At 48.3% G+C, this 70,947-nt stretch overlaps 1 protein-coding gene and 1 long non-coding RNA gene across 3 annotated transcripts; one reads left to right on the top strand and one right to left on the bottom strand.

Moving 5' to 3' along the window:
• Positions 1 to 11,349: 11,349 nt before the first annotated feature.
• Positions 11,350 to 16,179, bottom strand: LOC103543803 (uncharacterized). The gene is made up of 3 exons (XR_542996.2): positions 15,822 to 16,179; positions 13,865 to 13,938; positions 11,350 to 11,609 (listed from the first exon to the last, which is right to left on the bottom strand). It is a non-coding gene; the product is annotated as an uncharacterized lncRNA (long non-coding RNA).
• An 11,976-nt stretch (positions 16,180 to 28,155) lies between these two features.
• NOX5 (NADPH oxidase 5) lies at positions 28,156 to 67,973 on the top strand. 2 transcript variants are annotated; one of them, XM_070622325.1, is made up of 18 exons: positions 28,156 to 28,541; positions 33,041 to 33,633; positions 34,240 to 34,363; positions 35,495 to 35,645; positions 39,560 to 39,770; positions 41,391 to 41,625; positions 42,936 to 43,089; positions 43,313 to 43,491; positions 44,832 to 45,014; positions 46,665 to 46,797; positions 49,819 to 49,961; positions 51,804 to 51,998; positions 53,662 to 53,706; positions 54,105 to 54,229; positions 54,502 to 54,586; positions 55,269 to 55,368; positions 62,127 to 62,293; positions 63,308 to 67,973. In XM_070622325.1, the coding sequence occupies exons 4-18, from the start codon at positions 35,603 to 35,605 to the stop codon at positions 63,437 to 63,439; spliced, it is 2,130 nt and encodes a 709-aa protein (XP_070478426.1). In that variant the 5' UTR covers positions 28,156 to 28,541; positions 33,041 to 33,633; positions 34,240 to 34,363; positions 35,495 to 35,602; the 3' UTR covers positions 63,440 to 67,973. The 2 variants fall into 2 exon arrangements, with proteins under 2 accessions (XP_070478426.1, XP_008536794.2); XM_008538572.2 differs by lacking the exon at positions 33,041 to 33,633 and having other exon boundaries at positions 28,359 to 28,541.
• The last annotated feature ends 2,974 nt before the right edge of the window (positions 67,974 to 70,947 follow it).

Below are 70,947 nucleotides of genomic sequence, written 5' to 3'. Positions count from 1 at the left end.
TGGACTCACTTAGTGTTGACCTTGGCCTTGCTTGTGTTGTGTTTGCTTGACATGAAATACTCCTTTATGCCCCCAAATCTCTGTAAGTCCAAGTTCTAAGCAATTGCTGTGGTTCTGTTGAGTTTTATTATTGTATATGTAAGCTCCAAATTATCGTGTTAATATTACAGTCGTCCCTCTGGATCCACAGGGGATTGGTTCCAGGACCTGCCCCCTGCCCAGGATCCCAAAATCCATGGATGCTCAAGTCTCTTATAAAAAGTGGAGGAGTATTTGCATAAAACCCAAGCACATCCTCCTGTGTACTTTAAATCATCTCTAGATTACTTATAATACATAATACTATTTAAGTGCTATGTAAATAGTTGTTACACTGTATTGTTTAGGGAATAATGACAACAAAAAAGAGTCTGTATGTGTTCAGTACAGATGCAACCATCGCAGGCCTTTCAATCTGAGCTTGGTTGAATCCTGGGATGCAAACCTGCAGATACAGAGGGCTGACTGTACTTCTCTTTAATAAATGGTATATGCTGCATAGGATTTAATTTGGAGAACTCCCAGTAGTACAGTGGACTCTGATAAAAGTGGACTCAGCTACACACATTTGTTTTGAGAGTAAATTCTTAGCCAACTCTAAGCCCATACCTCCAACAATTCACTGCCATTCCTCACCAAGGGGAGTTTATTGCTCACTGTTCTCTTTGGCGCCAGCTTACTATCATCTTCTTGGACCCTCCACATCCACTTCACAACTCTTTCCTCTCTAGCTGCCAGACTTCAACCCAAAATTCCAGTACCTTCCAGCTCTCCAACCCAATTCTACATCAAGCACTAGGTCCATTTTCACAGTTCAAAATGGATAAAGAGGCTCTGATAAACATCCATCAGTCTCCTGAAGATCTACGTTTAGCAGCACGAAGAACTGGCAATAGCTTTGACTCTGTAGATTTTGTTTTGCTTTGTCTAGTGTAAGTATTTTTTGGCAGGTTAGCTTTCTCACTATGGAAAGAGAATTTTCTTTCTCTGTGGAGCGTGTTCCAAGAGTCATGGGGAGGGCCTGGTCTCCTAGTTACATCACCAGCTGTAGCAGAAGTGAGAGATTTCACTATCTGAACGTCAGCTGGAAATCTAATACTAAATTAACCCACTCAGGATCAAACGCAGAGTTCGTTGCCGAATGAGCGTTCATTGCTGAATGCTGGCTGCTATGGACATCTCTGTTCTTGTCTGAAGGAATAACTAGGAGTCCGGAGGCAGGATTCTGGATCTGTCTCTGCTACAGCGGGCTGTGGTTCCTGCCATCCTTATCCAGCTCTGCAGGAGCTAGCTGAGCAGGCGACCAACGCGAGGTGGCCATCTCCATTGACTGAGACCCCTCAATCCTGGATACTTGGTCCCTGTGTAGGTGGCAGGAAATTGGGGAAAGGGCCACACCTCTTGCATTTGTTTCCTTTCACAGCCTCTCAGAGGCCATGCTGACATTTCTTGAAAGGAGGGTCAGATAAGCTTTCTGGTCCCGGTCGCCAAGATAGGATCTGCAGGCTGTGTCAATCAGTAGCCTTCAGGCTTCCCTTTTAGTCGTAGAAACACCGTTTTGTGCCTTGCTCCACGGATCTGTGCCAGTTTGATGTTGAAAATCAACCCATCCTTCAGAAAGCCTGAAATGTGATAACTTAGAAACACAGGAATATGCCCTAACTCACCAGAAAACAAGGGAATTTTTAAAAAACGTGACTATGAAATCTCTTAGGATCTCAGTGTGTTAATACCAGAGATCCACAAGCCAAGCTGATCCGGGCCTCTCATTTATAGATGATACGACTGAGTTCAAGAGAGGCGAGGGCCTTGCTCAGGGCCACCCTGCAAGCCAGTGGCACAACCATGACAAGCCCCAAGTCCACCCTCTGCCCTTACCACCAGCTTTTGGATGGAGGTCAACACACTCTCCCTCTCTCATTCTTGGTGCCCCTCAGAGCTCAGCTTTTGAATTTTGTGCCTGTATTCCTACGACCACTGCCCTAGGTAAAGCCTCTTTTTCTCTTGCCAGGATGGTGATGGCAGTGATAACAATATTAACAATAGCAGCTGACACTGACTGAGTCTGTCCCCCTCCTCAGGCCTTATTCTCAGCTTTACAAGTATGAGCACTTTAAAATCTAACAGCCCTTTGAGGGAGGTGCTAATATCACTCCCATTTTGCAGGTGAAGAAACTGAGGTGCACAGAGGTTAAGCACAAGGTCATAGTAGGAGTGGTGCAGCCAGATTTGAACTTGGACAGTCTGACCCTGGAGTTCATGCTCTCAACCATTTTATTAAACTGCCTTTAGTGTGTATTAACATAAAGGATAATGTTATTACCCATTTTACAGATCAAGAAACTGAGTCTGGTGAGGTGAAGCAAGGTCACAAGGCCAGTGAGAAGCAGAGTAGGTTCTAAACCAAAGCTATTGGACTCCAGAGCCCTTGCTCTTAAATACTAGTTGCACTTCCTTCTCATCGTCATAACCCCCTGCCAAACTGACTAACTCTAAATCTCCAGCAGGAGCGCCCAGGAAGCTGTGTTTTAGACAAACACATAGGTTTAAGAACCACTGACATCAGTGGTCAAGATGAATGGACTTTGGCATCAAACAGTATAGAGTATGGGATCGTGGGCCTATCGTTTGACCCCTTTAAGCCTCATTTCGTTCTTCTCTCAAACAAGATTGATGGTTATTTTAAACTGTAGCTGGCATTTGCCCACTGCTCACTGTTGCCCAAGCCCGGTGCTTCACTTGATCGCAGTACCAGCTTGTCAGGCTGTGGGGAGAGTTAAACGAGATAGAGTGCTCACACAGTGTCGACACCGTCAACAGCCGATAATATGGTATTAGCCATTACTGTCACTCCTCATCCATTTTGTGGCTGCCTCCCCTCTGGATAGGAAGTGTCCTGCAGCTACAATGTGTGTCTGAGCCATCTCTGTGGCTCCCCAGGGTCTGGTTCACAGCAGGTGTCCAGTAAATCTGTAGAAATCTGTTGACACAAAAGCCAAAAGTGCATCTTCTGCGAGGCTTCAAGGCCCCTACTGATTTTTAGGCTGAAGTGAGCCGCTTGCTCTTCATTTTGTCCCAGGCAGCCTGGACAAGCCACTGTCACCATGTAATGTAAGATGAGGGGCCGACACGTTGCTGGCCGTGGTGGGCAGCAAGCTCTCCATCTCTTCCCTCCACATTTGATTCTCACAGAGGCTCATTGCCGCTGCTCTGGGAGTGTTTCTCTTGCTGTCACCTACAAAGTGGGGTGACCACTGCCTTCATACATCACAGGGTGACTGTGAGGATCAGACCAATGGCTGTACACTTGTGGAGGCTTTGGCCAACTGTAAAGCTCCGGTCCAGGGCAAGGCCTCGGTCAAGTGGGCATTTAGTTCTCAGTAAGTGAGTCATCTCTCCCCCACCGGGAGAGGACTCAGGGTCCTGCCTTCTCTGTGTTCTCTCTTCCTGCTCCTCTGCTCACTCAGCTCGAGGCAGGCTGGGCATTCCTGAATTGCTTCTGAATCCCTTCCAGACCCACCTTCCTTGTGTTTTCCCCCTTGCTTGCAAATTCGTAGCTGAGCTTTTAACTTTTCTCCAGAACTTAGAGTCTTTCCAGCATTTCGATCTCACTCTAGCCGTGCCTAAATCTGCTGGTAAGTCTTATTCAGCAATCCTGGGGCAGCAGACCACTGCCAGGGCACGCAGGCTGTGTGATGGGTCTTACGAGCCATCTGGGGACGGGAGTCTATTCCTGTTTTCCTTTACTAAAATTACAGAAGCCTCCCACCTCCAGGAGCACCCTGTCCATTTCTTGTCTCAAGACAAGATCTCGCCCCTTGGAAGAACTCATTCAGTTTTATTTCCTTTCTCGCCCTTCCAAGGAACTCATTCAATTTGATTTCCTTTCTGACTCATGCCTTCCCATAAGCATGGTCCTTTAGTCCTTTCGTGGCCCTCTGAATCTCTCCAGCTGCTGGGATCGAACCCAAACTGCTGAGAAATTGAACCTGCTGCTCGTGCCAAGAGCCAATACTCAGGGAGCTGCTAGCGGGACTTGTGCCTGGGAACGCATGATTAAGGGCGTCGGCAGGTCCCACAGGATGGCTCTGCTCCCTGCCAGACACCCTCAGGAGCCCCGGGAGAGGGCTTGAGGAGCAAAGAGCACCGGTGTCTGAGTAGGGGGACTAACTCTTCCGGTTTTCCTGGGATCAGGGGTTTCGCAGGACACGGGATTTTCAGTGATAAACTGAGAAAGTTCTGGTTGCCCTATGTCTGGGACAACTCAGCCTCGAGAGGCCAAAAGGGAGTCTGTTCACTTCCTGTTTGGCATCAAGGGTCCTCACATTGATTTTACTCAATGCATGAGGGTGTTTGCAGTGGTTTTGCCTGAGCCCAAGTGTTCTGTCCCTCTCCCAGGTGAATGGTGACAAGGGACAGGCCCATGCTGGTCCTCAGCAGCCTGCCTGATGATGTGGGGAAGTGAGACTCATACACAGGGAGAACAGAGAAATAGCCTGTTTTAGCTAAGGTGGCAGGGCTCCACCAAGATGGGAGAAACCCCAGGAAATAATGATATAGCCCATTATCAGGTAAGTTTGCTGTTGACCAATGATGCCCATGTATGCAGTCCTAAAGAATGTAGAAAACAGACCTTTTCTTCAGGTGGACACAGTAGGGGAAAGATTTGGAAATGTGTCCTAGACTATTTAACACATCTGCACTCTGGGCCCTGGCCACTCACCTGCCACCATTCAATGCACGCAAACACGCACACACACAGATGTGTGCACACACACGACCACTCGTCTCCTCCCCTCCTGCGCATGCCCTCAGCTCCTTGGCCCTGCTGCTCCTCTGTCCTAGACCACGGCCCCTCCTGGGCCTCCAGATCCATGCAGGGGAGCTGAGACCCTTGGGCGACCGCTTTCAGCCCTAATAGCCTCCTGTTCTTGCAGATGTGCTGACGTGGCCCTTTGGTGGCTGAGGGACTGCTGCATCTCTCCCTGAGTGGGGTGGCCTGAGGCAGAGGTGTGGCCAGTGGGGTGCAGGCTGGAGGCCAGTCCAGATGAAAGTACTCAGAGCCACTTTAGACAGTGAGGTCTGACAGGAAACCGAGGACAAAGCCACTCTTCCGTGCTGAAGGAAGGAGGCCCTGTGAGGGCCCGCCCGGGCCAGAGGGGCTCACGCAAGGACCTGCTTCCAACGCAGCACAGAGCTCAGGGGTCAGACAGGTTCTAATCCTGGCTCTGCCACTTACTGACCAGTGGCAAAGAGTAAATTGCTTAATCTCTCTGAACCTCGGTTTCTTCATCTGTGGAAAGGGAGTAATCAAAATAACTTCACAGGGCTGTTGCAGGAAGGCACAAGAGAATGTCTAAGAGCATATAGCCAGGGGGTGAAAATGTATTGGGCATGTATCAGTGTATTAACCATGTCTTTTTATTTTCCGTATTTTGTGCTTTCACATCTGGGGCCTTGCTGACCCTGAAGGAATTGTGCCTCCCAGAGGCAGTTAATTCCTAAAAATAGCAAATAACTCACCTGCCAGTACATCTTTCATATGCAAACCAACCAATCCGGAGCCCACACCCCCAACCACCTCCTTTGTTGAGATCTTACACTCTGGGGTACTAGTTCCATTTCCTAATCACCCCAGGGCCGGGTACCAGACACTAGGGACAGTTCCTGTACTCCAGAGTCTGCCAAATTATTCAAACTAGCCAGTCCTCAGCCTGCTTACCCTGCCTCACCCATCCTCCCTGTGGAGACCACAATAAAGGCTCCTGCCCAGCGTCCCTGTTCCCTCTGCTTCCTGACTGACCCTGGTGCTTCCCCACGTGGCCCTGCATGGCATGGCATGCCTCTCTTTCTAGGGATCTGTGAGTATAACAAACTTCTTCCTTCGTCACAGTCATTTCCATGTCTGCATGTCTTACCTTACCTGGGAGAAACAAATCCTGGGACCCTTACAGCAGTCAGGCCCAGACCTAAGCTCTACCTGGATCATCTCACTGAATCTCAGCACAACCAGTGAGGTGGGTGCTGTTTATTTAGCAGACGAGGAAACAGAGGCCTGGGCACATGTAATTAAAATGACAGGGCCAGGATGCAGAGTCCAGGCACGCCCCTCTGCCAGTCTGTGCTCCCAACCTCCACTCCGATCTGCTTCAGTTATTACGGTGTAGTTGCCTCATTATTGTTATCACATCATCAGGCAGGGGCAGGGCAATCTGGGGTCCTGGACGCTCCCAGGGAGGACAGAAGTCAGGTGGGCAAGCAGAGCCATGTCTCTTGTCCTGCTCCTAAGCAGCCCCTGTTGAGAGGTGTACAGGGGTCACGGAGGAGACCCCAAGCAGAAGGCAACCTTCTAGAGCACCCTGTCTCAATGGATTTGAAGGGCTTGGGGCAGCCCCTGCCTAGAAATCTCTATCCAGTGACCTATTTCCAACCACATCCCACCCCTACCATCTATTAGTCAATGTTTTAAGTTACAAGCAATAGATGTCAGCTCTGGGTAACTTAAGCAACACTGATTAGAAGACAGTTGAGATGTTAACAGAACTGATGGAGAAGTTATAAAGACAGGGTCAGAATCATCATGCAGAGGGAAACTGGTAGCTAGGAACACAGCAAAGTCACCTTCAGGAACAGTGTGATCAGGACATCACCTGGCACCCCTGTCTCTGGACTCTCACTGTTGCTACCCCCACGTTGCTATGTCTTTCCAACACTGACTCAAGATGCAAAGTCAACAGGCACTTTTGGGGATGATGGTTTTTGTGGTGATGGTTTCATGGATATATACATATTTCAAAACATATCAAATTGCACATTTCAAGTATTTGTAGTTTACTGTATGTATTCATTCCTCAATAATGCTATTTAAATAATATAGTCTGGGGAGAGTCCTGGGTCCTAGAGCTGTGGGAGGGGGGCAAGGAGGGAAGTGGAAGGTGAAACAGGAGAGTAGGGGGCAAAGGTAGACAGGCCAGCTCCATGTTTGGTAGAGGCTGAATTGACCAAGAGACGCAAACTGCACCTTCTCCTCCCAGCCCCCTGCAGGGTCCTTGACCTCTGGCTGAGTCGTGGTTTGTCAATAGCAGGTTAAATCTGTAGCCGATGTTAGGTTTTGATAGAGTCACCATTTCCTCTTCCTCTTCCAGCTGCCCCTGCTCTCATCTCCTCCTCTAACTATCTTCCCCCTCTGCCCTCTGAGGAGGACCTCACCAAGCCTCGGTCTGGGAGGGGGGAGCCTCCATGAGGACACTACCCTTTAGGAGCGGCATTTAGACAAATTTCAATGGCTAGAACTTGTTTGGGAATAGCATTGCTTAAATGGGTTCCTTAGAAGCAGAGACTGAGATGTGGATTTATAGGCAAGTCGTTTATTAAGCGGCCAGGAGACACAGGTAAGGGGATGGGAAGCAGGACAGGAAAGGGGGAAGCCAAGCCAGGGGGACCCTCAGACGAAAGGCCTATGAGGGTGGCTTCTGCCCGATCCCACGCGGGGAGTCCAGAGTGTAAACGCCACCTCAGATGTCCCAAGCTGAGCTGGGTTCTCATCCTGCCCTGCCCACCACCCGCTGGGAGAGGGAGAGGATGTCAACTCCCAGGCACCCCAGCCTTCCTCGCTTTATGGTGAGGCCACGCAAGCAGCCTAGGGCGGTTTCCCCAGAAGAGGTGGCGGTGCTTGCCCTGGGAGGTGGACAGGGACACAGAAATGATGAAAGAGGGTCTGGATGGAGCACCAACACTGTCTACTCCAAGCCAGTACATCCTTAAATTCTAGCAAGTCCAGGACTTGGTCAAGAGAGACAACGGAAAGGCAGCTTCATTTGGAGGAAAGGTGGGAGCCCAGAGACCCCAGACTTAATTATTACACGGTCCTTCCAGGTGGCTGTGTGCTTTCAGCCCACAGGGTAAACCGGGCCTCGCTGAACATATCTGGCAGAGTCCTTTACTCCTCACATCAGAGGCATTCAGAAAGACCAGTTTTCAAAAAGTGCTGCATCTTCCATTTTAATTTGGCTACTAATTTTGCCCACTACTGTTATAGTCTGCTGGAAATGTATGGGGTATCAGCCTGTGGGGCCTGGGGGTGAGAGGGAGTGTGGGGAGATCAGTGTTAGAAAGAGAATCAGCTGACTGGTTCCACAGGCAGGAGCGTGCGCGGCCCAAACGGAACAGTGAGGACTGGAAATGTGTGGGATGTGCGGCCACCGGAGATCGTTCTGTCCAGTGGCCTCATTGTACAGATGGGGAAACTGAGGTGCAGCAAGGAGGGACTCTTTTCTTCTCTAGCTAACATTTCCTGAGCACCTCCCTGTGCCAGGGTTTGCACTAGGGGCTGGGAATAGGATACTAGGATGCAGGAGACTCCAACCTTTTTGTTTTAACTTCTCAACTTGAAATAATTATAGATGCACAGGGAGTTCCCAATATGGTAGGGAAAAGTCTCATGTACCCTTCACCCAGTTTCCCCCAATGGTGACATCTGAAAGAAAACTGCAGTGTCATATTAAAACCAGGAAATTGACATTGGTCCAACCCCACAAGCCTTATTCAGATTTCACCAGTGTTTACATGTACTACTCATTTGTGTGTGTACGTGTGTGCATGTGTGCATGGTTCTATGTACTGTTATCACATGTAAGGTTTGTGTGCCCATCACCACAACAGAGATACAGAGTTGTTCCATCACCACAAAGGAGCTCCCTATGCGTCCCCTCATTCCTAGCGCTTGGCCACTGCTAAACCACTTTCCATCTCAGACCTTGCTTCTGGGGGGCTCACATCCTAGGAGGGAGGGAGATGCAGATACAAATCTTGGTAATACATGGAATATTAGACATAAATATATGTAAATATAAATGCCTATATAAATATAGGAATGAAATTATACCACGACACTTGGGGTGCAGTTAATGTAACACTCCTGAGGGTCTCTAAATCAAAGTAAACCCATCAAAAGGGGGTCAGAAGTGGGACGCTTTCAGCCATGAAGAAGAATGAGGTGGTGCTGAGTGAGCTGACATGGAATGATCTTCAAAGCAGATGGCGGAAGGCAAAGGACAGAACAGGATACTCTGGCATGTGTGTGTGTGTGTGTGTTTCTCTGTAATCATGTATAATGAATACGTACACCAAGTGAGACCAGGGACCAAGGACGGAGGGAGACTCTCTTCCTCGTCTGCTCTCTCGTGCTGCTTCAGTTTTCACCACGTGCATGACTTGCTTTTATTAAAAGGAAATTAAATCGTGTTTGGACCCTCCTTACGCAAGGTTGAACAGAAATTCTGTATGGTCATATCCTTGCTTTCTTCTCTCCCCTGGGTTTGCACAGGGCCCCCTCAGCTCTTAGGAGTCTGAGGAGGCGGTCGTGCAGCCTCTTGTTGCCATGGCAGCTGTTGCTCCTGGTGACAAGATGCAGAACTGGCCTTCCCCGCTCTGTGAGGGGGCGGGGGGGAGGTTTGGACCCCCTACCTTGGGACAACAGCATCTCCACGCCAACCTGGGTCCCAAATGCTTAAAAGCTGTCTCTAACAGTGCTGTGTGTGAGTGAGTCAGCAGTGGTATTTCAGGGAGATGCTGTATTCAGTGCTCTGTGCTGCGTGGTGAACACTTTCTAAATACAAACGTTCTTCACCTCTGCCTTGGAGGACCAAGTCCCTAACCTCCTCCCCTCTGGCATAATTCCAGCTTAACTGCCTCCATTGTTTTCCAAACACAAACTCCTGTTCAGAGGTTGTCTCCCGTCACCCATTCTCCCACAAGGGCCCCCTCCCAACCCACTCGGCTTCCTCTCTCAGACTCAGAAACAGGAAGAATTGTTTATTGCTTCTTAGGGGATGTGAGATCCTGCATGATGGTAGGAAAAAAATCAGGCTACCCTCCAAGGGCTAGGGCTCCAGATAGCTTTTGTTCTTTCCTAGTGAGTCAACAAGAGTGCCAAATGACATGAATTAATTTATCAGTAAATTCTTGCAATACATTAAATTCTCAATAAGTTCTTCTCCTTCAATTCAAGAATGGGGAAGGGAACATATGTAGTGGCGACTGAAGGTTGAGTAGGAGTTCAAGAGGTGAAGAAATGAGGAGAACTATCATATGCTTGATGCTAAAACCAAGAGCCTTACTGTTTCCAGAGGTTTCCTGAACCATACAATGCTGCTGAAACTGGTAAACAGCCCTTGATGACTAAGTAGCTAGAGGTTAGAGGTTTTTTCCCTTTTCACAATTACTGATTATAGCTTTTAGCTGTTTAACTCACCCATTGTTAACTGTGCTGTTTAGGCAATACGCTCTCTGACTCCCACTAGGCTCTTATAGATGACATCTCCCTGGAGCCTGGGTCACCATGGTAACGGATGTTTGAGCTGTTCTTCAGGAATTAGAACCCCTTTGTCCACTCCAGGCTGGTGGAGATCACCAACCCATCAAGTGGGCCTGTGCAGATGCCCCATAAGTGACCTTTTGCTGTCAAGAGGCTAAGACTCCACCCCCAGATCATGCTAACACTGCCATTTTGTGAACATGCCTATGAAGAGGCGTGAAGTCTGACTACATTTGTGCAGATCGTCAATTACCTCCCCTCTCATCACCTCCAATCATCTATCTCTACACTTCAGACCACTTTGACCCCCCATCCCGTAAATATCCCTGAATCTCTATTTTCAGGGAAGCGGGTTTGAAACTCATGCTCTTGCTTGCTCACTTGGCTGCCTTGTGATTAAACTCTCTCTCTGCTGCAATCTCACTGGCTCGGGGTTTGGCTTTCTGGGCAGTGGGCAAAAACGAACCTGGTGTGGTAACACTGCTGTGGTCCCAAGCCTTCCACATCTCCAGGATTTAAGGAGCAGGTTCAGGTGAACTCAGACCCTGGAGAGAGGTGACGGCCTCTCATCTGCTGGCTGGGACATGTTTGGTCAAGACGGAGCCTGTAACATGCCAGTGTGCACCGAATTGCTGGGTGTTCCACAGCTTCTCTTGTGAACCAGTTTTCTGGGGACAAGCTGGGGCTGCTGCCTTAAAGAAATGTCTTGTCATTCACGCTGTGATTCCCATGGGTGCAAACTGTACAGGGTTAAAGGAAGGGAAGGGAAGGAAAGAAGCACAAGGCAAGGTAGAGAAAGCAGGAAACACGTGGCAAGTCTGCTTTGGTGAAGAGCTCAGGCCGCCACTCACGGGCAACCAGAGACAGGCATTCTCCAAGTGTTACTGAAACCAAAGTGGGTTCTCTCCTGGCGAGTTAAATCAGACTCTCCACCAGAAGTAGTTGTCTCAGAAGATAAAGTGTACCTGCAGCAAATAGGAGACCATGAGGAATCATTTCCAGAGTCATGGCATCCCCGAAAAAGGGAAGCAGGGACTTTTATTTCAAACGGGGAATAAATATTTACAAAGAAGAGGAGGGTATTCACTTGTGCAAGCTCAGTTGGAAAACATGCTTCCGTATATGCTGCAGGTTATGGTAATAAGGCCTAAGCTCCTCCTGGAGAGATCTGAGCATTAAAAATAAGGCAAAGGTCATAGGTGCAGCTCTCCTGGTGAGGCTTGGTCTGGCTCAGGGTGGTTGGTGATTGCATCTCCTTAACATAACAAAAGGAAAAGAACAATGTAGAACAACAGTTGAAATATCCAAACCCACCCTTGAGTTCCTTGGGGCAACTAGTCGGTGACACAAGGTCACACAGGGTCTGACATTCGTGGCTCACATTTCCTGCCTTTGGGACTCCCAAAGCCTGATAGTTCTTGGCACTCAACAACAAAAAGCAAGAATAATATTTTAAGTCTTCCAATGAAAAGTCTGAGTTCATAGCTATTAGTCTTATTCTAAGAACCAATTCCTAGGAAACTGGACTAAGCATAAATTACAGAGTTCTTGGATCAGCCCAAGATTTTTTTCTCACGTAAGCCACAAGTACTCCACCCTCCTTCCTCCTTCTTGCATCTTGGAGGCAGGGCTGAGCCTCATGTTTTGCAACCACCTCCTCAGTGTGGAGCCAGGGGAAGAGCCCTCTGTTAGGGGACCAGGGCTCCAGTCCAAGCTCCACCAACTCCTGAGTTACCTCCAGGAAGCCACATCTGTTACTGCCCAAGGTGGGTCATCTGCCCACTGCAAGACATGCCAATAGTTAAGAGGCAAGGTAGGAGGAGAGAAAGGGTTTCTTTATTACAGCTTGATAGCAAGAGGGAAGATGGCCAACTCATGTGCAAAAGAACCATCTTACAGAACAAAGACTACAGGCCAGTTACATATGGGGCTGGTCTCCAGGTGGGGAGGTGGCTGGTCTCTGGGTGGAGGTAGACCTCTGGTCCCAGTTCCTGATCGTCCTTTGTTTACTGGATATGCATCAGAGAATGAAGCAATGCCCTACTCCCTGATCATTCAGTTGTCATCATGATGGCTATCAGCATAGGCTCTCTGCCCGGGAGTCATCACATTCATAAGGAACTCAAAGGAACAAAGTTATCAACTTATAACAGCTGGGAGGGGCCAAAGAATCTACAGAGCATGTCTGGGCTAGTTAATCACAGGTCATTCAAAGTTGCAATATGGTTTCTTTTCTACAATATGGCTTCCCTTGTGTCAACTTTGTGTTGAGCCAGCATCACATCCACTCCCTGGGCCTCAGTTTCCCCATCTAGAAAGGAAAGGTTGCACTAGATCTTTCATGGAAAAAAATCTGTCTACACATTTTTACTGGGGAGTCAGAATTTTTCCCATATAACTAAAAATTAATTTTAAGTGTTTGGAAGCCACTGGAATAAACAATCTTCAAGGCTGTAGCCAGACCTAATTTCTCTAGAATTTCTAAAGTCTCTAGACTTCTCCAAGCTCAAAAGTGGAGGCAGAGCAGGGAAGAGAGAGGTGGACTTCTTTGTGCAGCCAGCTTCCCACAGCAATCCCTGGCCATTGCCCTCTCTCATAAAAAGGAGTGTACCTCACACATGTCACCCAGCTCCTGAGCTCAATGCTGGTGGCAGGGGCAGCTGGCTGCTGCTGCAGTAAGTGGGACTCCTGTGCTAAGGACGCAGAAGGAGGTTGGGAGGGGAGTAGGACGACCACGGAGGAGGGGTTCTTGCCCAGCCCTGGAGCTCTGTCCCACTCTGGAGAACAGACCCCTCCAGGAGAGATGGAGAAGGGAAGGAGGAAGGGGCAGGAGCTGACATCTATCCTTTTTACAGATAAGAAAAATGAGGAACAGGGAGAGGAAGCATGGTAGCCTCATGCATCAAGTGGTGGACCCAAAGAGCCAATTCTGTGGGCGGTGGGGTGAGCTGGAGCATCAGGACCATGACCCCGGTGGGCAGTCAGGGTCACGTGTACTCAGCTATTTCTGCTTCAAGAAGACTAATCAGGATTCTTTTTCTGGGATGTGGGAAATAAAGGAGGTGGTTGAGAATAATCAAAACAACCTTTGGAATGTGTGCAAAGGAATTGAATGTCTGTTCTGGGCCAGGGGCTTCCTCCTATGGTCTTTTCTTTAATCCTCACAACTTCTTCCTCTTTATATCTGGTAGGAAGAGCAGACGCGATCGGGCTTAGAGAGGGTCAATGGGCTGCCAGGGAGGGCAGAGATCCACTCAAGACCAGCCCTTCTCACTCACAGGTCTCAGCCCCATCATGTGGCTCACTGGCCACACTTGCTAAACAGTTAATTGTCCCACATGAGTTCCTTGAGCACAAGACCATTTGTTGGTCACCCTCTCCCTGTTGTCCCTGATCCAGTGCTGGGTACAGAAGAGATGCTCAGAATCAGAGCATGAGTGTCTTCCAGCCCATTGTAAAATATCTGAAGCCTGTGTCATAAACTTGTCTTTCTCTTGTCAAGTTTTTTACCTGTATGCTCCTGAGTGCCAGAATTGCTCCCAACAGTCTTTCCTTTTAGCAGGAAATTATACTTCACTGGAGTCCTAGGAAAAAAATCACTGTGCTAAGAGTCCACTACTGGAGTAACCACAAACCCTCTGTGTGCCTCGGTTTCCCCACCTGTGCCATGAAGGGTTCCCCTGGTGAGCCTTAAGTCCTCTTCAGGGCCTAAGGACTCTGACCCTTTTATGAGTGGGGCTCCCCCCGATCCATCCCTGGAACAGGGACCAGGAGGATTTCCTTTCTAGGCTTGCTGTCCAGAAACTGCCCCACACATAACTTGTCTCTGTGGTCCTTCCTGCTTTTCTACTTAAAAAATAGTCTCTGCTCGGCTTTGACCAGATCAAAGGGACACATGCTGCTGGAACTTGCTGGCCAGAGGCTGTCACTGTTAATTCTTGCCTGATGGATGCAAGTGAATGATACCAGGTTCTGTAGATAGAATGAATAAGGAATATAAGTTCTGTGAGGGAAGGAACCATGTCTCCTTGATCATTGATTTATCTCTCAAATGGCATAGAATATTTATTGAAGGAATGCAGGAGTGGAATAGCAAATGAGTGGAGATGGGTCCTGCCTACCTAGAGGTGACAAGTGGGTTAGCTGAGGAGAGAAGAGGTGCACGTACAAAAAGGTAAATAATGACTCAAGGACCGAGTCTCTGTACAAAGCAATGGTATAAAACATTGCAAGACAGCACGTTCAGGCCAAACTTGTGGTGCAGACAGTAAGGGCTGCAGGAACATAGTGTAACTCTGGACTGGGGACAGCAGGAAGGGCCTCTGGAGGAGGTGGACTTTGGGCTGGGCCTTGAGGGATGAGCCCGGTTTGTTGGGTGGAGAGCTCCCAGAAGCTTGCCCCACAGAAGAAGAGCCATTCCTGCAAAGGCTCGGTGTTGGGAATGAGCAAGTCCCGCTCAAGCTCTCCAGCAGAGGGTGCACCTAATTCCAGGACTAGTGGGGCTCAGAGCATCCTGGTCCAGGCTCTGCCCCTCAGTTTGTCTGTCTGATAAACAGAGGCTCAGGATGTCTACCCAAGGGGGTCTTGTCGGGATTTCCTGGGATATGTTTGCACAAGCATTTTGCAATGTGAGAGATGTTCTGCAAATGCTAATGCTCACCGTGACCCCAGGGCTTCCTACAAAACCTGTTCCTCGAGGCAGGCATGGTGTTTGCTCTCTCCGCATTTCCTCAAGCTGAGGGACAGCCACTCAAGGCCCAGGAAACTGACAAGGACCAAATCAGCAGCCACTGGTGGAGCCATTAGTATGGCCGAGCCCAACAGGGGACACACGAGGAAGAAGACGTGTCCTAGCCTTCCAGGGCTTAAATAGGAGATAAGAAAAGCTGGTCAAAACTCACTATCCTCTGAAGTTTTATGTATCAGTTCAAAATGATAATAGAACTTTCTGGGATGGTATAGGGTGAACTTAACTACCCTGTTTTTCATGAGGAAGTTGTTTCAATCCCAGAAGGGGTTTAGACTGTATTTCATCTCATTAGAATGAAAACACAGGGGCCCGCCTCATGGCCGAGTGGTTAAATTCGTGCCCTCCACTTTGGAGACCCAGGGTTTCGCCAGTTCAGATCCTGGGCGCGGACATGGCACCACTCGTCAGGCCACGCTGAAGCGGCATCTCACATAGCACAACTAGAAGGACCCACAACTAACAAATATACAACTCTGTACTAGGGGGCTTTGGGGGAAGAAGGAGGAAGAAAAACACAACTAGGAATAGATGTTAGCGGAGGGCCAATCTTTTTTTTTTTTTTTTTAAAGCAGAAGTTCTTAATTAAAAAAAAAATGCAGGATGTATCAATAAGCCAGGGCACTGGGGAGCGGACAGGGAGTTAGAAGGGAAACCAGGAGAGGGTGGGGTCCTGGAAGCCAAGTGAAGACGGTGGTTCAAGAAGGAAAGAGTACTCACCTTCGTCGAATGCCACTGCGGATGGAGAAGGACCACTCTGCTTGGCCATGAGGAGATAACTGGTAATCTTATTAAGAAAGGTTTCTTTGGGGGATAGAAGTCTGATTGGAGCGGGTTTCCAAAAACATAAATAAAAAGTGAAACTGAATATAGGCAGCTCTTTCAGGAAGTTTTGCTATTAAGGAGATGATGGGCAACAGTCAGAGAAAGAACGATCCAGCGGGGAAGGGGAAAATGATGCAGAAACAAGGAGATAATTGCAGGTCACCATCCTTGAGCGGGTGAGGGAACGCCGGCTCCGGGGAAAGGCGGCAGGGCTGGCGCAGCGAGAAGCACAGGCAGGGGCGCATTGTCTTCCCGGCCGTTTGTCCACTTCCTGACTCGTCCTGGCAGAGGAGAGTGGCCATAGCAGTGTCTCCACCCTATAGCAACAGGGGCAATTCATGGGCTACAGACTCAGGAGTTAAAATCAGGCGCCCAAATCAACAAATAATCTGCCGTAGGGCTAGGGTGAAAACGCGTCATGCCTCTGACAAAAAAACGTAGAAAAAAGCACTTAATTCCCAGAACAACCAATTGGGAGCATGGCTATATAAAAGAAGCTCTGTGCCCCCGCTACAGTAAAAGATACCCCACTTCACCCAAGAAATGGGGAGAAGAGGATTTCATGCTTTTTCCTTCTATGATCATGTCTCAATTCACTGCGAATCAGACAAAACCAAATAAAAACTGCAAGATATTTTTTATCTAATGGACATAGATTTTAAAGGATAATCCTTTATTCACAAGTGTTTGATGAAACAGGCATTCTCTTAAAACATGGGTGGAAGTAAAGATTGGTTCGAGATTTTGGGGAAGCAATATGGCTATATCAAAAGACTTAGGAAGGGCCGGCCCTGTGGCCGAGTGGTTAAGTTCATGCACTCCGCTTTGGAGGCTCAGGGTTTCACCAGTTCGGATCCTGGGTAGAGACATGGCACTGCTCATCAAGCCATGCTGAGGTGGCGTCCCACACAACACAACCAAAAGGACCTACAACCAGAATATACAACTATGTACTGGGGGCTTTGGGGAGGAGAAGAAGAAAGAAGACTGGCAATAGATGTTAGCTCAGGGACCATCTTTAAAAAAAGACTTAGAAAAGTTTATCCTTTTGGGGGCTCAGTAATTTCTCCTTTGGGAATCTAATTGAGAGAAACCCCCAGAAACTTGGATAAAGATTTAATCCAACATTTCTCACAAACTTGTTTATGATAAAGGAATAAATATAAGAGAATTCAACGTCTAAATATAGAAGACTAGTTTACAGCATTTTGACATATTCATACTTAATACAGAGAAATGCTTAAAATATGTTGGTAAGTGAAGAAGAGTTACAAAATTATTCAAAGGGAATTATTCAATGCTATCTTAGGGATTGTATATTCATTCTTCAACTATGTATAGTCTAAAAATTACCCTACTTATTGAATTATTTTAAAATTTTAATAATCATATTTTTCTCCATATCTTTAATTGAGTTTTCTTCACAACAACTGGAGTTGGTTTCATTTCCGTCCATTTTTATTTCTTAAGTTCTGTTTTAATGGATATTTTTCTTTCCTTTCTCTCTTTGAGGATTCTAAATATGCCTAAAGTCTATTTTCAGTTCTTACAGAATGAATTCTCCCTATTATTGTTTTTATTGGCTGTCTTTCTTAGCATTGGTTCTTTTTTGGGTCTTTTGGAATACCAGAATGCTGGCTCATCCTGAATGGGGTCTGTGTGCGTGTGCGTGTGCACGTGTGCGTGTGTGTTCATGTTCAGCCCTTCTCTTGTACCTTTGCTGTTGCTTCCACCCAGCTTCCTGGACCCCCTGTTTAATATTGGCCTTGTTTTAGTGGCTTGGAGCTCCTGTCCATGACAGTCTGAGGATATTGTGGGTCCAGCCACAAAGCAACAGTTGGCCTGGTCCAGCTCTTGGCTACGAGGCTCTGTCAACTTCTCCTTTTCTCCTAAGTGCAAAATATAAATCCTAGTGCAGGCAATGGTCAACCACAGCTTTCTTCAGCTCTCTCCCATGAGCAGAGACGCCCCCAGCCCAGGGCTTCACAGCACCTCTCAGCAGCAGGACTCCAAGAAGCCTCTGCTGGCCTCTGGACCCAGAGTGGGACAGGACCTGAGCTTCCGTTTCACTTGCCATTTCACGTTTCTGCTTCATCTCTGGTCAACAGATTATCTTATTTTTGAGAGAAGCTGGTCTTTTAAATTTTTAAAAATATTATATCTGTCATTGCTTTGTGTGTGTATAGATGAGGAGACCTCAAAGAGTGAATGTAGTGCCATCTTAACCAGAAGTCCCAAGTTGCTGTTTCTTACTTTTATGACTTGTGCTGGTGCGTGTGAAGGAGACATCATTAGCATTGGTGCTGACATTTGCTGACTGCACTGCTTACTCCACTCCCAGTTATTTTTATACGTGCTCTCATCCTCAGGAGTCTTTGTGTGTGTGTGTGTGTGTGTGTGTGAGGAAGACTGGCTCTGAGCCAACATCTGTGGCCAATCTTCTTCTCTCTTTTTTTTTCCTCCCCAAAGCCCCAGTACATAGTTACATATCCCAGTTGTAAGTCCTTCCAGTTCTTCTATGTGGGACACCACCACAGCATGGCTTGATGAGCAGTGTGTAGGTCCATGTCCAGGATCTGAACCAGCGAACCCCAGGCTGCCAAGCAGAGCGTGTGAACTTAACCACTCGCCATGGCCAGCCCCCTCTACTCCCAGTTTTCTCTAGGCGTTTCCCACAGGGGGCACTCGGCTCTCTCACATGTCAAATCCAGCCACTCTCGTGCTCCTGGAGCTATCTACCACCTGGCAGCCATTTGAGGACATCTCTTCCCACTGCACCAGAGCTGATGTCCTTTTGGAAAGCCCCTCCCAGTGCAGGGGTGATCTCATGGGCCTCCAGATATTCAAGACGCCCAAGCCCAAAAGTACCAGAGCTGCCTGAATTCCCTGCGAACGTGCAGAGGATGCCCCTCTCTATTCCGAGAGCTCAGACCGGAGCTCAAGGGCAGAGCTGAAGAACAGACCAGGGCTGTCCTCTCTTTCTTCCCAGGTATTGCCCCAAGCCGGCCACTTCCACTGCTCTCCTCTGGGGCCCCTTTCCCGCAGGGACGCCAGCTCGCGCGATGAGTTCATCAGACACAGCCCCACTCTGGGCTACCTTCTGCATGTGACTGGAAAGGAACACTCAATTTTAGCAGTGATTTCATCTGGGTGGGTGCATTACACTGACTTAAAAAATTTTTGGTATGTTTTTAGGTATTTTTCTTATTTTGTATAATTAATAACTTTTGTAATCATATGAAAATGTTATTGTGAAAAAAGTCTGTCTTTTCAAAATGTTTGTTAGAAGGAAGACAGCTTTAAAAATAATTGTTCACAATGTTTATCTTCCTTTTTAAAACTTGCATTTCGTCCAGAACCAGGATATGAACTAGATGTTTGTCAGAACTTTGGCAAGCATCTGATCCTCTCGCTCTGCTGCTTAACATTTTCCCCTTGCTCTCCGGCTTGCAGGGCAAAGTCCTAGCTCGTTATCTGGCCCCTCCCAGATCCTTCATGATCGACTCCTGCTCCCCTCTCCAGTTCTGCTTTCACGCTTGTCCCTCCCCATGTAATTGTTTAGCTGTACCTGAACTGCTGATAGTTCCCTGAACGCAGAATGTATTCCCATCTTCATGATTTTGTATTTGATCTTCCAGCTGCCCAGAATCTCCTTTTCCTTTTCCACCTAGAAAACTCCTATTCATACTCTAAAACCCATCTCACATCAGTCATGCCCACTGGGAAGTCCCTCCAACACTCTCTTTTTGGCACTCTCTCTCCAACCCATATGTACCTCTGTATCTGAGTTTATTCTGCTGGATTGTTCTACCCATCTCTGTATACCCAGACAGTGGTACTGGTAAGTATTTCATAAATATTTGTTGAAGGGTTGCTGTTAGTGCTGTCTAGTCAATTCTGACTCCTAGTGACCCTGCGTACAGCAGAACAGAACCGTGCCTGGTCATTTTGCGCCGTCCTCTCACCTTCTGATGCTATATCAGACAGTGCTCTGCTGTTATTCATAGGGTTTTCATGGTCAACATTCCAGAAGTGGGTGGCCAGGTCCTTCTTCCTAGTCTGTCTCAGCTGGAAGCTCCGCTGAAACCTGTCCACCATGGGTGACCCTGCTGGTATTGAAATACCAGTGGCTTAGCTTTCAGCATCACAGCAACACGCAGTCACCACAGTGTGACAACTGATAGACTGGTGATGTGGTTCCCTGATCAGGAAAGGAACCTAGGCTGTGGCGGTGAGAGTGCCGAATCTTAACCGCTAGACCACGAGGGCCAGCTGGTGAACTGAGGCAGGGTTATTCATTCCACAGATGTACATGGGGCGCCCACTCGGTGCTGAGCACTGTGCTGGTCTCCTGGGATTCAAAATTCATGAGACACAAACACTGCCTGTAGGCCTCACAATCCAGTGGTGTAGACAGAGGGATCCGCACAGATGAGCACAATGACGCTGGGACACAGGCAGCTCTGTCTCACCTTTTCTCATTCTTCCTTTTCTCCCTAACTGGCCATAACTTGAAGCATAATTCATATTTACTCTTGGCTTATTTCCTCTAAAGAATTTTCCATTTCCTACATTTAGTTTCTGAAATCACTTGATGAAATTCTTTTCTATTTCTCTCTTCACTCTAGTATAAGGAAGACTATTTGAACAGCCAGAGTAGCCCTTCAAACGGCTGCTTCCTAAGCAAGTGAGCACCCCGTGGCTGGAGGTGTGCAAGTCAAGGCCAGTGGCCACCAGGTGGTTGGGGAAGGATGGAAGAGGGACTGAAGCAACAAAAAGATTGGTTGAACCCTGTGACCTTGAAGGTCTTTCCAATCCTAATTCTAAGGAAAACACAACAAGCCTAAACCAAGATCATGAGAATGAACTCCCAAAATGCTGTCATCATAGCACAAACCCTGGCTCAGGCCCCCTTGAGAGAAAAACAGCTGCTTTTAATCCTCTCTGATACTCTGTCTTAAATCATTTGGACCCATTAGGTTTGACCTCTTGCTGAGTCAGAATGGGAGCCTTTCCAGAGATCACCAGAAGATGAGCCCAGTCCTGTGGACTTTATCTTGGCTTGAGACTGGCTCAAATGAGAACCGCTGAGCCTGGGGGCAGAGGAATATGGGGGTGACAGGAAAGGGACTTTGCTGAGCCCTGCTGGCTCACAAGTCCTGACATGACTCCCACTCACGGAACCCTTTAAAGTACTCCACCACAGGCCACAGAATTGGAGAAATGTCTTCTACCAACTTGTTTTAAAACAACACAAAACCATAATTATTTCCCTCATTTTGGAAATTAACCAGAGACATCTAAAATCACCCATAGGCAGTCCTAATGTGCAACCAACATGCAGGGTTATCAGCCTGAGCTGACCTCTTGCTGATAAAAAGTAAAGAGCACTCCAAATTTTAGTTGCACGGGGCCTTATTTACGCAATGGCATAATTTCTCTTAGATGTTCAACAAGCAGAGCTTGCAGAGCCCCATTCTTCCCCAGGACACTTGGACAGGGCAGCTCTGCATGTGACGGTTCCAATTCCTGTAGGCGTGGAAACATTTTCCCTTTTTCCTTCTAGGTTCTTTGGCTGGTCTAATAATTAAGTTGACATAAGATAGATGAACAGGAGAAAAACAAATTGAATTACATACGTACGGGAGCCTCATAAGAATATGAGACTTGAGGGCAAGCCAGGCAGTCGAGGATTATATGCCATCCTGACCCAAGGAATGGGCTAGGGGCCTGGGGCTTCAGAGGAGGGGAGGGTGAGTCACAGACAAGAAGAAGAGCAGGTGATTGGTAGATAGAAGTCTGCCTTACCACGCAGATCACTCTTTCAGATAAAAAAGTTATCTCTGGCAATAGCTCTGTTTCTGAGACAGGCCCCCTAGTCTAAATTCCTTTAGGTGGTTAAGGTAGTTTTTAGTAAAAGTTAAGGGAGAGGGAATCCCAGGAGGAGGCGGAGCAAAATGGTGGGATGAGCTGACCTGTGACCTTCTCCCCTCCAAAATAAAACCAAACAAACAGAAAAACTGAATTTCAACCAACGACCCCTAATGCCGAGACGGTCAGAGACCTACAGAGCAAGAAGACAGAGGACAGAGAGGCTGGAGCTGCCCTCAGAGGAGCTGGAACAGGGTAAGAGAGAACTTCACTCCCTCCCCTAGAGACTGGAATTGCTCCCACGGGTGAGGGAAGGAATGGGGGAGGGGGCCACGCGACCCGGGGATCGTCCAGGAGTCCCGACACCAGTGCAGTGGAAACCCGCTGAGGGGGGAAAGCTTCCGTGTGTGAGGACCCCATCAAGCCAGGTCCCCGGCAGACCAGAGAAGAGAGCTGATCCGAATCCAGATCAGCTGGCGGGAGAAACAGCCCCTCCCCTGCGCAACCCACGCTGGCTGCCACCATCTTGGCTGAACACGGAGGGCTCAGAACATGCTGCTCTTGACCCCCATCTAGTGGCGACAGGCTGTAACTGCAACCAAATACTACCATCATGTGCAAAAACCACTCTTCTACCGTTCAGCAATTTATAAAAGCTCCAGATCAGAAGGAAAACAATAAAAACACAGAATTAAGTCCTGAGAACTTGGAAATAGGTAAACTAAGTGAAAATGAGTTCAGAGTAGCTATCATCAAAAGACTCAATGAGGTAGAGGGAAAGATAGAGAAACAAGTCAACGAATTCCAGAGTTACTTCACAAAAGAGATTGAAATTATAAAGAAGAATCAAACAGAAATACTAGAGATGAAAAATACAATGGACCAGATAAAACAGAATACACATTCCCTGCATGCCCATGTAGACACCATAGAGGAGAAAATTAGCATAATCAAAGATAGACAGGCTGAATGGCTCCAGACAGAGGAAGAAAGAGAACTAAGGATTAAAAGGAATGAGGAAAATATCAGAGAAATAGTGGATTCAATGAGGAGAAAGAATTTAAGAATCATCGGAATTCCTGAGACCATGGAAAAGGAAAATGGAGCAGAAAGTGTGCTTAATGAAATTATAGAAGAGAACTTCCCAAATCTAGGGATTGAGGGAGAAATGTGTGTGGAGGGAACTTTCAGATCTCCTAGATTTGTCAATGTAAAAAGACCTACTGCAAAGCATATAGTAGTAAAAATGGCAAAAATGAAAGACAAAGAAAGAATACTCATGGCAGCAAGACAGAAGAAAATAACCTACAAAGGAACTCCTATCAGACTTTCAGCGGATTTCTCTACAGAAACCTTACAAGCTAGGAGAGAATGGAGTGACATATTCAAAACCTTAAAAGATAAAAATCTTCAGCCAAGAATACTCTATCCATCAAAAATATCCATCAGATATGAGGGAGAAATTAAATCTTTTCCAGACCAACAAAAGTTAAGGGAATTTGTAACCAAAAGTCCTCCACTACAAGAAATCCTCAAGAAGACTGTCATACCTGAAAAAAGAAAAAAAGGGAGAAAGGGGTCACAAACCACAGAGCAGGGAGACAGATAGATGGAACCAGAATAGAATAGCAAATATTCAACTATAGCATTAGGATAAAGGTAAGGAAACCACCAAAGCAAAGACGATCTTATCAGTCTAACTACAAACTCATAACATGAGTTGGAATAAGAAATGAAAATAATAATTTAGGAGGGGGAGAGCAAAGGGACTAAATCAGTCTAGGCCAAGTAAGTCAGAGACCACCAGAGAATAGGCTATATTATACATGAGATTGTAAATACAAATTTCAGGGTAGACACTAAACTAAAAAACAGAACAGATCCACAAAACATAAATGAGGAAAAATCTAAGAAACCCAGCATAAGAAATTGCAGTAATCAATGGGTAGGCTAAAACACACAGGACGAGAAACAAAGGTAACGCAGGAAAACCAGATAATGAGTGACAGATTGACAGCATTAAGTCCACATGCATCAATAATCACCCTCAATGTAAATGGATTGAACTCTCCAATAAAAAGACACAGAGTGGCAAAATGGATTAAAGAACAAGAGCCAACAATTTGTTGCCTCCAGGAAACACACCTCAGCCCCAAGGACAAACACAGCCTCAGAGTGAAGGGGTGGAAGACAATACTTCAAGCTAATAGCAAGCAAAAGAAAGCCAGTGTTGCAATACTTATATCAGACAAAACGGATTTCAAAATAAGGCAGGTAAAGAGAGACACAGAGGGACAATATATAATGATCAAAGGGACAATTCATCAAGAAGAAATAATGCTTATAAATATCTATGCACCCAACATAGGAGCACCAAAGTTCATAAAGCAACTATTAACAGACCTAAAGGAAGATGTTAAAAACAACACAATAATAGTAGGGGACCTCAACACCCCACTCACATCAATGGACAGATCATCCAGACAGAAAATCAACAAGGAAATAGTGGAGCTAAACGAAAAACTAAAACAATTGGACTTAATAGACATATATAGAACACTCCACCCTGAAGGAGCTGAATACACATTCTTCTCAAGTGCGCATGGAACATTCTCAAGGATAGACCATATGTTGGGAAACAAGGCAAGCCTTTACAAATTTAAAAAAAATTGAAATAATAACGAGCATCTTCTCCGATCATAATGCTATAAGGCTAGAAATTAATTACAAGAAAAAAGCTGAGAAAGGCACAAGGATGTGGAGACTAAACGATACGCTGCTGAACAAGCAATGGATCATTGAAGAAATTAAAGAAGAAATAAAAAAATACCTGGAGACAAATGAAAATGATAACATGCCATACCAACTCATATGGGATACAAAAAGGAAAATTCATCTCAATACAGACAGATCTTAACAAACAAGAAAAATCCCAAATAAGCAATCTTAAATTACGCCTAACTGAATTAGAGAAAGAACAACAAACAAAGCCCGAAGTCAGCAGGAGGAGAGAAATAATAAAAATCAGAGCAGAAATAAATGCCATTGAAATGAAAAAGGCGGTAGAAAGGATCAGTGAAACAAAGGGCTGGTTCTTTGAGAAGATAAATAAAATTGACAAACACTTAGCCAGGCTTACAAAGAAAAAAAGGGAGAAAGCTCAAAAAAACAAAATCAGAAATGAAAGAGGAGAAATAACAACAGACTCTGCAGAAATATGACAGATTATAAGAGAATACTGATGAAAAATTATATGCCAACAAAATGGATGACCTAGAGGAAATGGATAAATTCTTGGACTCCTACAATCTCCCAAAGCTCTCTCAAGAAGAAGCAGACAATTTCAACAGACCAATCACAAGGAAAGAGATTGAAACAGCAATCAAAAGCATCCCAAAGAATAAAACCCCAGGACCAGATGGCTTTCCTGGGGAATTCTACCAAACTTTCAGAGAGGATTTAATACCTATCCTTTTCAAGCTATTCCAAAAATTTAGGGAGGATGGAACACTTCCTAACACATTCTACGAGGCCAACATCATGCTGACACCAAAGCCTGACAAGGACACCACGAAAAAAGAGAACCACAGGCCAATATCACTGATGAACATAGATGCAAAAATTCTAAACAAAATTTTGGCAACCAGAATTCAGCAATTCATCAAAAGGATCATACATCATGATCAAGTGGGATTCATACCAGGGACACAGGAATGGTTCAACATCTGCAAATCAATCAACGTGATACACCACATCAACAAACTGAGGAATAAAACCACATGATCATCTCAATAGATGCAGAGAAAGCATTTGACAAGACCCAACAGCCAATTATGATAAAAACTCTGAACAAAATGGGCATAGAAGGGAACTACCTCAACATAATAAAGGCCATATATGACAAACCCACAGCCGACATCATACTCAATGGGCAAAAACTGAGCACCATCCCCCTGAAAACAGGAACGAGACAAGGATGCCCTCTATCACCACTCTTATTTAACATAGTACTGGAGGTCCTGGCCAGAGCAATCAGGCAAGAAAAAGGAATAAAAGAAATCCAAATAGGGAGGGAAGAAGTGAAACTCTCTCTGTTTGCAGACAACATGATCTTATAGATAGAAAACCCCAAAGAATCCATTGGAAAACTGTTAGAAGTAATCAACAACTACAGTAAAGTTGCAGGGTATAAAATCAATTTGCATAAATCAGTAGCATTTGTATATTCTAATAATAAGCTAACAGAAAAAGAACTCAAGAACACAACACCACTCACAATCACAACAAAAGGAATAAAATAGTTCGGGTTAAATTTAACTAAGGAAGTGAAGGACCTATACAATGAAAATTACAAGGCCTTTCTGAGAGAATTGGATGACGACATAAGGAGATGGAAAAACATTCCGTGTACATGGATTGGAAGAATAAACATGGTTAAAATGTCCGTTCTACCTAAAGCAATCTACAGATTCAACGCCATCCCAATCAGAATCCCAATGACATTCTTTGCAGAATTAGAACAAAGAATCCTAAAATTCATTTCGGGCAACAAAAGACCCCGAATTGCTAAAGCAATCCTGAGAAAAAAGAACAAAACAGGAGGCATCACAATCCGTGACTTCAAAACATACTACAAAGCTACAGTAATCGAAATAGCATGGTACTGGTACAAAAACAGGTTCACAGACCAATGGAATGGAATTGAAAGCAGAATTGATCACAGATCAATGAAAACAGAATTGAACAGAAATAAAACCACACATCTGTGGACAGCTTAGCTTCGACAAAGGAGCTGAGGGCATACAATGGAGAAAAGAAAGTCTTTTCAACAAGTGGTGCTGGGAAAACTGGAAAGCCATATGTAAAAGAATGAAACTTAACCATTCTTTTTCACCATTCACCAAAATAAACTCAAAATGGATCAAAGACCTAAAGGTGAGACCTGAAACCATAAGGCTTCTAGAAGAAAACGTAGGCAGTACACTCTTTGACATCAGTATTAAAAGGATCTTTTCGGACACCATGTCTGCTCAGAGAAGGGAAACAATAGAAAGAATAAACAAATGGGACTTCATCAGACTAAAGAGCTTCTTCAAGGCAAGTGAAAACAGGATTGAAACAAAAAAACAACCCACTAACTGGGAAAAAAATATTTGCAAGTCATATATCTGACAAAGGCTTAATATCCATAATGTATAAAGAACTCTCACAACTCAACAACGAAAAATCAAACAACCCTATCAAAAAATGGGCTGGAGACATGAACAGACATTTCTCCAAAGAAGATATACGGACGGCCAATAGGCTATCATCAGGGAAATGCAAATCAAAACTACACTAAGATATCACCTTACACTCATTAGAATGACAAAAATATCTAAAACTAATAGTAACAAATGTTGGAGAGGTTGTGGAGAAAAAGGAACCCTCATACACTGCTGGTGGGAATGCAAACTGGTGCAGCCACTATGGAAAACAGTATGGAGATTCCTCAAAAAATTAAAAATAGAACTACCATAAGACCCAGCTGTCCCACTACTGGGTATCTATCCAAAGAGCTTGAAGTCAGCAATCCCAAAAGTCCTATGCACCCCAATGTTTATTGCAGCATTATTTACAATAGCCAAGACATGGAAGCAACCTAAGTGCCCATCAACAGATGCATGGATAAAGAAGATGTGGTACATATATACAATGGAATACTACTCAGCTGTAAAACAGAACAAAATCATTCCATTTGCAATAACATGGATGGACCTTGAGGGAATTACGTTAAGTGAAATAAGCCAGTTACAGAAGGACAATCTATGTATGACCCCACTCGTATGAGGAATTTAAAAATGTAGACAGAGAGAACAGATTAGTGGCTACCAGGGGAAAGGTGGGGTGAGGGGTGGGCGCAAAGGGTGAAGGGGTGCACCTACAACACGACTGGCAGACAATAATGTACAACTGAAATTTCACAAGGTTGTAGACTAGCAACTCAATAAAAAAAAAGAAAAAAAAAGTTAAGGGAGAGGTAAAAGAGTCTGCTGGATCTCGATTGCCTTCTGCTCAAAAGAATTCACATGCCAAAGTGGCATATTTTGGGGTGAAGTATTCGGCTCCCCTTCAGCCCAACATGGGTTGCATTCCTGCTGAACTACCTGGACATGTGACTTCACTTCTCTGAGCTTCCCTTTCCTCCTCTGGAGGATGATGAGGGAGACACTCAGCAGGCAGGGCTGTGTTATGTGTAAAGTCCTTAGCACAGTGCACGGCTCAGAGCGAGGGCTGCAACATTCTTGTTGGCAGTTGATAGCATTGTGATGGATGAAGCCTCACATGATGCATCAGGTACCTGGCAGGGCCTGCCTCCAGTTGTCAGTGACGTTTTGCCTGGAGCATTTCCAGATCTGCCTGTCTCCTTGAGGGAGGGAAAGTGCAAGGTCCTGGGCCAGAGAGAAGACAGCCAGCATTCTTCTGGGTGGAAACTTTCCCTGTGCCTGCATGAGACCTCCCGGTTGGAATCTCTCTGGACCAAGCTGGCCACCAGCCAGTATGTGGATCACAAAGGGGCTGTGCGTGTGAGTGGTTCTTCAGGAGAGTCAGGAAGAGGAGGAGTTGGGGAGATGTGAATTGTGGGCTTCAAATGCAGGCTGTTATACCGACGGCAGCCTTTCTGGGACCTGTGGTCTAGAAGACAGGAGAAAGGATGAGTGTTCCAGGAGATCCAGCCCAGCCAGACTCTGAAAGCTGCAGAGGGTGAGTGGCTCATTTGTCTAGCTTTCATACCAGGGACCAGGGAAAGGCAGGGGTTCTTTGCCTTTGGGGGATCTACAAAGAGTGACTATGTCTGCCTGGGGTGGAAGTCAGGGGAGAACTGAGCTCAGCTCTTGCCCAGTTAATAGCAAGCTGTGCCATCTTGGGCAAGTCACCAGCCCTCTCTGGGCCGGTTTTCCCATCTGTAAAATAAGGGATTGGCCAAGTCGGTCTAATAGCAACGCCTGACATTTGTAGAGGGCTTTGCAGTTGTCCTTTGCCAATAGCGTTTCATTTGGCCCCAAGGCAGCCTTTTGTTGGAGGGATGCTTATCACATTTTACAGATGAGGAAAAGCCAGTCCAGTGGGGCCAGTTATTCAGTTGGTACAAAACAAGGCTGGACCTAAAATCCTGGTCTCCTGGGGACAATTCTGGCCTCTGCTGAGCACATTGTTCCCCTCAAGCTCTGAAATTTGAAGATCTCCCGCTCTTTGTCAACGACATTGGTGCTGCCTCCCCCCGTGCCCTCACCCCTAATTCCCACAGGCCTGAGAAGTGGGAGGTGAGCACAAGACACCTGTCCCCACCTTCCCGGGGTTGGCAGTTGCACGCAGCCCGTCTTCCAGAGATCTCTCTGCTGTGTGGAATGCCTTCCTGTGGGTCCTGAGAGGTCCTGTGGGTCCTGAGGGGTGAAGTACGTGGGGGCTGTTGAACCCTCAGGACAGTGTTTCTCCAGGTGTGAGCCTCGACCACCCAGGTGGGTCACAAACAGCCAGGGTGTCGGTTAGAGGTGCAGATTCCTGAGCCCCAGCCCAAAGTGGGCGAGTCAGTCTGCATTTTAGCAAGCTGCCCTTGCTTCCTACATGCCTCACAGTCTGGAACCACTATTCTTGAGGAGGCTGCGCTGTTGGGCCGTGGAGGGCTGTGTTGAAACTGCTGAAGGGTGGCTGGAAGTCAGAGGGAGTGGGAAGGGTCCCAGGGGAGGGTCAAGCCAGGCTTGGCTGCTGCAGAGGTAGTGAGCTGCCCATCAATGAAGGTTTAAGATGACTTTTTGGGGGATGGTGGAGGGACGGGCCTGGAGCAATGGTTCTCTGGGGCTGGTGTGGAATCACCTAGGAAGCTCCGGACTCATCCCTGGCTGATGTTGAGACCCACTGGGGATGAGAAGTCTGGTACTGGAGGCTCCCTCCCACCTTTACAAGCTGTGGCCTGTTTCTGTAGCGGCACAGCAGGGATAATAATAATGGTAATAACACTACCTACCCCTTTGGGCTGCCCCAAGATCAAGGGCCGGTGGACTAGGGGACAATATACGGAAGAAGAAAATGCCTGGCACGCTAGGAGGCCTGATGCTCTGCCGTGGAGGTACAGAGGGGCACTGTCCTAGTGGGGCCCAGACTTGGAAATTGCCACGGCCCCTGTCATTTCCAGGTGCAGCCTTCTGAATTCCCCAGCTCTGCTCTCCCCGAGAATAAGGTGGGCCCTGGGGGCTTTGGGCTGGCCTCTGACTGGGGCTGCCTGGAGTGCTCCCCTCCACCAGAAGCTCCCGGGGTTCACCAGGAGAGGAAGGGGGGCAAGGGCCTAGTTGAGGTTCTGCACAGAGAACTGGAGGAGGCTGGGGCCTGGGGTTTAGGCTTGGCTCTGCCCAAGCCACTTTGGGGTCCCTGGAAGGACATCTCTCTGTGTTCTCTCTGGGAAATGGAACCCCAAACCAGACTTGCTGACTTTGAACGTGAAGTGAGCTAATAATAACGAAAAAGAGGAGAAAGATGTACTGAGCCCCCGCCTTACTGTGTGCTAGACAGATGTTCTGTGCACTGGCACAACAAGATGAGGAAATGGAAGCATAAGTACACACACATACAAGAAAGCGTATCTAATCTATATGTTACATATACACACCCACTCAAAGGCATAGCTAATGTATACATTACATATCTACACACATACATTAAAGTATATATAATGTATGTATACACACATATATGTACATTAAACATATATGTAATATACATATGTATATACACATATGCATATATTGATACACATATGTACATACTACACACATATAGCAGAAAACGCATATCTATGAAGAGGTTAAACAGAGAGAAACAGAGAAGTCAGATTATTTGCACAGGGTCACACAGCAAGCAAGAGTCACTTTAGAAAAAAATAGGAGCACCATTTGAGAGTTTCTTTTCATTCAAGTTAAACCAGTGACTCTGGGTGTACTTGTTAAAAATTCACACTTTCAGGGGCCAGCCCGGTGGCGCAGTGGTTAAGCTCGTGTGCTCCACTTCGGCGGCCTGGGGTTCGCCAGTTTGGATCCCAGGTGCAGACCTGTACACCGCTTATCAAGCCATGCTGTGGCAAGCATCCCACATATAAAGTAGAGGAAGATGGGCGTGGATGTTAGCTCAGGGCCGATCTTCCTCAAAAAACAAAAACAAAAAAACAACCCCACACTTCCAGGCCCCAGACCTCAGAGCCTCCGATTCTAAACATCTGCCCCCACAACCCTGAAATGATTCAATTGTGGGTCGTCCATGGAATGCATGTACAGAGCACTCAGGCATTTCCCATGTGCTCGAGCATCCCAGGAAAGCTCCAGCTCCCCCTGTTATCCATGCTGGAGTGCTGGAGAAGGAGGAGAAGCAGCAAGCAGGGGCAGAGAGGGCCAAGAAGGGAGTGAAGACCCCTGGACCCCAGGGTCAGACTCACAGCTGGGCAGGGCGGCTGGAGGGCCAGGCCTGGGCCCGTGAACCACCAGGGCAATTTTTATATCTACATAAATATAGATGGATATCTACATAAATATAGATGGATATAGATCATTGATTTTGGTCTGTTTACCTTGAATCCAGAAATTGATCATCACTATCGGCTAATATTTAGAGATTGGAGTTAATGCCATAAACCAAGGAAAGTAAATAAGCATTACAAATGAACAAGAGAGAGAAAACCATTAATTTGTAAACATCTATGTCATGTTTAGGTAATTTCCTTCAATTTTCTTATAGTTTTAATTAGAAATGAATGTTGAACTGTAGCAGATGCTTCTTTCAACGTTTTTTGACATAATGAAACTATTTTTCCTTTAATTTTTTGATATCATGACTTATATTGATAGATTTCTTAATAGTGAATCATCCTTATGTTACTGGAATGGTTCTTCCTGATAAAGATGGATTAATAGTTTTAACGCAAACTTCTGGATTGAACTTGGTTATGTTTTAGTTGGAGTTTTGCAGCTCTATGAATTAAATTTGTCTAGCATTTTCTTTTTTTGTATGCTATCTTCATTGGGAGTGGGTAATGTTAGCTTTGCAAAATAAATTGCTAATCTTACCATCATTTTCTACAATTTGAGACATTGGACTTATCATTCCTTGAAAATTAGATAGAACTCACTAAAAAAACAATCTAGGCCTGACATTTTAAATGGTTGACATTTAACTGCCTTTCTAATTTCTTAAATGAGTGTTGGTCTGTTCAGGTTGTCCCTTCTTCCTGAAATTCGTTTCTCTAAGTTAACAAACATTTGCACATGATACTGTTATATTTCTCTAACCCCTCCCTTTTCTGGAATTCTATTGCCTTTCCCAATACTAATGTTGTTTTTTATTTTCACTTTTTTATTTACTCATACTTTTCCACTTAGTTTATTCAAAGAACTAACATGCTTTTTCACTATATTCAGTCATAATTGAAGTACAATAAATAGCATATTTAAAATGAACAATTTCATGAGTTTCAACATATGTATACATCTGTAAACCCATTGCCATAATCAAAATAAATTTATCCTTTTGACCTTTTTTGGTTTTCTAGTTCCTCAATTTCAGATTTTATATTTAATAGTCTATCCTTCTTTTGTGTATGTGTTTATTTTATTCTTTTTCTAAAGTTAGCTCATTTATTTTTAGTCTTTATAAATATGGTGGATTCTCAGTATTCATGGTAGTTATGTCTTATAAAGTCACTGCAGTGGCTGGCCCAGTGGCACAGCGTTTAAGTTCGCACATTTTGATTTGACGGCCCAGGGTTCGTTGGTTCGGATCGCGGGTGCAGACATGGCACTGCTTGTCAAGCCATGCTGTGGCAGGCATCCCACATATAAAGTGGAGGAAGATGGGCACGGATGTTAGCTCAGGGCCAGGCTTCCTCAGCAAAAAGAGGAGGACTGGCAGCAGATGTTAGTTCAGGGCTAATCTTCCTCAAAAAAAAAAAAAAGTCACTGCAAACATCGAGTTAGTGAATTCTGAACCACTGCTCCTAGGGAAAATACAGGGTTTGGTTCCTACCAACCCCTGGGCACAAATTTTTCATCAAATGATCAATACACAATTTTGTTTTATGTATGTATCTGTTTAAAAGACCCCTTTAAAAATCTAACATTAATTCGTTATATTGTTGATTCATTAACATAGAACTCACCACCAGTAGCACTATAATTCATGTCTGAACAAAGCTGATCTAACACATGCATTTTCTCCGTAAGGCACAACACTAGACAGCACTTCAGCACTACTCTTGGGAGGCATTTTAAAGACCAAAATCACCAATGAAAAGCACAAAAATGAGAAACACACAGCACTAAATAGCTCACGAAAAGGACAGTTGTTCACAGCATGAAAGCGGAAGCAAGGTTCAGCCTCAGCTGCGGAGGTGTGCATCAAGCGACTCAAATTTCTTGCTGCTTTCCTCGCGTCCACGATGACCACGAAAATGCTGCCATCATTGATTTTAGGGTTACAAGTAAATTTTAGCTACTAGGTGAACTCACAGATACAGAATCTCCAAATAATGTGGATTGACTGTAGCAAAATCATTTAAGGTTATATTAAACTCATGGGATATAGACAAAGCCATTCTCTCAGAGGATAATTTATAGTAACGGGATGCAAAAAATCCTCACTCACTGCCTCCATTTTGATTTGCTGGGTCCTGACGCCGCAGAAAGTGGTGTACTCATTTCACCACCAACGTCTGTTCAGATCGCTGTAGACCCAGCTCCTCTGTGAGGGTTTTAGATGGCTGATACGCTTGGGACATCGCAAAACACTCGCTGGACCTGGAGCGCCCAGACCCAAGGTCTGAGTCCTGGTGTGGCTGGTACTAGAGGGGTTCCAACAGAGGGTGGAGGCTGCGGGGCACAATGGAAAAAATACTGGGCTTGGATTTGAGCTTTGTCTCTCTCTCAATGTCTAACCTGCTGAATAAATTTCTCTAAATTACTCAACTTCTCTGAGCCTATTTCCTTCCTGTAAAGTGTCATAGCCCAGCAGACTATCAGAGGAACAAATGAAGTAGTGGGTAGGAAGTATCTGGAAAACAGTAAAGAGTTGTGTAAATGTGAGGGGGGCAAGTCTTCATCATCACATTACCAGCACTCCCACAGCGTGCCTTTCCCTGACCTTATGCCCACAGTCTGAGGTCCATCTCACTAAGGCCCTGTCATTCCAGAACCTAACGAGACAGAAGCCTGGGCCAGCAGATGCTAGATGGGAGGAAGAGGCAGGGACTTAGAGACGTAAAGAAGGAGCTGTGGGGAGGCTCCCCTCCATGGCCGAAACTGATTCAACCCCACGGGCAGTCTGAGGCCCTAGTTAGAGGAAGGCAGAGGGCCTGGGACCACCGTGAGGTCTCATGAGCCCTTGGCCACCTCAAACCCATAAACCCGTCTCCTTTGTCTCCCAGCACCACGAGTAGCAAGGAGGATGCCAAGTGGCTTCAGTGGGTGACCCACCAGTTTGAGACCATTGCAGGAGAAGACGGGGAGATCGATCTGCAGGACTTCAAAAAAGCCCTGAATGTGAAAGAGGCAAGTGTCCACTCCAGAATAGGGACCCTGCATTTATATTTTACAGAGGAAGAGCAACTGGTTCTCAGGACACAGTATCTCACAAGTAGGGAAAGCTTGCTCCCCAGGGTTCCTACAGACTTGAGGCCCCACTTCTAAGGTTGAAAGATGTTCATGTCTCTGACTGGGGCCCTTCCATCCCTCTTGATAGCCATGGCCTCCTGGGGGTCTTCAAAAGAACATGTGAAATTGAAAGTCAGTACCCTGTCAAATCTTAGGAAACACTATCGACCTCGCAATTTCTACTAGCCTCATGGCAGAGTTGATGCTGAGACTTAAATTTCCTCTCACGATATGAGCCTTCCCATGGCCGGTCCCCATTAAAGCCCCGTTTGCACAGCCACACCCTTGCCAGTCCTCTCTCAGTTTCATGGGTCCTCTGCCCATCCCCATAATAGCCTGAATGCCTGACAAACAGTGGGGACATCAGCAGAGAGATGGGAGGAGTGAGCCTGCAAGTGCCAACCTCTCCCCAACTGTCCTCTGGGCTGGCATCTGGTGGTGGCCTGTGTCCTTGATAAGGGTGAGCCAACAACTGTTTGAATGCCCCTGTTTGGATCAGAGGGACCCCCATTTGCTGGACCATGGATACTGCTAAGAACTCTAAACGCTTCTCCTCCTTTCACAGTAAATATGGGGAAGGAAAAAAAGACCTTCTGCCCGGCAATACATTATCATCGTAACAGGAGGCTGTAAAGTATCTTAAGACAAAGGCCATCCAGGATGGTAGAGAGTGATAAAGGTGTTACTCAAGGAATCCAGGGGGAGAGTAAAGCCAAGGCGGGGTTGACTGCCCACAGTGGACTTCTTGCTGGTGAACTCATGGGTCTACAGGTCAGACACTAGAGCCCAGCAGGCTCCTCTCCCTGCCTCGAGGGGGCACGGCATATCTGGGACTCTGACCCAGCCTGTCTTAATTTCTGTGTTCCCAGTGCCTAACACCAGCCCGGGAAGCAGCAGCTATGGAGGACATGATTGTTGACATGACATGACATGCGCGCGCACACACACACGCACACACACAGTTAAAGGGTTCAAAGCCCAGGCCCTGGGGGCACACTTGTGCCGGTCTTCGCCCCTCTCCATCCACAGTCCTTCTTTGCCGAGCGATTCTTCACCCTGTTTGACTCTGATGGAAGCGGCACCATCACCCTCCAGGAGCTTCGCGAGGCGCTGACCCTGCTCATCCATGGCAACCCCATGGACAAACTCAAATTCCTCTTCCAGGTGTACGACGTCGATGGTAAGGGCTCTTTGGGCGGGGGCGGGGCCGGGGAGGAAGTGGGGACGGGTGGGGACGGGTGGGGACTCATCAGTGGGAGGGGACAAAAGGAATCGGCCCATCTCCCTGACGTGTGTTTTCTCCCAGCGTGGCTGTTCTCTCCGGGTGGGGCTGACAGTTGTCTCCGTGAGTGTGTGTGTGTGTGCGCGCGCTCGCGCGCGTGCACATGCTCACGCCCCCCCCCCCCCCCCACACACACACCAGTGTCTCTGTCTGGTCCCTGCCTCCCTTTTGTAGGGAGTGTTGGAGAGGGAGATCTCTGGTCCAGGAGACAAATGCCATTCATTCAAGTGACAAGAAGCCAGAACTTTCCTTTGTTCATTTTTGTTTGAAAAAAGAAATCGCTTTGTTGCTTTTTCTTTAAAATAATAATAGCATAAGCCCACTGTGAACATTTTAGACAATAGAGAATGGTTTAAAGAAGAAAACAAAAATCACTTGTCCCATTTTTCTATACTGTCTTCTAACAGATCACACACTCATGACCGCACATATTTCTTTGAAATGTTTGTTTTAAACAAAAACGATTATACTGTACATACTGCCTTTTTTCATGAAACAACATAAAAATTTGTTCATGTAAGACTATATTGCTTTATAATATCATTTTTATTGTAGTAAAAGATACATAACATTAAATTTACCACTTTAACCATTTTTTAAGCGTATAGTTCAGCAGCATTAAGTACATTCACGTTGTCGTGCACCCGTCAGCACCATCCACCTCCAGAAGCTTCTCATATTTCCAAACTGAAACTCGGCACCAATTACCCAATAACTCCCATTGCTGCCTCCCCCAGGCCCCGGCAACCGCCTCTCTACTTTCTGTCTCTAAGAATTTGACTGCTCTAGTTACTTCATTTAGGTGGAATCATAGAATATTTGTCTTTTATGATTGGCTTATTTCTCTTAGCATAATATCCTCAAGTTTCATCCATTTTGTGCCACATGCCAGTCTTTTTTAAGACTGAATGATATTGCATTGCATGTACAGACCACCTTTTGTTTAACCATTCATCTTTCCATGCACACTCGTATTGCTTCCCCCTCTCGGCTGTTGTGAATCATGCCGCTATGAACACGGGTGTACAAACATCTCTTCGAGACTCTGCTTTCAGTTCTTTTGAGCACACACCCAGAAGTGGAATTGCTGTACCAAATGGTCATTCTATTTTTAGATTTCTGAGGAACTGCCATATCCTTTCCCAGAGAAGTTGTGCCATTTTTCATTCCTGCCAGCAATGCACAAGCGTTGCAATTTCACCACGTCCTTGCCAACACTTGTTGTTTTCTGTTGTTTTTTTTTATAATCACCATCTAATGGGTGTGGAGTGGTAACTCAATGTAGTTATAGCATCATTTGCAGTGGCTGCATCATATTGCACTGTATGTATGTGGTCCCATGTTCCATGCAGCACAGCCCAGTAGTGAAGATCTCTGACTCTGAGGCTAGGTCACCTAAGTTCAGATCTCAGCTCCAGGGCTTATTAATTATGTGACCTTGGGCAAGTTATTTGACTTCTCTGTGCCTCAGTTTCTTCACTTATCACATGAGAATATGATCATATCATAATAATAGTACATACTCATGAGGTTGATATGAGGATTAAATTAGTTAACTTATGTAAACTCAGAATAGTGCCTAGCACAGGATACTGCCTTTATAGGTGTCAGCTGTTATTACTATTTACTCAAACCCCATTACCAAAATGGAGAATTCCATTGTACCTCACCACCCCCCCCCCCTTTTTTGGTATTATAAATGACACTGCAGTGAACATCCTGGTTTTTATATCTCTGGTGACTTTGTGGCTTAAAGGATCTCTGAAGGCCTGGAATCATCAGAGGAAGGAAGGCTGAAGTAGGAAAGAGGTACCCACTGAGACTGGGATGGTGGGTGAGGCTAGATTGTCCAGGCCCCCAAGGCCATGGTTTGGAGTCTCGATACAATGAGCATTGGGGAGCCATTGAAGAGTGTTGAGTGGGGAGTCACAGACTGGATTTGCATCCTGAAAAGCTCAGTCTAGCTGCAGACCTGCTCCTGGGCAAGGTCTTCTGGCCTGTGGGGTTTCTCTAGCTCTCATTCCCACCTGACTCAATCTAGTCAGACCTCATCCTGGGGACCCACTCCCCAAGTTGATACCCACCCCCCCAACTACATGGGCAGTTAACCATGCTGCTTACTGAACATCTTTCTCAGATCACACCCTAGTCTCCAGGGGCCCCTCATCACTGACTGCTTTCTGACCACCAAGCTTTGCTCACACCTGGGGTTTATCAATAACCTCAGTCAGAGCGGTTGGCCTGTGGCAGGAGGAAGCAGCATACTCAGCTCCTCCTCGTGGACAGAGGTGGGAGGAGGACAGGGCAGGGCAGGTGAAAGGAGGCTTGCAGTTTTATGGCAGGGACTAGAGAGCATTCCCTTCCAGGGGCCTCAGTTTTCTCTGAGAGCCAGGCAGAGGTCGACGGCCATGGAGGTAAGAAGTGGTCCTTGCAGACTGTGGGACAGTGACCTTACTAGAGAAGTGTGAGAGGACCACTGGGCAAGTTGAAGGCCTTCCTGTGCCTGGTGAGCAGAACTTCCTGCTCTCTTGGGTGCTTTTCTTCAGCACTGTTCGCATAGCTGTCCTGGAGCAGGAGCGGAGGAAACCGATAGTTGGATTCACCAAGGGATGGGATATTTTTAGGGTCAGTGGAATAGAAGGACAGAGGGACAAGGGAGAAGAATGTGTGCATGAGAATACTTGTGAGGAGGACCCTGGATTTGAAATTGGCCAAGGAGAGAATAAAGATGTATGGAACAGGGCGTGAAGCGGGCGGAGGAGGGACTGGCGCTCTGGACGTGGTCAGAAACCTGTTGCATGGTGGCTCTTGGTTAGGAAAGCCAAAGGACAGGAGTTGCAGCTGGAGAGTGGGGTGTTACACCCTGCACTGTGAGGTGATTACAGACTTTGGCTTTGGCCCAAATGATGATTGCATCACCAACAAGACTTTCCATTCATGTGCAACTGCCTGCTTCCAGATACTGCGTTAACTGCTTTATAATTAATTGCTATCCTTGAATCAGTTCCCAAAGGGAGGAATTATTACCCCCATTTTAGAGATGAGCAAAGTAAGGTTCATTACTCTAAAGGACTTAGAGCCCACCATCACACAGTTAGTAAGGAGCAGAAGCGTGTTGCCACCTCGGGTGTGTCTGTATCTAAAGCAGACCAAGAAACCACTAACAGGTCCTGCTGCTCACAAAAAATGAAAATATACCTAGAAAAAGTGTCCCAAGTCTCTTCTTGGTTGGTAGTTTTGGCTTCCTTCTCACATCACTTTTAGCCACTCATGTTCACATAAGGCCACATGGCTGGGCTTGAGTGCCCAGCTGTGGCCTCTCAGGACAAGATGGCTAAGCAGAGTCTGCTACAAGTTGGGGAACAGAAGGGAACTCCCCCTCACCACCACCTCATATACAATTTGCCTCTGGCTAATTTAGGCTCTGGGCACATAGCTCCTTATAGGTTAAGCAAAACAAGTGTGTCTTCTGGGCAGATGGTTTTGGAAGTTGAGTGGTACTTAGAGAGGAGGCCGCACATTCTGGATAAAGGCATGCACTAAGACCAGAGATTCTCCATGCTTGGGGAGGTATTTATCTCTGTTGAGGTCGGCAGCAGGAAGCCATGGATGTTTGTGAGCTGAGGTGACAGATGTCCTTTGATTGCCTGGTCTATACCCCTAAAGGGAGTTGGTTGGCAGAAAGCTAGAGGTGGGTGAACAGGAAAAGTCCACCACTCGATGCAATGGCTGTGCAGGGCAGGGGGAGTCTGCAGGTACAGAGTGAGGTCCAGGGGCAGGCCCCCACTGGACTTCATCCCCACTTGGGACAGGCAATGGTTCCATCGACCCAGATGAGCTGCGCACGGTGCTGCAGTCGTGCCTGCGCGAGAGCGCCATCTCGCTGCCCGATGAGAAGCTGGACCAGCTGACGCTGGCGCTCTTCGAGTCAGCCGACAAGGACTGCAGCGGCGCCATCACCTTCGAAGAGCTCCGAGAGGAGCTGCAGCGCTTTCCCGGGGTCATGGAGAACCTGACCATCAGGTACTGCCCTGTCTCCGGCATAGGAACTGCCCGCGTTGGGGTTAGACTCCAGGTGCGAAGAAGGGCCTGAATGCACTAAGGATCCTTGAACACCACCCAGTCTCGCCCCAGTCCCACACCAGCCCGGGCCCAGCCCCACCCAAGATCAGCTCCGTTCCAGCCCTGCCCCAGATCAGCCCCGCCCCAGATCAGCCCCGCCCCAGATCAGCCCCTCCCAGATCAGCCCTGCTCCAGATCAGCCCCGCCCCAGATCAGCCCCTCCCAGATCAGCCCTGCTCCAGATCAGCCCTGCCCCAGATCAGCCCCTCCCAGATCAGCCCTGCCCCAGATCAGCCCCGCCCCAGATCAGCCCCGCCCAGATCAGCCCTGCTCCGGATCAGCCCCGCCCCAGATCAGCCCCGCCCCAGATCAGCCCTGCTCCAGATCAGCCCTGCCCCAGATCAGCCCTGCTCCAGATCAGCCCTGCCCCGGATCAGCCGAGCCCCAGATCAGCCCCGCCCAGATCAGCCCTGCTCCGGATCAGCCCTGCCCCAGATCAGCCAAGCCCTAGGTCAGCCCAGCCCCAGATCAGCCCTGCCCCAGATCAGCCCAGCCCAGATCAGCCCTGCTCCACATCAGCCCTGCTCCAGATAAGCCCCGCCCCAGATCAGCCCCACCCAGATCAGCCGCGCCCAGACTAGCCCCAACCCAGCTTAGTCCAGCCCTGCCTGCTTTCTCCAGATGGCAAAAGTCTGTCCTTGTGCAAGGCAGCTATTGTCATGCCTGCGTTTTCAACAGTGTCACTTTAGAATCAACTCACAGTATTAAGCACCTACTATGTGCTCTAAAATGCATTGAGTACCTTCAGGGAATGCATTTTATAGAGATGTAGTTTTATGGCAGGAACTAGAGGGCATTTTATAAAATCCATTTTAGAGCAGTGGTATATTTGTAAAAGGAAATTAAAGTTACAAAAGGAAATTGAAGTCACTTCACGCAAAGTAGCATGCCAGGATCACACAAATAATCAGCGGACAGTAGTTTATTCAACTTGGTCAGCAGCTACTATGCACGTGCATTGTTTTAAATAAAGGCAGTGCCCTGGAGGGGCTGCATTCCAGACGGAGAGACAAATACATACACGAGAGAAGTCCAAGTTTGATAAGGGTGGTGGAGAAAATGATATAAATAGGGTGTAGCAACAGACCCAAATTGGTCTGACTCCAAGCTCTGAATAGTGCCAGTTTTGCAGTTCATTCTTTTTGTGTATTAACTTTCTTGTGGGTTATTTACCACAACATGTCTCAGATTCTTCCATCCTTTTCGGTTGCCCTTTTTCTTTTTTCAACTGGGACATAAAGAGAGGTAATAAAAATAGCCGTGGATGTGGCATCAGACAGACAGGAGTTCCATCCCAGTTTCACCTAGCTGTGTGACTGTAAGCAAGTCACTTGACTCCTCTGTTTCCTAGTGTCAAAGGAAGCCGGCCTGCTTGCCACGAAGTTCCAGAGAGCTGGTGGGCTACAGCGGGAGTGGGGTCTCCAGGTTCAGACTCCAGCGGTCCAGCCGCACCCCGCATGGATTCCTCCCCTCCCCAGTGCGCCCCACCGCGTCCTTCTGAATGGAGCCCCTCTCTCGCAGCGCTGCCCACTGGCTGACAGCCCCGGCCGCCCGGCCGCGCCCGCGCCGTCCTCGCCCGCTGACCTCCGCCTACTGGCACAACCACCGCAGCCAGCTGCTCTGCCTGGCCGCCTACGTGGGCCTCCACGTGCTGCTCTTCGCGCTGGCGGCCAACGCGCACCGGGCTCTCGGCGCCAGCGTCATGGTGGCCAAGGGCTGCGGCCAGTGCCTCAACTTCGACTGCAGCTTCATCGCGGTAGGGCGCCGCAGGCACGACGCAGGGAAGCGGGCAGGGGGACCTTTGTAGGCTCCTCCTAGAGAAAACCACCCACACGCGGACATCTGGAGGGCGGGAGCAGGACGGCACCTTAGAAATCAGCTGGGCCAACACTTAGTGGTGGACACTAGGGCCCAGAGAGGGGTAGTGACTTGTCCATAGTGACACAGCACTTAAATAACATAGCTGACATTTTTGTGCACTTACTGCGTACCAGTTCTGGTGCTAAGCACTTTCCATTTGATATTCACAGCAACCCTATGGTGGACCCCAAGGAGCGCGGCTGGCTCCTGTGCAGGGCTCCAACCAGAGAAAGAATGCTTCAAGAGGCCTTGAATGCTAGACTGAGTCAGGATGTGATCCTCTGGACCAGAGACTGAGGTCTCCAAGTATATTTGATCACACACTCTTACAATTAAAACAAAAGAAAAACAGAAAACAAAAAACCCTCCCAATAACCCAATAGATGCTCACTGACATAATCATGTTCATGCGCTATCATCACTAGGCGATAGACTTAGGGCACAGCGTAACTACAAGGCGAGGTCATCCTTAACAAGCAGGGATGTACATCTCCAGTTCGAATACGCTCCTGGAAAATGTCGGCTTCTTGTTAGGGTGGGTTTTGTTTTTAACCTCATAACGAGACGAAGAGCTCATCCCCTGAGTGGGAGACACGTGCCCCACCTCGGTTACTTGCTCGTGCATTGTTAACACTATTTTCAATCAACGCTTGCTCTGCCAGGAATCTTTTTAAGCTACTTGTCCTTTCTGTGAGGGGCAGCTAGCTCAGTGAAGTTAAAACCAGATAGTGTGATCTGTAGTCCACACGTCTGCGCACACAAATACACTAAAAGCAGATGAACAGATGAGGGAGTCCTCATCATAAGCCTTTTGGGAAGCCCTGTCTTCCCCGAGGAGGCCTCGAAAACTGCATGGAACACGTGCCTGTCTGACTTACAGACTAAATGCGGGCACCATGTCAACACGGATATTAAACATTAGTGAAAGCTTATGTGTTTCTCACGTGTTTAGATGTGAGTAATACCAGCAGACATTCTGGAACATTTTCTCTTCCCACCCCAGTTCTGGGGACCCTACTTTGGAGACCCCAGCTGTGGACCCAGGGGAGCAGTGAAGGCTTGGGGGCAGGGGAGATGGTGATGGGGCCCATTCAGGAAACACAGCCAGCTTGGGTGGAGGGGGGTTGCTGGAGGACAACTGCCGGAGAAAGGAGGACAGGGCAGAGGGAGAACCAGGTGGGGCTCTCTGCTGCTTTGCCCGGCCAGGTGCTGATGCTCAGGCGCTGCCTTACGTGGCTACGGGCCACGTGGCTGGCTCAGGTCCTGCCGCTGGACCAGAACATCCAGTTCCACCAGCTAATGGGCTACGTGGTGGTTGGGCTCTCCCTTGTGCACACTGTGGCCCACGTTGTGAACTTTGGTGAGTAGCCTAGGACTAGGGGTGGTGGGACCTGGGCCTTTCACAAACCACTGAGCTTTCCAGCCCCTGAGTGTCCTCCCTGCCCAATGGATGGAGAAGGGGTGCCCTGGATAAGCTGGCACTCTGGACAAAAGTCCCTGCCTGCGCGGGTGTCTGATGGGGACAGGTGGGCACCCCAAAGAGAAGGTGGAGTGGGAATAGCTCGTCTTGTGCTTGTCTCCAGCGCTCCAGGCTCAGTCTGACACCAGCCCCTTCCAGTTCTGGGAACTGCTGCTCACCACGAGGCCTGGCATTGGCTGGGTCCACGGCTTGGCTTCCCCGACCGGTGTGGCTCTCCTGCTGCTGCTGCTCCTCATGTTCGCCTGCTCCAGCCCCTGCGTCCGCAGGAGTGGCTACTTCGAGGTGCCAGCCCTTGGCCTTTTGATTCTCCCAGGCTAGGCTCCCTCTTTCGTTTCTTGCTGTGTCCCCTCTAACTTACTCCAGAGCCCAGGAAGGTCCCAGGCTGCTCTGCATATTATGTGCATGTGATTGCTCTCTGCCATTGGGCTGTAGTTACTGTCTGCCAAGTGAAAATGTCTTTTTGTTTTTGTTCTCTTTTTGAGGAAGATTAGCCCTGAGCTAACATCTGCCACCAGTCCTCCTCTTTTTGCTGAGGAAGATTGGTCCTGAGCTAACATTCGTGGCTATCTTCCTCTACTTTATATGTGGGACGCCTACCACAGCATGGTGTGCCAAGCGGTACCATGTCCGCACTTGGGATCTGAACCGGCGAACCCCGGGCCACCAAGAAGCGGAATGTGCACACTTAACCGCTGCGCCACCGGGCCGGCCCTGAAAATGTTTTGCTGTGGAAGATTCTGCCTTTTTGCTGGCTTATCCCCTTGCCCTAGTTGGATTAAACTGGGCTCAAGATGGCACAGGGAGGGGAAGGAACACAGGCTCACCAGGGTTCAGATCCCCACCTCACTACTTACAGGTCCCTCAGCTTCCTTGTCTGTAAAATGGAGCTATAATATTTTAGGAATTAAATGAGCTAATATATGTGAAGCCACTGTCTACACACCTGGCACATGTGTGCTCTGGAAGTGTTAGTTCCATCTTTGCTTCCTTGTCTCCGGCCTCCTCAAGATGCAGGAGGTCACAGAGGATTTGGTTTGGAGACCTGGACTGTCCCCCAGACTGATCTGGTCGCATCAGAAACAGATATGTACGGAGCACCTCCTCTGGGCCAGCAGTAACCCTTGAAGTAGGAATCAGCATCCTCGTTTGACCAGGGAGGAATCTGACACTAAAAAAAGTACTTTGCTAGCCCGAGGTCCCGCTAGTGAGACACAGCTGGTAGCAGAGCAGGTTTTAAAACTCAGTGTTCTGCTCTTTCTTCTTCACTCCCGAGAAACCATTGCTGTCTTTCCTTTCTTCCCCCTGAGAAAGGGTCAATGTGATGGGTTGCCCATGAGCCCTTTGGGGGTGCTCCACTCTGCTCAGACATCCCCAGGCACGTGTTTCAGATGTTTGCCGCTGGCACCAGAAGTCTTCCCTTACAGGCTCCTGGGGCCAAACCCCCAGAACAAAGAAGCAGTGAAGCTTCCCGCCCCCAGCCCCCTCCCCTGCCCCGTCCCCAGGAGAGGGTGTGTATGGCCAAGGCCCTGGGCACCATCCTGGCTTTGAGGATGGCCCTGCACCGTGGCTCTGTCCCACCCCCAGGCCTTGAGCTCTGGCAGCTTACGATTCCCACCCCACAGGTGTTCTACTGGACCCACCTGTCCTACCTTGCCATGTGGCTCCTGCTCATCCTGCACGGGCCCAACTTCTGGAAGTGGCTGCTGGTCCCTGGCATCTTGTTCTTCCTGGAGAAGGCCTTCGGGCTGACAGTATCCCGCATGGCGGCCCTGAGCATCGTGGAAGTCAACCTCCTCCCTTCCAAGGTGCGAAGGGGGCCTGAGGGGCCAAGGGACGTCAGAGGTGGTGGAGTGCAGCAGCTGGGTACCCTGTCAGAGTCCCAAGGAAATAGGGAGCCCTGGCACAGAGAAGGAGACAAGCAAAGTGCAAGGGTCAGTCCAGCCTCCCGGAGTGATACCTTAGGAAGGGGATGACGGGAAGGCAGGATACTACTGAAGGCGAGGTCTGCGGAGAACATTTTTAGTAAGCGTACATTAAGTGCCTACAAGGTGCCAGGGCCTGTGCTAGGTGACAGGGACATAGAGAAGCCTCAGGCACTGTCCTGCTCTCCACAGGTCCACAGGCTAGTGGTGGGGGGTGAGGTCCTGCCCTTTCATTACAGTGCAGGGCTGTGTTGGTGAGAGAAGTACAGTCTTGGGAGGTATTAAACTCTTTGTCTTTGAGAGGTCGGAGAAGGCTTCAGAATGAGGGAGGAGTGCCATATCAGGGTTTTGAGAGATGAGTAGGAGTTTGTTGGATAGACAAGACAGGGAAGGGTATTGCTGGGAGAAGGAACAGCATGGGCAAAGGCACAGAGTTGTAAAGGGTATCCTGTACTTGGGGGACTACAGGTAATTTGGCACAGCTGGGGCCAGGTTGCCGGGGAGGAGCTAGAGGTGTGGGCAGGGCTTGAGGGTACACGGAGTCTCGCGGTTTGAGCCACAGGACCCCCTGGGTAGGTGGGGGAGGGTGTGGGTGAGGCTGGCTCATACTCGGGCTGGATTTCTTGGGTTGCATTGTGGCCAGTGGCCTGGAGAGGCCCCCTGGGGAGGCTTTTGCACATATGCAGATGAGAGCTCCTGAGGGCCTTCCCCCTGAACTGGGGCCGTGGCTGTGGGGTGGGGAGGGGCATGTCACAGGAAGACTCAAGCGGTGACTGGCTGCATTTTGGGGTAGAGAGAGGAAGGAGTCGAGGCTGACTCCCAGGAGTCTGAGTGACTGGGGCGTTTATGGAGAAGGAGAAGGCAGTTCTTGGGGGCCTTGGCTCTGCACAACTGGAGTCTGAAGACGTGGAAGCTAAGTAATGAGGCTCTGGCGACAGACAGCCGTGACTGGATTCAGCTCCCACGGTTTCCCAGCTGGTGGCCTCGAGCAAGCTATTTAACCTCCCGGAGCCTCAGCGTCTCCCTGTAAAGCGGAGAAGGTGTGACATCATCCCAGACAGTTGCTGTGAGGACTAGAGATGACGCTTAAAGTGCTCCACACAGCTCTGGCACGGCAGGCGCTCAATCAACTGAAGCTATTGTCAAGCTGCTGTTATCCTGGGGGAGATGCCCGTTAGTGGTTGGAATGCCAGCCAAGGGCTACAGAAGTGCCAAGAAGGGGGCTAGAGCAGTCAGGGGGGGCTTCACAGAGGAGGTGCTTCACTGGAAAGCAGCGTTTACACCAGAAGAAGTGGAATCAAACCATGATCCCCACTTGAGACGCAGCCTGACTCACCCCTTCTCTGATCGCCACCCACCCTGGTTGGCAGATGTGCTGCGGGGTGAGCCCCCACTCACAGGCACAGAGGCTCTTGTGTCTGGGCCCAGCCTGGTTTATGGTGGAGGATGGCCCAGCCTCTGCCCTCTGGCCCTGGGGATCCCTGTGGCTTTGGCCCGGCACAAATGACCCTGGTCTCTCTCTTCTCTCCCCAGGTCACTCATCTCCTCATCAAGAGGCCCCCTCTTTTCCACTACAGGCCTGGCGACTACTTGTATCTGAACATCCCCACCATCGCGCGCTACGAGTGGCACCCCTTCACCATCAGCAGTGCTCCCGAGCAGAAAGGTGCGTGAATGCCAACCCTCCAGTGGCTCAGCAGGCGTTTACTCAGTCCTGCCGTGTGCCGAGCACAGGCTGGGAACCGGGAACAGAGGTGAACAGACCAGAGATGCAAAGTTGACCTCCGCAAGCTCCCTCTGAAACAAGGAGGCAGACACAGCGGAGTGGTCAGGGCTGTCCCAGCTGCCGTGCCTGGCAGGATGGGACAAGTGGGCAAGGCTTCGCAAACAGGGTGGCATTTCAGCTGAACTTTGAAGGGTTGGTAGGAGTTTACTAGATAAAGAAGGAGATGGGGGAGGAGGCAGAGGGCGAAGCATAAGGAAAAGTGTGAAAACCTGGAAACCCAGGTTAGTTAGATGAAGGAAGGAGGGAGGAAGGAAGGGAGGGAGGGAAGGAGACAGAGGGACAGGAGAGAGGGTCAGAGAAGGGATGAAAGGGACACGTGTGGCTGGCAAAGCCGACTAGAGCCAGGGTGGGTCCCAGGAGGACTTCGAAGGCAGAGTTGGAAGCCGGTTCGCGCAGGCAGCAGGGAGCCGCAGAGGTCTTAAGCGGAGGAGTAGCAGCCTCAGAGGAGGGTGTCCCAGGGCGTTTTCAAGGCGGCCATGACAGGAAGCCAGGCTTCCCCACTCCATGTGGGCACGAGCCCTGTGGAGGCGCAAGGCAGCAGAGTCCCTCACCTCCTCCCCCTTCCCTGGACCACTCCTGTTCCTCGGTGGGCCCCAGCGACCATGGAGCTGCTCCATTGACCCTTCCTTGGCCCAGCTGTCCTCTGACCCCCACACATGCACGTGCCTTCCTTCTGGTTCTGGGCTGTTGTTGGAGCCACAACCTGGACCTCTGCCCTCCTGGCCAGAGATTGGCCTTCCCTCCTCACATGGAGCTTCTGACAGGGAGGGCCTTGCATGAGCTGTTGGAGCAAGACTGTTGCTCAGCCCCAGGGTTGCTCAGGGGTCAAAGGTCCTGGTTTTCAGGGCTTCTGCCTTATCCCCATTGGGGGCATTAGCTCCACTTAGGATCCTCCCAGCCCCAGCCCAGCAGGACCCCTGGCCAAGCCCCACAGCTCAGGGCGCACACCCCAGGCCGGGGTTCCCCACGTGAGACTGCACACCCCCTGCCCCAGAGACCCCTGAGTGGTGGCCTGGATGTACAACGGGGCCAAGTGGGGGGTGGGGGTTGGAGAGGGCAGGTTATTTTCTTCTTGTTTTTCGTTCCTTTTCTGTTTTGTAAAGAAAATATATACTCTCAGAAAATTCAGACAATATAGAAATATGTACTGAAGAAAATGAAAATCCCTCAGAGAATTCCATCCAAAGAAAACCACTGTCAATCTTTTGAGTAACAGCCTTCCAGACCTCTCTCTCTCTATCTGCTTGGGTAATCAGATGTAGAGAGAATTTTGCTACATAGAATCCCACTGCAGTTCTTTGCAGCTTGCTTTTCTTCGTTGAACAGTATGTCATGGAAATCTTTGCACATCAGTTCTTTTAAAAAAAGAACTCTTCTTTTTCTTGACTGTGTAGTATTCCAATGTAGAGATACTAATATGATTATAGTGACTGTTAATTCTATGGTTGGGTCATTTATTTGACCAGTTCTTGAAGGAGTTTCTTCAGGTCTCAGCTCGGAATCTGCTGTCTCGTGGGCCCCAAGTCTCCTGTCGTAGCTGAGTGAGTCTGCGGGGGCTGCTGAATAGTCCCACTTTGTTTACAGAGCTGGTTTGCAGAAACCAGGAGCGGGACTCAGATTGGCAGCTGTGGTTGATTGCACTCAACTGACACTCAGGGAGCCCTCCTGCATCTGAGTCACTGTGTGAGACACTTCGGGGTGTGCGTGTGTAGACAAGGCATGGCCAACCCTCCGGCACCTGCACCTGAAGGAGAGGAAGCCTCAGGGGTGCCTGGAGCAGGGATCTGGGACCTGAGCTCCAGTCCCAACTCTCCAATTCCCTCCCCACAGAGCTGTGCGAGCAGCCAGACCTCCTTGGGCCTCTGTAAATACAGGGGTGAACCAGTGCATTCGTGAACTTGGATGGGGAAAAGAAGTGACATCTTTATTTTCACTAACCTCTAACTGAAATTTAGCATTTTCTTCAATTATGAATGCAGGCAGTAAACCTCAGTCACATTAACAATACCTGTGGCTTTTTTGAAATAAAAACCATAGATTGTTTTATTTCACATCGTAGTTGTTGCCGATACCTCAGGATGTCATTTGTGCTCATCACTAGTCGGGGTTCCAGTGGCCAGGCAACTCCTGCTGGATCTCGTTATTTCATGTGTTTTTTAATATTTCGATAACTATCTCATTATAATTGGTCTCACTCGTAATTTCTATGTATGTTACATTATGTATTTAAAAACCTAGTTCTGAGAAGGGGTCTATCCATTGCCTTCACAGGACTGCCAAGAGTCCATGGTTTAGAATAAAAGAAAAGAATCAGAATGCTGGACCAGGCGATCTCTTAGGGGCCTCCTTGCTCCAGTGTTATGGGTTGTCTCTAGTGCGCTCAGCACAGGGGTAGCCACCCCACACCACCTTTCCCCCAGCCACCCACTCAGCAGAGAATAGTAAAGCACCCACTACATCCCAGGCGCTGGGCGCAGTGAAGGCCGTTGGTCCCACCACTGAGCACCTGCTGTGTGCAGAGCAGTTGACAGGCACCTGGTTGAACGTGGGAGGGAGCTGGTCCCCACCTTGGTGAGACTCTGGCCAGATGGAGGAGGCAGGGCCCCCATCCCTAGCGAGCTCCCAGGGCACTCGGGACTGCTCTGACCCCTGCCTTGCCAGAGGGCACTGAACCCTTACTGTGTGGGCTTAGGTTGACTTCACTGAGAAAGATTGCAAGGTCTGCGCCAGAGACGTCAGATCTGAGTCCTGTGGCGGTGGCTGCTAGTTTTGGCCTGAGGAAGGACATTCCACCCAGGACTTGAGCAGCGGGCACACAGCCCCAATCCCTCCAGTGAGACAGGCCTGCTCCCTTCTGGAGGCCAGCACTGACCCCTTCCCTCCTGCCCTGTCTCTGCTCAGACACCATCTGGCTACACATCCGGTCCCAAGGCCAGTGGACAAACAGGCTGTATGAGTTCTTCAAGGCATCAGACCCGGCAAACTGTGGTCCCAAGAGGCTGTCGAGGAGTTTGACGATGAGAAGGAGTCAGAGGATGCCCCAGGTAGGTGGCCGTAGGGAAGGAAGTGTCCACCGCGGAGGCAAACCCGCAGGCACCAAGTTGCCTTCCTGGTCTGTGGGCATCAATTATCGAGCAGCTGTCATGTACACCTGTTGCACAGCAGCACGGAGAGCAGGGCAACTGCGGACTGGAAGGTCCAAGATCCTCCTCCAAGTCTGACCACCCTAGGTCCTCCCCAGTCCAATGTCCTTCATTAGAAGGCGGGGTCGGGGGATGGAAAGAGGGGAAATTGAGATCAGAAAAACCCGCCTCCACGTCTCTGCTCCAACACCTTCTAATGATATGGCTTTGGGTACATTCTTTAACCACTCTGAGCCTCGGTTTGTTTATCTATGAAATGGAGGGGGTTCCCATCCTCGGCTCCCTTTCTCATATGATTCTTTTAAGGACCAATGGAATGAAAGCTTGTAAAGTATTGAGTGAGCTCAAAGCATGGTCCAGGTGCACCATTCATTATCACCATCACCGCCAGCATCAGCATCACCGTCAGCAGCATTGTTATCTTTTGAGCCCTGATGAAACCCACAAAACTGATTAAGTTGCTGGGACCTGGAGTGAATACAGGCTCTGGGAGGTTTTGGAGGAATACAGAAAGATCAGAGTACCACCTGATGAAGTACGAGTTGATGGAGGAGGCTGAGGGTGCCTGAACACTTAGTAGGCTGTACCACAGGTTAATATGTGGAAACCCTCCTGAAGGTCAGAGGAAGAGGAGCCCCTGGCCTGTCCCAGGCCTGCCCCAGCTTTCCTTGCCCTGTGGAATTTGAAGTCCAGGGGAGAAAGCTAGGTGGACTCCTGCCAGGCCAGACCAGAGGAACTTTCTAGAATGGTGCCAAGAGCAGAGCTTTGGAAAATGGAGGGGTAGGCAGAAACAAGCAGAGGGTTCTCTCCTATTAATCAGGGGAAACTTTCTGAAGGAGGAGCTGACTTTCAAAACCAGATGAGTCATGGCACACTGTGAGTCGGTGGGTAGATACATTGAAAGCTGTGTTTCTTTGGGACCTTAGGCACAGCTGCCAAAGAATACATGGGCACGATCTTTCTGGTGGGCAGTCTGGCCATATGTGTCATATGTTTTACATATGCATCCCCACTGGCCCAGCAATTCCATTTTTAGGGACTTACCCTAAAAAGCTAATTGGACAGCTGCCCAGGAAGTATGATAATCACCTGGTTCATTCATTCATTTAACAAATATTTATTGAGCACAGCACCTACTGTTTTCCAAGTATCGTTCTGGATGCTGGAGATGTGTCAATAAACAGAATAGACATAGTCACTGCCTACCTTCTGGAAGGGGAGATAGACAATAAACAAATAAAATGCGTACTGTGTCAAGTGGTAATCAATGCTATGAAGAAAAAAACAAATCAGGGTAAAGAGATAGTGAGGGGAAAGGCACTACTTTATATATGGTGGTTGTTAACAATAATGAGAAATGAGGATAATCAAAATGCCCAACAATATGGAAGTAATTAGATCATGACTGACCACTCTTATAATGGAACAGTAAGTCGCCTAAAAAAGATGATGTAAGTGTATATGCACGCGCATGGGAAAGCTAGTATGTAGCTGTAGTAAGTGGAAAAGCCAGGTTAGGGAGTGATATGTTCCATTTGTGTGAAAGAATGTGTGTGTGTGTGCACGCGCACGCGCACAAGTCTGGAAGGACACAGAGAAAATGTCTAGAGGAGTTATGTTGTCTGATTCAGGGTACTTTTTCACTGTATTCTTTAAAGTTCTGTAAAAGCTGAATCTTTAAAAACTAACATGTATGATTTTGTGATTTAAATAATACAGCAGTTTTTGTTTGAAACCAAACAGGGTTTGCAGCCCCAGCCCATCCAGTCTGGGGCCTTGGCACAGGGAGCCATGGCCTCCCACAAGGATGTCACTGTGGAGCTGATGTCCTACCTGCCCAAGGGAACTCCCAGGCAGGGGCACCAAGGCCTGGGGTGCATGGGGACAGAGGACAGGACTCAGGCACAGCAGGAAGCCGCGGCCAAGCCCCGGGGCCTGGTAAGGCTGCGGAGGTTGGGGCTGGAGGCTGGAGAGCCGGTGGTTTGTCTCCCCATGGATGGCGGGTCCTTGGGGCTTGGCAGGGAGGCCCTTTGTGTCGGGCTGCATTCAGGAAGCCCCATACATTAAGGGCGTTTCTGCGCCAGTCATCTGCATCCTGCCTGCATAACTTCTGCAGTATTCACTTCCAAACTGTACTTGAAGCTTAAATGTATTTTAAAAGGACTCTTTAGGTTGCTATCTTTAATGTAAAACAGAACCTTATGCCATAAACAGAAGATAGCACTAAAAGTGGAAACAATGAAAACCAGCGTTATTAAATTCTTGCCAGATGTTTCCGCCTGCTGGGGCTCTGAGCCTGAGCTGTACTCCCTGCTCTCTCTCTCTCTCTCTGCCATGCTCTCGCTCTTTCTCTTTCTCTGTCATGCTTTCTCAATCTCTTTCTGTCTCACTTTGTTAAAAGGGAGAAAAAAAGGAGGAATTGTTAACTGTTAGAGAGATGTTAAAGATATATTAACTGTGATGTAAGGCTTTCTCCTTGCGATCAGAAGGATTAAATAAAGTCAGAAGGGGAGTGGCTCTCTCACAGGGTACCTCCTAGAATCACCGTAAGGAGTCCCAGCCCACGTCGTGGGGACACAGCATTCAGTGGCCCCCAGACATGAAGCAATGTGGTATCATGTGACGAGCACTGGATGGGCAGCAGGAGACCCAGGCTCCACCCCGAGCTCTGCGGAAACTTGGGCGAGTTTCCACACTCAGACTCGCCTCCTCTTCTGTGAAATGGGGGATTGACCCAGATGACTGTGACGGTCACTCCTAACTCTGTCTTCTGGCCCCAGGGAGGGAACTGTCACAGGGCCCTGACCTGTTGGAGCTGAGGGGGGTCTGCTTCCTTCACCTCCCACAATTTGACCTCAACAAATCTGGTCTGACTGTCTGCCGTGTGCTCAGGCCTGCGGGAGTTGGGCAGAGCAGACAGGTGAGGCCTGCTCCCTGTCTTCAGGCAGCTCCCCATCAGCAAGTCCAGAGCAGGGTTCCAAGGACAGGGTGGAGCCAGGAGCCAGGCCAGCCGCTGGCTTTTTTGCCTGGTGCAGCTGGGCAAAGCTTTGAGGAAGAGCAGCCACTTCAGATGAGCTGGACAGCAAAGGATACACAGGAGTTTGCCAGCTGGGGAAGAGGAAAGGTGCTCTAGGCAGAGGGAAAAGGATGCCCGGGCCAGGGGATGTCTAGAGACATGATAGTTATTGAGCGTGGCTGGAGATGGAGCTGAACATGCAGCTGGTGGTACATGTTCTCCAGTCACACCCTGAAGCTGATTTGTGGCCACAAGAGCCGATTGTTAAATTCTCAGGAATTTTGAGAGTCAGTGATTATACACAGTCATTGATGGGTGCCATGATGGCAGGATTTGCACCACAGAAATCGACGGACACTAACAATCAGGATTTTGTTGTTGCTTCTTTTTCCGAAGAGTCTGTTTACCAGCACACCACTGATGTTCTCCGTCAGAAGGGCTCCATGCTCCCTGGAATGATTTGGGCATAAAAGGCAATTCCCCTGTTGTGAATTTGCTTGGGCTGGCAAGGGCTAGGAAGTCTCTGAGAAGTGCCTGCCATGTCCACTCCCAGAGACCCGCAGCTCTCTGCTCTACTCCCCGCAGGTCTCTGAAATGTCCTCTGAGAACCACCAATTCTGTAACATCAAGGTAAGAGGCTCCAGGAGGTGGATGTGACCAGGAAGCCCTGCCCCAACAGAGGAAATGAAGCCTCTGCCTGTGGGGGGGCTTGCTGTGGCACTCGGTAGGTACCCAGGTTCCTCAAGTCCCCACGGCCTGACTTCCAGGTATCCAGAACCAAACCGCTCCCCTCGCAGGCGCACACAAGGCCTGCTGGTTGGGCCCTGCCCTCACCAGCTCTGCATTCTAACATCTAGGGCTCTCCCAGACTGATGCTCATAAAAGAGCACTGGAGTGGGAGCCACTTAGACTGGGTTCCAGCCCAGGAGATGACTTGCTGCTATAAAAGGTGTCCTGAAGCCTCGGGGTCCAGCTCTCCTCGTCCCCCACTCAGCCCTCTCTTTCCTCTAACCTGCTCCTGTGCACAGTGCTACATCGATGGCCCCTACGGAACCTCCACCCGCAGGATCTTTGCCTCGGAGCATGCCGTGCTCATCGGGGCGGGCATCGGCATCACGCCCTTCGCTTCCATCCTGCAGAGCATCATGCACAGGTGGGTAGACAGGCTGCGGCTGCTGCCTGCATCCTGGGCAGAGTCCTGAGAGATGCCTTCCCCTTTCTCCCTCCCTTCTCTCCTTTCACCTCTCCCTCTCCCCTTTTCTCTCTCCTCCTCCTCCTCCCTCTCTTTTTTAGGTCTCATCCCTCCCCTTTCAAGGCAGGCCCTGCCACCCCACCTCCCTCCCTGTCCCCTGCCATGTCCTCTGGGGTCCCAAGAAGTCTCACACTGGCCCCAACTTCAAAACCCCTCCTCCCACTTCCCCTCAGGCATCAGAAGAGAAGGCACATTTGCCCCCGCTGCCAGCACTCCTGGATGGACGCTGTCCAGGACGAGGACATGAAGCTCCACAAGGTGAGCACGGCTCCTGCAGGCAGGCCTGGGACCCAACCCGCCACACACACTTCCGGGAACAGGCAGGGCCTCCTGTGCAGAGGCAGAGGAGGGGCAGATGACCTCTCCCGGGCTTGGATCCGCTGGTCCCTACCTGCCCCCAATGCCCTGTTTTCTCCTGGTGCCACCTAAGTGTCCAGGGCTCCCCCATCTCCTCTGAGAGACATTCTCACCCTAAAGGTGGGTGTCGCACTAGAGACCTGGGAGCCTGAAAGTCAGGCAGTGGCGGATTCAGTTACAGCCATGATGCTTGCTAGCCATGACCTGGCGGTGGTTTTAAAAATGAAAACATATTTGCCTTTTGAAAATTCATTATTCTGTATAAGCCTCTTAAAAGAGTTTCTAAAAAAAATAAGTAATGTTTTTCTGCCTGTCCTAAGCGTATTTCAGAACACTGCTTGCTGTGAACAATGATTGTTAGAGAAAATCCTGGCCCACAGTCAGGAACCTGGGTTCTGGTCCCATGGGTTCCGCTCTGTGACCTAGGCAAGGCTCCTCACCTCTGACTCCTCAGTTAAGTGGGGATGGTAATAATGTGTGCCCTGCTGACACCAGCTGGTCATAGGGGCGCTGGGAATGGCAGATGTGAGCCTGCTGTGATGAGGGAAGCCCTGCCTCTGAACCGAAGGGCCCCTCTCGCTAGGTGGACTTCATCTGGATCAACCGAGACCAGCGGTCTTTCGAGTGGTTTGTGAGCCTGCTGACCAACCTGGAGATGGAGCAGGCTGCGGAGACTCAAGAGGGTAGGAGAGAGACGGGCCTGGAGAGGGCGGGAGCTGGGCAGGGGCTTCAGGTTCTGGGTCTTTTAAAGAAGTGTTTAGGTTATTCCATTTCTATCAAAAATGGCGGAGGCAGGGGTGTTGGTTTTTTCCCCACTAAAATGGGACATTTTGTAAAACAAAAAATAGAGGAGAAAAAAATCATTCACAATCTTGTTCAGTTATCCAGACTATTCTAGGCATTTTAAAGGATTTCCTTCCTTCTGGTATTTTTTCTTATTCACATTTTGTAAAAATGTATATCTTCTTTTTTCTGATTTCTCTTTTTTATGACATTTCTTTTCATTCGGAATGAGCATTTATTAAAAATTTAGATTCCCACATCTCATCCCAAACTTTCCAAATCAGATTCCCCGGGGTGGGGCCAGGAACATGCATTTTAATATGCTTCTCAGGTGATTCTTATTCATACTTTTTTTTTCAGTTTTTTTGAGGGATATTTAAACAATAAAATTCACCGACTTAAGTGTACAATAAATGCAGTGACATTTTGACAAATGTTTATGGTTGTGTAACCATCAGCACAATCATAACACGGAGCATTTCTGTCCCCCCCAAAGTTCCCTGGTGCCCCTCTGCATTGACACCGTCCCCCCACTTGTAGCCCCCAGCAACCACTGGTCCGCTTTCTATCACTGTAGTTTTGCCTTTTCTAGAATTTCATGTAAATGGGATCATATGATATGTTGTCTTTTCTGTCTAACTTCTTTGACCTAACATAACCTCTTTGAGATTTAGCCCAGCTGTTGCACGTATCAATAAATAGCTAATTCCTTTTTATTGCTGGGTGGTGTTCTGTTTATGGATATACCACAATCTGTTTTTCCATTCACTCGTTGATGGATATTAGAGTTATTTCCACTTTTTGGCTATTTTGAATAAAGCTGCTATGAACATGTGCATACAAATCTTTGTGTGGACGTATGTTTCTGTCTCTTAGGTGAATAATTAGGAATGGGGTTGCTGGTAGTATGGTATGTGTTAGGTTTCATTTCATAGGAAACAGCCAAACTGTTTTTCCAAAGTAACCATATGATTTTGTATTTTCATCAGCAATGTATAAGCGTTCCAGTTGCTCCCAAACCTGGCCAACATTTGATGTTGGTAATCTTTTTACTTTTCGCCATTCTAGAGGATGTATAGTCAGATCTCAGTGTGCTCTGAATTTGCATTTCCCCAAGGATGAATGATGTTGAGCGTATTTCCATGTTCTGTTTTGCTGTTGTACCATCTTCTTTGTAAAATGTCAGTTCAAATATTTTCCCCACTCTTTAAATGCAGATATTTGTCTTCTTTTTTCACTAAGTTATAGGACTTCTTTATATATTCTGGAAACAGGTCCACTATCAAGTGTATATTTTCCAACGTCATCCTTCCAGTCTGTGGTTTATCTTTTCATTTTCTAAAAAACTATCTTTTGAAGGAAAAAATTTTGAAATTTTAATGATGTCCTTTTTATCAGATTTTTTCTTTTATTCTTCATCCTTTCTGTGTCCTATCTAAAATCTTTACCTTACCCAAAGTCATGAGTTATTTTCTTCTATGTTTTCTAGAAGTTTTGTAGTTTTAACTTTTCATTTTGATCAGTCTCGTGAGTTCAACAGGGTCCAGAATGTAAGGTCAATATGCAAAAATCAATTGTATTTCTATTTACTAACAACAAATAATTAGTAATTGGAAATTTTAAAATAAAATTTTAAAAACATGAAATATTTAGAGATAAATTTCGCAAAATATGGGAAAGATCTGTACACTGAAAACTACAAAGCATTTCTGAGAAATGGTTTTCTTTATGTTTCTTGTATTAGAGTTCATTGAACTTCTTGGATATATGGCCTTATAGTTTTCATCAAATTTGGATAAATCTCAGCCATTCTTTCCTTATATATTTTTTCTGTCTCTCCTTCCCCTTCCTGTCACTTCAATTACATAGATGTTAGACTGTTTGATATCTCGCAGGTCACTGAGACTCCATTCTTTTTTTCTCCCTCTCTCTCAATCTGTGCCTCATTTTGGATAGTTTCTATTGCCGTTTTCAAGTTCACTGATCTTTTCTTCTGCAATACCTTATCTATGATTCCTATCCTAATCAAAATCCCAGCAGATTTTTAAAAATAGATATTGAGAAGCTGATTGTAAAATTTGTATGGAAAACCAAGGGGCCTAGGATAGCTGTTAATCTTATCCATTGTATTTTTCATTTCTGTGATTCTCTTTTTCCTTTCTAGAAGTTTCATTTGGGTCTCTTTTATGTCTTGCGTTTCTCTCCTTTCCATATCTGCTTTGCTTTGTTTTTATATTCTCAAGCACATTTGTGGTAACATGTTTGTCTGAGTTCATCCTCTCTGTCGTTTCTGGGTCTGTTTCTGATTACTGGTCTTCTCGTTATGAACCGTATGCTTCAGTTCCTTTGCACGGCTGATAACTTTTTGTCGGGTGCAGGCATCGTGATTGCATCTTGTGTTCTGGACTTTGTGGAATTTCTTTCAATAGCACTTCCCTTTGTTCTAGAGCACAGTTACGTTGTTTAGGATAACTTGGATCCTTTCGAGATTTTTCTTTTCGAGACTCCTTGCCGTTAAGTTTGGCTAAGGAGGGTCCAGAGCAGCCTTTATTGTGGGGCTAGTTTGGCCCCAGTGCCAAGGCGCTACACCTGTGAGGGCTCGCCCACTGCCCTGTACGTGACAAGGTCTCCGCACTCTTGCTGGTGGAGACACAGACTGTTCCCAGCTCGGCTTGAGCTCCAGGTACTGTGCAGCCTAGTGTTTTCTGGTAATTCCTGTCACACACGTACAACTAACACTCAGCCAAAGGCTTGTGGAAACTTTATGCCGATTTCCAGAGCTGGAGAGCTTGTTTCCTCCCTCCCGTCAAAGTTCCCTCCCTCCCTCTCGTCTTCACTCTCTCCTCTCCTTCTCCTTTCCTCTCTCTCATCTCCCTGCCCTCTCCCCTTTCTCTGCAGTCCCCGCTTCCAGCACTGTGCCTGACATGTTCTGCTGTCTTGGCCTCCCTGAGCTCTAGTTTCTGTCTCCTTAACTCCGTGAGACCAGCGTCAGGCAGTAAGCTGGGGCAACTGTAGGGCTCATTCCATTTGTCCCTCTCTCAGCAATGACAGTGCTGCGCTGCCTGTTAACCAATGTCTGGAAACCATTGTTTTGCATATTTTGTCCATTTTTCTAGTCATTTAAGGTGAGAAAGTAAATATGGTTCTTTTTACTCCAACATAATTTTTTTTTTTTTTAGAATTCTTTTTGGTGAGGAAGATTGGCCCTGAGCTAAATCTGTTGCCAATCTTCCTTTATTTTTTTCTTCCCAAAGCCCCAGTACCTAGTTGTTATCCTAGTTGTAGGTCATTCTAGTTCTTCTATGTGGGATGCTGTCACAGCATGGCTTGACGAGTGGTTTGTAGGTCTATGTCTGGGATCCAAACTGGCAAACCCTGGGCCACCAAAGCAGAGCATGCAAACCTAAGCACTTGGCCATGGGGCCGGCCCCCCAACATAAACTTTTAGCGTACGTAATCTGTTGGTAGAGACGAACATCTTTATAAACATATATGTTTATTGAGGACAGATGCTCAATATTTTTCCTAACGAGGTGGCAGTCAACAAGTTTAGAGAATGTCTAAGGTAAAGGTGTACAGGTCCTTAGTACCTGTACAGAGTCTTTGCCGTTTGGGCCCTTCTTTTAAACTTTCACTGGAAATGAGTGTGTTGAATGTCCTCCTCCAGCCCCTGCCGTCTCCCCTTCCTCACGTCCCAAGTGTTGCATCCTGCATTTTTCACTGAGCCAGTGCTTACTACATATGATAGCATCTTTCTGTGGGTCACATCATAGTCGTCGTGGGACACCTTTGTGGAATAACCATCATGTGTTGCTTAATGACAGGATGCTTTCTGAGAAATGCCTCGTTAGGTGATTTTACCATTGTGTGAACATCACAGAGTGTCCTTACACAAACCTAGATGGTGCAGCCCACTACACACCTAGGCTATGTGGTACTAATCTTATGGGACCACTGTCATTTTTGTGGTCCATCATTGACTGAAACATCTTCATGTGGCACATGACTGTTCTGAAGTTTTATTACTGTATTTTAAAGTTAATCTGTTGAAATAATTATCTTGTTTTGTTATACTCTACTTATGGAATATTGTACACAAGGAGGAATACTTTTTGATGTGTTTCTAACTTAAAGAGAATTGGTGTGGTTTTTTATACTGGTGGAGTTCATCGGAACTAGATCTTATTTGGCTGTTTAATTATCATAAAGTTTCCATGAGTAAATTCAAATTCATATGATAAACATAGCTTATAAGTTCAAGTAATCAAACACAGTTTTCTACAAGAAACATTCAAACAGACGTACTTTACTGTAACAAACATTCAAAGCCTTAAATCACAAGTCAGCAGTCTCTGGAAGAGAACTACGAAACCTTAGAATGTGCCATAAAGTTCCTTGCCCTTTCTTGTAAATAACAATTCCAGCAAATATTTATATAGCCTTGACTTTGTTCTAAATGCTCTTACGTATATTAATTCCCTAGAAACTTGATTTTATGACGACAAGCGAGGGGAAAAGTTTAAATTTTCTAGTTACTGGTATGTAAATATTTGCTGTTTGTTTTTTCTTAATCTGTGTCAACAGAGGGTAACAGCTAACCCAGTGCTTTGTGTTCTCAAAGCCACTTGAGTCAACAACTTTATTACCCAGATGTCTTCCAAGGTTTCTCATTAATCGCAGCGAAATTTGAGGTCTCTGCTTTCGACTTGAATTGTATTCTGAGGTTTGAGTTAAAGAATTTGTGGTTTATAATTTTTAATTCTTATAGCTTATGCTTCAATTGCTCTGTTTGAGTTTGAACCTTTATCCCATAATAGCTATAGGACTTTGGCCACGTTACTTAACTGCCTTGCTTCAGTTTCCTCATCTGAAAAATAAGGATATGACTAGTACCTGCCTCAGAGGACTGTCATGAGGATTAAATGAGATATCACTTGTAAGCGCTTAGAAAAGGGACCGCAGCTTGATAACTGCCCAGTAAATTTAGCAATGGTAGAAGTGGTACTTAATGGCTACGTAATGAATGATACAGTTGGTGGTTTGCCGTGCATTATTTACCCAAGCTCCTCCTCCTGGACATTTTGTTTATTCCTAATTCTCCACTATCATAAATAAAGCTGCAATTGATATGTATGTGCACATAGTTTTTTCCTTCCTTTGGATGATTTCCTTAGGAGAGTATCCCAGAAATGGGATGACTATCTCAAACACAACTGTTTGGAGAGAGTGAAAACCATGTCAGGTCGTCCTCCTCAGCTCCTTCTTTCCCTGCCACCACGGTGTCTCCTCCTCTCTTCTCTTACCCCTCCCTGGGGTATGGCAACGCCGAGGGAGGAGGAGGTAGGGTCGGGGCATTCTCAGGTGGGCACCCCTTATAGTGCATCTGCCTCCCTCCCACACCACCCAGCACTATCTAGGTGGTACGTGAATAAAATGTGGTCTCGCTCCTAGGGCCATTTGCATTTTAACAGTGGCTGAGACCCTAAGCCAAAGGAAAAGTGAGCTAATGGTGGCATACGAAACAATAAAGAGCAAGTTGGGATGGCATAAATCATTTAGTCTAGGGAGAGGAGAAGGATGAAGTGATCATCAGCTCATGAATCCGACCATTTCTGGCGTGGACCCATGCACAGGTCCAAGGCAGCACTCGCCAGTCTTTCCCCATCATGGCGCACATGGAAAGTGATAAAATTTGTGTGCCTCATCTGGGAAAACAGAGGACGCTGCCTGAGCACAGAGGTGCCCACCTGGGAGTCCCAATTGAGATTTGAAGGGATCAACATCTCAGCAAGCCTGTCCCATGGCAGGCACAGAACTGTGGATGCTGGGGCCTAATGGGTCTCAGAGACGCCAGTCTCTGCCCTGCCCCTTCAGTCATCTGTTTCCCCTCCCTGAAACACTGTCTCCATCCAGTCCTGCCCTGCTCCAATACCCTCTCCCTCTACCTGCCCCCATTCAAGGGTCCTCTGCTGGGCATTCAAGACCCTTCACAGCCTGGCCTCACCATGTGTGCAGTCCCATCTGCTGTTGCTCCCATTCAAGGGTCCTCTGCTCCAGCTGGGCCGTCACATCATGCCGCACAAACGCTGTTCGTTCCAGCCTCTCGCCTTGGCTCATGCTATTCCCCCTTCTTAGGATGCCTTCCTTTCACCTCCCTTTGAATCTTGTCCCTCTTCCAAGACCACTCCCTGATGTCAGCAGCATTTGCCATCTGATCCACTCACTCAACACTTGACCTTTTGGTCTCAGTTACCTTTTCATGTGTGCATGGCTTGTGTCCCCAACCAGACTGAGTAGACACTGCGAGGCATGGCAGGGCATGGGCTTTGGAGCCCAAGGACTGCCATGCTGCCCTGGGATTCATTTCCCCTTCTAGAAATATAACTCCTGGGGTGACTGTGAGGCTCACATTAGGCAACGGATATAAAATAACACGTGTATGCCGTGCATGGAGAAGACCCAGCCCAGGCAGGGGGCTGTCTTTCCTCTCTACGGCCCTGGTCAGAGGGAGGTCCTGGGTGGACACGGTTTACTAAGGATGTGAGTTCCAAGCACTCTTGGTCTCCCTGCAAGCCCCAGGACGAGGTGGCTGGTGTCCTGCCCACTCCCCATCATAGGTGCTGGCCCCTCAGTACTGCCCTCTCCTCTCACCACGTAGACCGCTTCTTGGAGCTGCATATGTACATGACCTCTGCGCTGGGCAAGAATGACATGAAGGCCATTGGCCTGCAGATGGCCCTCGACCTCCTGGCCAAAAAGGAGAAGAAGGATTCCATCACAGGCCTCCAGACACGCACCCAGCCTGGGCGGCCTGACTGGAGCAAGGTAAAGGCCAGCGGGAGCCCCTAGCCTGCAGGGACCCGTGGGGCTGAGAGCCTGAGGCAGCGGCTCGGGAGATTAGGGCCAAGCAGCTCGGGGCAAAGCATGAGGCCAGCATCCAGAGTCCAGCCAGGATCTCAGGGCTGGAAAGGGAGGCGGGGTGCCTACCTCCCGGCTCCATCACTAGCTCACTTTGTTCCATCATTAGCTTCCGTTTCCCCATCTATCAGAGAGGAAGTTAGCCTATATGACCTCCCAGGCCTCTCCCAGCCCTGACTCCCAGTGAGCCAGAGTCAGAAGGCCCGAGTGGAGAGGGGGAAACATCCAATCTTATCCCTTCTTGATACAAATGGGGAAACTGAGTCCCAGAGACACAAAATAGTTCCAGCCTTTATATTTTATTATTATGTTATCGTCCCTGAGCCCTTCCATTCGGGGTGTAGTGTGTGCACGAAGTGACCACAAGGTGCCGCTTTCTGAACCGCTGTAGAGAATCCAGGCCTGGAGAGCAGCGGGGGAGCGCGATGCCAGCCGTGCTTGGGCACCAAGGGGGACTCTCCGCAAAGGCAATTCTCAAGCAGACTTTGGGATGGAAAAGGGTCCTCACTGGGGGGAAATAGCCTGACTTCAGGAAAGAGACATTTCAATGGAGGCACGTGGCCAGCCAGAGGTTTGGGCAGTGGGGTTCAGCATTCCGGTTGGGCTGTCATTGCCTCCTCGTGTGCGTCTGCCCCACAGACGCAGCTCCTTGAGCAGAGGTCCTGGGTCGTATTTCTTTCTGGCCCAGTCCCTCCCCGGGGTCTGGGTCAGCTTATAGGTTGAGCAAATGGCTGCTAAATGAATGGCTGCATGTTGGCCTCTCTGTTCTGAAGCCAAGCACTTGTCTTGGAGTTCCTCATGGGGATGGACAGCCATTGCCGCCGACCCGTTGTGTTGTCAGCTCAGGGGTTGGGGGTGTCACTGGGTGGGTCAGCAGCCCACCTCTCCTCCCTCTGCTCTCTCCCAATCCCATGACTCCAGGTGTTCCAGAAAGTGGCTGCCGAGAAGAAGGGCAGGGTGCAGGTCTTCTTCTGTGGCTCCCCGGCTCTGGCCAAGGTGCTCAAGGGCCACTGTGAGCAGTTCAGCTTCAGATTCTTCCAAGAGAACTTCTAGCCGCACCCCGCCAAGCTCTGCCCAAGCCCACATTGCGGGCCAGCTCAGTCGCATTGCTTCCAGTGCCCCACAGGGACCAGCCTCAGAAGACCAGCTGATCCTGCTCCACGCGGAACAGGAGGCCCCGGGGGCAGATGGACTTTCTCCAGAAGCTAAGGAAGAGAGCCGTGCCTTGCGCAGCGCTCCTTTGCGTTCTGGGATTGCTGTGGAACTGATCAGGCTGGTGCCGGTCGTTTCCAGGGCAACCGCTCCTCCAAAAGTCCTTGGAGGGAACCTTCCCCCTACAACGGCGGTCACAGACCTGCCTATTCATTCCAGTCATTTGGGAACTGCCCCCACCAACATTTTATTATGAAAATTTTCAAACATACAGAGAGTTAAAAGGATTGTACAGTGAACAGTGTTACCCACTTTCTAGATTCCTCAGTTAACATTTTGCTATATTTGCTTTATTGAGTATTATCCATCTATCCCTTCCTCCATCCATTCATCAATGTGTCTTATTTTTCTGATGCATTTCAAAGCACACTTTGCCACTCAGAGGAGCTTTCTTGAAATGCAGATTCCTGGGTCCTGCTCCCAGAAATTCTGATGCTGAAGATCTGGGGATGAGATCTGGAATGTGTATTTTATCCAAAACCCATTCCCATAGGGAGAGAGAAGCAGCATATTTTCCCACTTCTCTCTATGGCATTGTCTTCCTATCTATTTGTCTGTGTCCCTTTCCTTTCTCTCTCTCTCTACGTCTCTCTCTCTGTACCTCTCCCCTGTATGTGTCCCTCAGTGTCCTTCCATTGCTCTGCATGTCGGTTTCTCCGTTCTCTCCGTGTGCTGAGTCATTGGAGAAATAGGACGGAGGCAGCGTTGGTGTGTGTATTTCTCTGTAGGGGTCACAGAAAGGCCACGTTCCTGGAAATCAAGCAGGTTGCTACATGAAGCTCAGCTCAGCCACACCCCAGCGGGGTGGCCCTGGCACCCTCTCCGAGTCTGTTTCTTCATCTGAAAAATGGAACTGATGACATCCCCTGGTCACGGTTCTTACAAGAGTGAAATGAGACACGAGTAAAATGAGCTTCAGATTCTTCCAAGAGAACTTCTAGCCCCGCCCATCTAAGCTTGGCCCAAACCCACACTCAGGCCAGGACGCTCATCTTCCATCCCTGTGCAGCTCTTTATGGCTCCAGACGTTTGTGTCTCTGCATCTTCTCTCTGCGTTGCAGCTCCCTCTATCTCTGTGTCCCAGCCTCTGTTTGCATCTGTCACTGTCTGGGCAGGAGTGGATGGTAGAGCCAGCAAGTACAAAAGCTGGAGAGCTCCTTGAAGGAGGAGACCCTTTGGGGAGGAGAGATGCTGGGGTGAGGGTAGGGCTGGGAGGGCTGGCCTCACCCCCTCAGATCTGAGCTAGGCATTTTCCATCTGCCCGTCACCATGAGCCCATGACCCCCACAGTTCCTGGGCATCCTCCGCCTTGCAGCCAGTCTTGCTAGGTTCTTTCTCTTCTGTAACAGTCTAAACACTCCTCCCCAAAGCTGCCTTCAGGGGGTTGGAATCAGGCACTTCCCAGTGGGACCGTAGTTTGTACCTTTCTTTTCCATGGGTTGGAAGTCCATGGGGGAGAACAGGCAAGGAAGCTGGGTGAGAGCTGTGATGATGACACCACTTATAAAGAGCTGGGTAGCTAAGGGGGGAGCTGGGATGCAGCAGATGAGGAGGTATGTGCAGAGGATGAGCAGAGAGGACCGAGGGGAGAGTCCTGCAGGTGACAATGGAGCAAAGTTGGGTTGAAAAGTTCTCTTCAAAAAGAAGCAGTGAGAAAACAGAGTGGTGGATGGAGTTGAGGTGCACCTTGGGGAAGAGGGCAAAACACATCCTGGGGACTGGGACGGACAAACGATGGGACACAGGACATCTTATTCAAGATGTGGGAAGAGCAGGAGGAGAATACAAGAGGAAGAGGGGGACCCAGCTGTCAGCCCTGCTACGAAAGAGGTGACCACATTCCGTGGGGTGGGTAGAAAGGAGGAGCTAGGCATCCCCAAGCCTCTGCTGGCACTGGGAGCCCGCGTGTCCGGGAGGTCTTGTGTTGGGGGGCCTTCCACTCGTGATCGTGGTTAATTTCCAACAAGCCTGGGGCAGGCGCACAGCTCACATGGAGAAACTCAGACGTAGAGACGTTGAGTTCCCAGCCTGAGGGTCATACAGTGTTGGAACCCATTTCCTGCTGTTGAGTCTGCATTTTCCCCTCTTCGTGAGACTTGGGAAAGCCTAGAATAAAGCCTGTTACTACCTGGAGTGCAGCAGTAAGCTAAGTGGGTATCCCAAGAGGGCTGGCAGAGCAGAATCTGGTTAGCAAAGGACTTCACACACACACGCACACACACGTGCGCACACACACACGCATGCACACAGAGTTTACATTCTGTCCAGTCTCTGTCCACACTGCCCTAAAATACTGGAGCCCTGGTCCACAGTCCTCTGCTCTCTCATCACGCATTTCCACCAGTCTCCCACTCCCATATGCAAATAGCCCACTGTTCATTTAGAGTTTTATATTACATGGGGGAGGAGAGGTGGAAGAACTTCAGCACAGATTCTAAGATCCATCAAGGGCCCACATGTTTGACTTGCGACCACGTGGGTCCTCAGGCTTTCTCTCCAGACGTATTCCAGTTGTTGCCCACTGGGGGGCGCTGAAGAATCAGGGATCTCGGTGGGTTTGTCTGCTGGGACAGAGCCTGGTTCCCGAGCCGCAGGGAGTCAGTCCTGCCAGAGAGGACCATGCCCCACGCCGAAGCTCCAGGTCCAAGGCAACACCTCCAGGCCCAGTCTGGGGCAGGACTGTGAAGTTGAAGGAGTTCATTTTCAAGATCAGAGTTTCTCTAGCTGCCTGCACCTCGCCCTAACACACAAATGCACTCACAACCCCGATACCCCCTTAGACACATGCACATACACACACACGCACGTACACACATCCCTTCCTTCCCCGTACCCAGTGGCCGGCTTCTGGGCTTCCCTCTTGTGCATCTGCAAGGTCAGAACAGGCCAGGCTCTGGGAGAGTTTGTGGGTCCAGGCTTGGCCACCTCATATCATCATAGGTGGTGGGATCAAAGATATGGGTGTACAGATCACTCAGTGTGTTCATCTGGATGTTTTCCAGATGTGCAGGTGGGGTCATCCTGCCGTCAACAAGAAACAAATGCCTCCGTATGGCTGGCTGACTTTTCTTTCACCCAGATGTTGGCAATGCTGTAGACACATCTGGGCTCAAGATGGCTGAGACCGCCACACACAAAGAGAACAGAGAGGGGCACAGGCAAATGCAGAAAAAGGGTGATTACATGGGTGTGTGCCGTCCTCCTCCATCAGGCTGTGAGCTCCCTAAGGTCAGGCCTGTGGCCCCAGAATCTGGAACAGAGGGAGGGGCAATGGGCCTAATCTGGGTGTGAGTTCCCACCTGGCCAAGGAGTTACTTCAATGGAAGTATCCTGGGAGGGGTGCTCTGTGGATAATCGTCATGGCATCTGGGGAACAAAAGCACACACGCACGCCCACTGAATGAATCGGTTTGCCCAGCTCCACCGCTGCTCTGCTGTGGCGACAGCTCTGACTGGGACAGCAGACATTAGAGAAGAAATGACGAGGCAGCCCCCTCCCCCGTGAGCGGCACAAGTGCAGTCTGTCAATACACTGAGAGCCAATGGGCGATCCTGGGACGGGAGGGTGACACGGACAGTATTGAGAAGTGTCACCCCCTTGCAGACTAGGTTGAGGTTAGGGAGGGATTAGAGACACCAGCCACCTCGACTGGCTCCGGACAATCACCTTGGAGATGTGCAGCGGAAAGCCCTTTGCCCTCTGCATGAGCCTCGGCCCCAGTCAGCTGTGTGACCTTAGATATGCCATGTGACCTCTCTGAGCGCTCACCTCCTCAGCTATAAAATGAACAGATGAAGGAGGCATGTGTTTAAACACGAGTTTATGCATAATCACTTCTTAAAAGATACACAAAAATAAACTTATTTGATCTGTTTGCCCTGGAGACTGGCAATGGAGGGCCAGGAAGGAAAGGATTTTGGATTTTGGGTGTTTTTTTACTTTTAATTTTCTATCTCTCTATAAAGTTTGAACTTTGTTTGATAAGAGTTTATTAGTTATATATTAAAAAGAAACCCAAAGTAGAATGTTAAGCAAAAAAACCAAACAAATCAAGTTTTGATCTGATCCTATTCACGTAACAAAAATTGAGCAGTGTTTGCATATTGTGCATGGGATCAATAGATAGAAATGCGCTGGAAGAGGGTCAGAAAGAGACACACCAGTTTCCAGTGGTCACCATGGAGGAGGTAAGGGAGGACTTCAGCACTTTTCTCTTTTCCGTTTCATGTATTTATGAATTATCCATGTAATGTTTCACAGTATGTAATTTTTACACCATGTACATCATGTATTATACACGTGATGTTTTACTTTTTTATCTATATACTTATGTTATGGCCTATGTAATTTATTTAAAAGAATTAAAAAAATGGAGAGATTGTCTGAAGTGTCGTCTAAGATCCCTCATATTGATTAGTTCTCAAATGAAAGTGTTTCAGACATTGCTAGGAGCACGGGACTGGCCCCTCCCGCTGGGGGCGCTCCCCTGCCTCATCTGAACAGTGAGGCTGCTACAGTGCCAATGTTCAATATGCAAAGTTGCCCTAAATGGGCTAAGTACTAAAATAAAAGGCCCCTTCCAGGCCCAAAGCGGGTCCAGAAAGACTGCAGAGGCCATGGGCATCCAGGGGGAATTGTGCGCACGGGGCTGTGCCCAGCACCAGCCCAGCCTCACTGTCCAGACACCTCGGGGCACAGTGTCTCTGCTAAACAAATACTCCTGTCAGCCAGCCTTCCTGACAGATTGATGCATCTTTTTATGATCTGTCTTTACAATATGATGACTCTCTCCTTTTAAAAAAAAGATTAATTCAGACAAGACATTTATTTTATAGGGAAATCCATCCCAGGGGAAAAAATACTCAAGCTGAACGGCAGAGATGGCTGGAAGGAGACTTGACTCTCAAGGAAGCTTCCAGCCGCCCAACCTTAGCCATGCAGCAATGGCCCCAAAGAGGCCACCCTGATCCTACCCACGGACAACTGGGGCCATCTTGAATCATGCCAGCGTGGCAGGGGTGAAGAGGGTGCATTTTTTGGCAAAAGAAAAAAGTTCTGAGGTTCGCCTAAATTTGGCTGGCTATGAGTTTACATACACAGATTGAGCTTTCTTTAAATAACCCTGAAGAACATTCAAGGGAAATGAATTATTGGCTCTGCGTCTCTGTGACTGGAATAGTGCTACCACCTAGTAGGTGCTTGGCAGTGTTTCATGACTCTTTCCACCGCTGTGATCCCTCTTTTGGCTGGTGGCACCAGGAGGTACCCTTGACTCCTCTGTCTCCCCCATCCTCCTCCCTCAGCCAATCGCCAAGCCATGTCAACAGGACATTCCACATGTTTCTCAAACGCATTCCCTTCCCCGTTGGCCCTTCCTTGGTTCAGTCCTTAAATTGCCTTTTACCTGGACTATTGCAGTAGCCTCTGGACTGGTCTTCCTTCCTCCAGCCTCTCCCAGCTCCAGCCCATCCTCCGCATTGTTGTGGATCTGATCACACACCTTCCTGCTGGACAGCTCTCCTATTGCTGTTGCCAAACTCCTGAGACTGTCGCACAGACCTCCCCATCATAAGCACTAGATTCAGATCTATGATCAGTATTATTACTGGCCCTTCCTTGCCTCCCGTGTCTCACTCTTCATGCTCTAAGAACGCCATATAGCTTAGAGTTGCCCTCGAAACCCCATGCAGTTTCACACCTTCAAGCCTTTGCCTCTGCAACGGCTGACATTCGGAGCACCCTTCCCCACCTTTGGATGGAGGTTTCAGAACATTTTATCATCAGCCCATCTGTGAAGACTTGCTTGCTGGTCCCTGTCGTCACAGAATAAACAGCCTCCGTCTGTCCGTCTGACTGCATCAGCCCTGCTTCTGCTACAGCATCCACCACAGGTGTTGTATTTACCTATTTACGTGTTCGTGACCTCCTTGAGGCCAGGAACAGTGTCTACTGTCTTTGCCTCCCCAGCGCCTGGCCCATCTCTACTGGATGATCAGTGAGACTGCTGGTGAGCTGATGTGGCTCACTGGAACCCCCTGCCCCGTTCCTTTCCCTCCCTTCTCTGCTGCTCCCCTTCAAGGGTGAGAAAACCCCAAATCCTGCAGGCAGACTGGACCAGCCTCCCATGTGGATAGAGTGGGCAGCTGCTTCAAGGGACCTCAGGGGCCCTAGAGAGCTTCCCGTCTCCCCCCACCTCCCACACTTGCTTTTCCTCTAGGAGCAGAAGTCAGGGGTAATATAGAAATCCTAGCGGCAGAGGTGCACTCGGTCTCCAGCTCCCTCTGTAAAATGAAGAGGTGGGGCTCATGGTCCCTTGTGCCTTTGACACCTCCTCCTCCTCTTTCTCATTCTTCTTCCTCTAACTCAAAAGAGATGAATGACTTAGAAAGAGCAAATGAATCAGAAATAGGGAAAGCAAAAAAAGAGAGTAATTTTGCCAAGTTATTATTCAACGGAGCTCTCTGGGACCCAGAGCGAGAGCAGCCCCATCAATCACCCCGCAAAGCTCGGGGGCAGGCGAGAAAGAGGCTGGGCGCTGTCTGTGGATGGCTCTGTGTGTGAGCAGCCAGGCCAGGAGCCTGGGGCCCTCTGCCAGCCACCACGGAGGGAGGGAGGCCAGATGGACACCAAAAGGGGCCGGTCAGTCTAAAATCTCACTGACCTGCTTTTCTGCACAGGCCAGAGCGCTGGAGGCCGTACCCCGGGCAGGACCAGCTCTGGGGAAAGCACCACTCTGAGCAGAGACGAGAGGGATGTGGGCGCAGGCACTCCGGCCTGGAGCTTGCTCTCCTGGGCTGCTCTCCCCAAGCCTTTACTACCCTGAGGAGGCAGCCACTGCCTCATCCCACGGGAAGGGGCTGAGGTCGCTCATCCCTGCATCCCAGGCTTAGCCCAGTGGATGCTCCCTGAATGAGTGAATGAATGAATGGGTGGATGACAAAACTATTATAGCACATTGTCTGCTTCTCTTTATGTTGTTTATTACTTTACCATAATTTTTATGCATAGATTATCCCAGCTTATTAAATTGTAATGGTAATCTACTTGGGGGTGGGAACTAAATCTGATTTCTCTGTGCACAAGTTCTCGATTACAGGAGGCCCTCAAAAAATAAGTATGGAAGAAAAGAGGGCGGGAGGGAGGCACAGAGCCCCGTGCATGGCATCAGAGCCTCAGTCCGTCTCCCAGGGCCTCCTATGCCGTCGTCTGGGAGCTCTTTGCCCCCCAGGCTCCACATTAGAGCATATTGTGGGGCTGTCAAGTAGAATTCCGAACAGGTGGGTTTGTTGAGTTCCTACCATTCTGATGCTGGAGTTGCACAGTGGACGGAAGAGTCAAGGTCTCTGCT

Source organism: Equus przewalskii, chromosome 1 (assembly GCF_037783145.1).
Source record: "Equus przewalskii isolate Varuska chromosome 1, EquPr2, whole genome shotgun sequence".
NCBI classification, from domain to species: Eukaryota; Metazoa; Chordata; class Mammalia; order Perissodactyla; family Equidae; genus Equus; species Equus przewalskii.
This window is presented reverse-complemented; position numbering and strand designations above follow the sequence as displayed.

What these genes read in the sequence shown, in the direction of transcription:
- NOX5 (XM_008538572.2), top strand. Translation starts at nt 28,492, where the DNA reads ATGAGTGTTCCAGGAGATCCAGCCCAGCCAGACTCTGAAAGCTGCAGA. An exon ending in GACTCTGAAAGCTGCAGAGG is followed by an intron (nt 28,542 to 34,239) that starts GTGAGTGGCTCA and finishes TTTGTCTCCCAG; the next exon opens with CACCACGAGTAGCAAGGAGG. An exon ending in TCGACTGCAGCTTCATCGCG is followed by an intron (nt 41,626 to 42,935) that starts GTAGGGCGCCGC and finishes TTGCCCGGCCAG; the next exon opens with GTGCTGATGCTCAGGCGCTG.